This window comes from Adiantum capillus-veneris, chromosome 15 (genome assembly GCF_014529385.1).
Source record: "Adiantum capillus-veneris isolate H3 chromosome 15, ASM1452938v2, whole genome shotgun sequence".
NCBI lineage: Eukaryota > Viridiplantae > Streptophyta > Polypodiopsida > Polypodiales > Pteridaceae > Adiantum > Adiantum capillus-veneris.
In genome coordinates this window covers 31,278,476-31,350,564 of record NC_140945.1, presented here as the reverse complement: position 1 = coordinate 31,350,564, position 72,089 = coordinate 31,278,476, and the positions used below count along the sequence as shown (strand labels likewise).

The 72,089-nt window shown below is 41.9% G+C and overlaps 1 protein-coding gene, 2 non-coding genes and 1 pseudogene across 3 annotated transcripts; 3 read left to right on the top strand and 1 right to left on the bottom strand.

Moving 5' to 3' along the window:
• Window positions 1-19,684: 19,684 nt before the first annotated feature.
• Window positions 19,685-19,803, top strand: LOC147440472 (U2 spliceosomal RNA; annotated as a pseudogene).
• A 2,625-nt stretch (window positions 19,804-22,428) lies between these two features.
• LOC147440471 (uncharacterized) lies at window positions 22,429-23,001 on the bottom strand. Its single transcript, XM_086483304.1, has one exon. The coding sequence runs from the start codon at window positions 22,999-23,001 to the stop codon at window positions 22,429-22,431; it is 573 nt and encodes a 190-aa protein (XP_086339430.1).
• A 3,608-nt stretch (window positions 23,002-26,609) lies between these two features.
• Window positions 26,610-26,806, top strand: LOC147440470 (U2 spliceosomal RNA). Its single transcript, XR_015184409.1, has one exon. It is a non-coding gene; the product is annotated as a U2 spliceosomal RNA (small nuclear RNA).
• A 40,912-nt stretch (window positions 26,807-67,718) lies between these two features.
• LOC147440469 (U2 spliceosomal RNA) lies at window positions 67,719-67,917 on the top strand. The gene has a single exon (XR_015184387.1). It is a non-coding gene; the product is annotated as a U2 spliceosomal RNA (small nuclear RNA).
• The last annotated feature ends 4,172 nt before the right edge of the window (window positions 67,918-72,089 follow it).

Genomic DNA, 72,089 nt, shown 5'->3' with positions numbered 1-72,089 from the left:
CTGCAGTAAATCTGACAGTACATAGACTTCCCACAAAGTCATACATCCACAAATTTCCCACTGTATGCTGTAACCGCTGCGTCGTTTGTTTGGTGCGTGACTCACAGCCAGAAAACCCTCAACAGACATACATCATCTCTGACAATACATCCCATGTGGAAGTACCTGCAATGTCAAGATGAAATCTGGAATATCAAGCAGCAAACACAAGCTACCTGATGAACTAGTGGATGTCGCCTACAATCTGTGTGTAGATGCGCCCGTGTCGTATGTGACACGCCTCCAAGAACTGTGAGCCGTCCTTCGATGTGTAGACAGCCACAAATCAACACTCTGGGAGTGTCGATATCCTCAGCACCTGCAGTCGTAGGCCGAAAACCCCAAATTTGCAGAGTCGGATCTGCACCCATCGAGACCACGTAGTCGAAAATGGCCAGCGCAGAACTTTGTCGAAGCCGAACGGTGACCGAGATGACCTCAGAATGAAATTCTGAGCACACCAAGCCCTATGGTCTCTCCCACAAGATTTGGGGCCGTGTCTTCGCCTGTCGAATTTCACTCCAATCTGAGTTGGTAACTCTAGCCTCCTGCAGTGCTGCCCCGAGCCTCGATCTGAGCTCTGATACCAGTTGAAGGAGTACGAGCGGAAGTGCGACGCGAGAGAGAGTGCGAGAAGAAGAGCACGACGATATGGTGAACTCGCTCTACTGTAATGTGTAGAGCATAGTGAGTTCTTATTAGGTTTTTACAAAAGAATATGTGTACATACCTGGCGGCCCGCCCACTTACCTGAGCAACCACATTGGGCTTTATACCCCAACAGGTATAATGGATATGTTGCTACTACTAATTAAGTTCACCCTCTATGATCTCAAAGTAGTCTCACAAAAATGCTCTCTTTAATTCTCGTAATTCCACTATTCTCAAAGTTCATAGGCCATTTCCATTATAGAGGATTATTTATATGAGCATTCTATGCTCATTCAGCCTTGTGCTACACATACTTCTATCTTGCACTCAATTGGAATTGTAGCACACTATGGTTTTGTTCTTATAGAAAATCAAGGAGAGATGGTGGAAACCAGTTCTTCTTAGTATTATTTGAGACTCTTAAAATGATACTAGAATTGATCATTTAGAATTCTTGCTATGGTTCTGAAAATTGGATGAGACTCCTAACTCTCCTAACCTAATGATGGTGAATTAAATGGGTATGTAGACCTATTTACTGGGACTTAACACATAGTTCTATCTTTCACTCACATTCGTTTCTAGCACATTATAGTTCTATTATAATGGCAAAACAAGAGACACGGTGGCAGCCACTACCTTGTAGGTATTCTTTTGGGCTTTTCCATTGTTAACCTCTTATTGCTCTAGTATTTTGAATTGGCTATGGTTTTAAGTCATTATGAAGTCTTTAATTGATATTAGAATTTGTGCTTTCCAAAACCTTACTATCCTCTTAAAGTTTTCACTTGATTTTTGACTTGATGATGGTGAATTAGATGGGTATTTTTACCTCCTTATGGGGAATATGCTAATGTGATTAATCAAAAGCGTGGATATTATTTGAGGAGCTAATTTGATTTGGAATTTTAAACATGGCACAAAATAGACCATAAGTTGGATGGATGTCTTGGTAATATGCATTGATCTCTCTTAATACTGTTGGGTATGCAAGCCCTTGTGCGTCTAGCCTATGGGAAACTCCCTTATAGCATGTAGGTGTAGGAGTCAGTTGGAGTCCGAGTTGTGCATGAAAAATTTTGCTTTACATATGTTTTAAGGTTTACAAGAATAATATCAAATCAACAATAGCGTGATTTCGGTTTTGAGTGTCAAATTCTCCTCTCTCTCTCTCTCTCTCTCTCTCTCTCTCTCTCTCTCTCTCGTTCTCTGCAAGCCTCGCTCCTAGCCATGGCACCCCAAAGGCGGCATCCCCCATAGCTTCAGCCTATCATCTAGTATCAGAGCCCGGGTGGGCCACCAAAGTAAGCAGGAGTGGAACTCTTGGCACTGTTGATGTGGTACAGGCGGATAGGCAATCGTCTCACAGGAAGGGCGCAGAAGAGCTACTCATAGCCAGTGAGGTGTTTTGAAGAATCATGTGCAGTCTCAGACTCTCTAGGATATCATTACTGCCTAAACCCCTGCTCACGGTGCCATCCGCGTTGTGCGCGGTGCTTCAGAAGAGCCGGTTGATTACTGCAGAACCTTATTTTCTGTTTTACAAACACAAACCAAAGTTTTGATTAAAACTTTCCTTTGGAAGCTAGAGTTCACACATAGTGTGATTATCCACGGCTACAAATTCTCAAATTAGCCTTGGATGGTGATGCTAAAGAAAAGCATGAGAATGACTCCAAAAATTGAAGCTTCTCGAGAAAGAAAGACAATGGTGATTATTCAATGGTTTATCTTCAAGCTAGGTCTAGGACATGCTCAAATACATTAACGAATTCTACACATCTCACAAGATCTCCTTTTGTGGAACAGATAAGCCGCGATGGATGTCAGCACAGCGAGAACTGACCTAACAAGATTTGTCAGCTCAGGAGGAAGCTCGACCCGCAGGTGCGTGGAAGCAAGTATAAGGTGTCAACCTACACTCGACCAACTCCTAACTAATTCCTACAAAGGTCTCTACCCAATGTCTAAGTCACAGCCTTCAAGAGTGCATAAGAGGAAACTTCCTACAACGCTTTCTAGAGCCTAACACCCATCAAACAATCTCGAAACACCACAGAACTTGAAGGAGACCCTACTCACTCCAGTAGATCGCTCTCCCTAAGGTCTATGAACCAAAAATCCAACCCAAAACACCCGGTGCAAAATCACATAGGATGTCTGGCCGAAATTTTTAGGTCTTTGTTTTCGAAATCTAAAGTGCCTAATGTGTAGCTCTACTCAATGTAAACGCGTGGACATGCTGCAATGCAAAATCGGACAAAATATGCTCACCAAATAACCAGATGAAGCTCGTAGGAGGAGCTCGCAAAACCGGACCGTACTCGCGCAATGTAAGTATTGGTGGGTAGCTCTCGTCGGGAGCAACACGTTGCACTTCTCCGCACTCGATTCCGACCACCGGTGCACACGTAGCATCAAGAAGAAGATCTCTCTCTCTCTCGTACACAGTACGCTCACTCACAGATAGTATATTTTTCAAAATGACAAAAAGGTCCTCCATTAAGGTCAAAAAGTGGTATATATACCTTACAATTCTCAAACCCTAAAGTTCCAAATTAACCAACTACTCAATCTAACTACCAAAATTGGGATACAATCTGGAAACTTCCATTAAGCCCCAATATTTACAAGGTGAAAAACCGGGTTTCCTCAATAAATGAATAATTACAAAAAATGATAATCTTCCGAGTAGTCAGTTTCCGTGGGGTGTGTCTAGCTTCTAACACTCCCCCCTTCTTGCTCATGTCGTCCCCGACATGGCCGTTGAGCTGCTTCTTCATCGTATGGTTTCGTGCATTTTGATCAGAGATTCATATCTTGCATGTAGATTCATCATTGTTGGGCCGAAAATATCAGTGTTTACGGTGAAGAAGCCGGTGTAGAACGCTTCTTCAAAGTCCTGGAGATGATAGGATGGCAGAAACATTATCCTTTGATAAAACGCATGTATCACTTCCTTGGAAGCCTGACCAGAGAGATCATAGGCACATTTGTAAGTATCTTGGAAGAAGAAGATACTATCTGTCACCTGGCCTTGCTTGAATGTCTCAAATACTGCTAAAAGAGTTTTGCAGATTTTCTTCATCGTGATGCACGTAAGGTCAGGTGAGCCAGTGAACAATTTGATGGCGCCCGTTAGGGTTTTCACCATGTATTGGACACTTATTCTCTCACCTGCCTTCAAGCCCGGCAACTTAGGATAATTCAAACAAGTGGGTTGGCTCCTTTGTAATATCTCCTGGGCCTTCCACGTCCTGATCCTTGGTAGAGGACAAAAGCTTCGGTTGTCTCTGATGTTTTTGGGTGCCTCTACCAAATGGATTAGGTACTGTGGGTACTTCGTCAGCCATGCCTTCCTCCATTTTGGCCGAGAGTCAACTATTAACTAGTTTGTCATGTATATATAATTGATTAGCTTTGGAGTGCTCTTCATCATTGCTCGAGTGAATGTCGTGGCAATTGCTCCTGGCGGCATTCTGTACTTTTGTGGCCGCTTTGTACACATATGGAAGTATTGGTTGTACAATTGACTCATGATTGCCACTTTTGGGTTGGCAATATCTTCAAAAGTGTAGTTACCTTTCTTCTCAGTGTACACCTTGACATCATCTCTTCTTTTAGTTACACTATCCCCCTTGTTTGGGAGGTCTAGTGCATCTGCTACAACTTTCTCGATGATGACTATTATTGTGTCTGGCCTGCCTTGCATATCTGTAACTTTGGCCACGCCATTCTCTTTGATGGTCGTCACAAACTGCCACACTCTCTTTATGTCAATTCCGGCAGGTATAGCTTCAAAATAGTTGTGGAGATCAATCTTCTCCAAGTACACGGCCATCTTGCTTCTTACGAACTCATTGAGTTCCCACGATAGCATTGGTAGCTCGATCACATTCCCTTCAGTGTCTTTGAACACTCCTTGGTAGATCTTTAGGTCGTTGGACTCTAGCAGATCTTCTTGGATCCATGTGTTGGTGGGCTTTAGTGTTCCTTCTGGTATGGTGAAGGGCTCCACTTCTTCTAGGTAATCCTTAATGGTCGTTCTTTTCTTCTTTGCTGGTGACTTTGCGGCTGCCATAGATCCTGTTGCACTCAGTAGTCCGAAGTTAGCGTTTTTTCCATTTTAGCTGAGAAACTGAGTTTTAACTATCCAAATGACTTGAAAATTGAAAATAAAGCTTAAAAGGAACTCTTGAAACTGTGCATGTGCTCACAGTGTAATTCTGGCCAAAAATTTCTATTTAAACATCCTACGCGTAGGATGTCTTTTTCATCAGAATTGGGTGATACTTGACATGCTGGTAGTTCTTGGCCTATGGAACATGGCTATGTGCTTGGACATGGATTTGGGCATCAAAAAGTGGATTTTTTTGGGCTGATTCAGGCTTTAGGTCACAAATTGGGTAGAAAGTCTATAACAGGTAGCAAGCGATGTCCAAATGGGTTGAAAATTGATATATGGGCTCATTGCACCATGGTATTGGCTCCCATGATGTCACTCTTTGCACAGAAGGTCTAAATTATGCTGGAGAGATCCTACGCGTAGGATGTCTATTTCATCAAAATGGCATGGGATTTGTTCTGTGGGTAGTTCTTGGCCTATGGAACATGGCCATGCTCTTGGATTTTGATTTGGACAAGAATTGATGCTTGTAAGAGCCTGTGTAGTGTTTTTGGTCTCCAAAAGTGTATCTTGAAGGGGTTGGGGTTAAAAATGATTAAAATGGCTTCAAAATTGGTATATGAGCTCTTGAAGATGATGTGATTGGATCTAGAATGGACAAACATCCTCTGTAGGCAAAAAATGTCAAATAGACATCCTACGTGTAGGATGTCTACTTCACCAAATTTTGCAGGTGAGTACACAGATGGATTGGTTATGTGCTTGTGAATGTGTTGTGCAAGTTTCATGTGATTTGGACAAGATTTGGTAGGTCTAGGGCCCATTATTGCCTCTATGCCCTAACTTTGCATTTTTTCATGCATATGAGGTCAATTTTAGTCCAAATGCGATGAAGCTTGGTGGCTAGCATGTAAAGGTCATTCAGAAAATGTGTGTGATGAAAAATGTTGGGATCTGTGCCCAAAAATGCCCTTGAGACATCCTACGCGTAGGATGTCTCCTGATGATTTTTCTTATGGAATGTGCCACTAGTGCCTGCCCTTAGTCCCCTTGAGTCCCTTTTAAGCCTAATTTCAACAAAAAAGTCAAATGGATAGAAAGTAACTCCCTATGTGGACTTTAGAGCCTTCGAGCCGTTTTCTGACTTTTGAAGTGCTTTTCGGCGATGAAATTTCTTGATATTGGTCTTCATAGCTTCCCGATCCCTTGGGGATCCTTGCCGTATGATTTTTGTCGACTTTGGCTTCACGGGAGCTCCTTTTGGCAATTTGTCGCTCTAGAAGCACCCGTGGTTGCGTTTACATATCTTCGATGATTTGTGGTGGTCTACCACCATAGGACTTGGTTGTTGATGGTATAGGAAAGCTGCTCGTGAGGTTTGGTGGCAAACGGGCATGCGGTTTGGCCGCGAGAGCTATTTGACGCTTTGTGTGTCTGATGCCATTTCTGAAGTTTAGTGCCGCTTAGGGTCACTTTTTGGTCATGTGGGCCACATAGAAAAGTACTCCAAAATCTATTGAAACCATGAATGATGTCCTCCTAGACGGTGGGAGCCTCACAAATCATAAACAATGTTCTTCTAGAGGGTGAAAGACTCACAAATCGTCAATCTGTTTACCACCTAAAAATTTGTCCCCTCATCATCTACATCCATGGAGGTAGAAGCCTCCTTTCCATTTTGCTTTTTTGAGAGGAGCAAAGGCTACACAAATGATGCAATCAGATATCACTATCAATGGAAGCACAAGCGTGTTGTGTGGTTGAACAAGCAGTAAGAATAGGAGCAGTCCCACACCGAAATTCCAAACAGATACTCTTGGGCCTACACAACATCTCCACAAAGCTTGCCAATAGTCCACGGCTCCTCTGCAATCCACCATGCCATGGCTCTTTCGACGAAGATGAAGCTTGAGAATCATTGAGGAGATAACGTGTTATTGGCGAATATGTTGGTGGCTTCATACCCAAGATGTGAAACATTGGCACGCTCTTTATAATGAAACATGGTGGATGGACGGCCCTCTTCTGAATCAAAAATAGAGTAGAACTTTCATACATGTACATAAAAGTAAGCGTCACATAGTGAAACCATATATCACCTAAAGCAAGTTTCAAAAGATGTTACCTCAACTCTGTGTGTGTGTGTGTGTGTGTGTGTGTGTGTGTGTGTGTGTGTGTGTGTGTGTGTGTGTGTGTGTGTGTGTGTGTGTGTGTGTGTGTGTGTGTAGCTCTCTATGCAACCATACAAATCATGGTGCATAATAATAAAGCAACGATCACATGTATATCAGCTCCTCCACATAACCTGTCAACCCATCGAAGAATATCTCCTAAAAGAAAACCAGCAAAATTTTATGAGAATGAAAAATCAACAAAATCAATATTAAAAACCAAACTCACAATTAGTGGAAAAACAAATAAATTAAACAACAAACTATTGGAAACAAAAAAAACATACATGCACTTGAAGCCATAACAAGTAACCATCCTAAGTCTGCAAGTGCATTATGAGCCAAATGAACACTAGTACGAACATGCTCCTCCCTACAAAAATCCCATGGTGGTTGTGTGCCCGATGGATGATGCAAACCTCCAAAGGGAAAGTCCAAGAAAATGAAATTTGTTGCCCATGCCTCAATACGTCCACATCTAGTGTAGAGCATATCATGTGCACGTGCCTTGAGCATCTGCTCATGGATAGATACCCATACAGGGTTATGTGTACCTGCGTGAAAATCACCTATGATAGCTATGTAAACCTTAGCCACTGCTATACACCTTCCATCTCCCAAAGAAGCCAAAGAACCAAAACTAATCTCCATAGCATACACATAAGAAAGCACTTTCTTTAGTCTCTTGGTGCCACCTCTCTCTACATCAACACTCACAAAAAGTTAATTTCAAATAAAGATTCAGAATATGAATTAAAATTTGCATCATGAGACAAAGTGCCAAAAAGACAATTAAAGTAAAAAAAGGACAATCATGTAATGGTAAAGCGTCCTCCAACATCTCCTCATTGATATTATTCCCTTATGTGCTTACAAAGCACACATCCCCTAGAACAAGACATTGCAAAAATAATCATAATACATTTATACAATCCAAGATTGTAGTTTTAAACCATATCCACCTATTCGCATCTATTCATGGGATTGATGCACATGTGGAGGATTATTGGACCTTGACCCCTTCTTTTGTACATCATGCATCTCTCTCACGCGGGTCACGACATGCCCATGCACCATGTCCACCCACCCAAGACAATGAACCAACTCCCACTTTGAGAGTTGATGCGTAGCAAGAGGCCACATGCATCCTTCTCCACTTGCAATAGCCACCCATTGTTTTTCCATAATAGGGATGGTGAGAATGTGACCTTGAAATTTCAAATGAGAGAGGTAATTGTCAAAAAATATAAATGATCAAGAAAATATAGCACAAAATCAAAGATATCATGATATACACCTAGAGATAACACATTAAGCTGCCATTCACAAAGCATCAGCTCATTTTAACGTTTGAATGTCAACATCCTTTGTCTTTAATTCAAGAGAGAGATCTCCAAGGGAAAGAGGTGTACCCTTTCTTCCAACTTCATCTCCACCAAATGCATATCAATTGTGCAATCAGAAGCACAACGACACCTCTTGGCACATTGACATAATCAACTAACAATCGAATGGCTTAATCTAGAATTCTATGAAGCAAGCCCGGATGGCGAAGCCAACTATAAGAATAATAAACATTATAGCTTTGAATGAAAAATATGTTAGCTTATAGAAATATGTGCACATGAGAGCCTTACACACAAAATATGTCATCTCCCCATTTCAATCCATAAGAAGCTCTAGTAATTTATTTGCCTCCAATAGACTAGACCATAAAACTTTATTCTCTTTGGAGCCATTGTGTAGGGCAATGAGGTTGAGCTTCTCAAGAGTAGCCCAACTATGTGGCTCCCAATTGAGGACCCAAATGCGATCCAACCACTCTTTTCCAAGATGGGGTTCCACAATATTTAAAATCTACGACAAAAACTAATTACACTAACAACCAAGAGAAGAAAATCTTAAAAAACTAGATTTAGATCAGAACTCATCTTCCCATTTTGATCTCCATATTTACAAGCAAGACCGTTCCTAATTTTCTTCTCCTCTTTCTTGAGATCATCTTCAGGCTTTCTCAAGTATAATTGTCAATGCAAACATGAAACTCCTTAGACATTGTACCTTTGTATTAAACAACAACTAACACTCAAAACCTTTAGAACATTTTAGCAGTGTTTCAAACCTTTCAACCATTTTAGTCCTCATTTTTACAATATGTCCGGAATTTGAGAGTATTAAATTTAATAATGTTTGAGAATATTTGATTTAAGTGAAGATTTTACAAAAAATTGCTTTGACTAAAGGTTTTTAGAATATTTATTTTCAATCAAAATTTTGGAAATCTTTTGGCTTTTTGTGATGTTGCCCAAATAATTTTTAGATGATTACTTCAAATAATTTTTCATGCCGCCTAATTTCCCATCGTCATGATTCTAACACGAATCATGATTCGTAAGGCCCAACATCTTTTTGAAAATTAAGGCTGCACCTTAATTGAGTTCAATGATTAAGAATTTTGTTTCTTTTAATAATGAAAAGTTGTATAATATTATGAACATAAGTATCAACAAAAGATCTCTATATTCAAAGCTGTCTCAACAGCAAAAGTATTTCAATAGTTATAGCTATTCCAATAGTAGAGTCATTTAATTTGTAGAAGCTATGGAAATGTTGGGTATTCAAGCCCAGTAATGTCTTAGCTCATGGGTACAAGCTAGTGGGTACAAACCCCTATAGCATGCAGGTTAGTCCAGTTGCAAGTCAAGTCTGCATGCAGTTTGCAAGGTCCAAAGTTATTTATAATGTAAGGCTTCTATAATCAATTATAGCGTGTTCTTTTTTAGTTGCTTCTCAGCTGTGTCGAGCTCCTTCTCCTCTCTCGCTCTTGTTTCTCTGCTTCTCCTAGCCATGGCAACTCCACAGTGGCAACCTCCGTAGCTGTGCCCCAACATATGGTATCAGAGCTTTGGAAACCAGGCCTCGGCTTGAGTAGAGATGGCAGGAGCAGCCGCTTAGACAAAGAACAAAGGCGCTATCGACCTGCTTGGAATCATGCAATTTATGCATCAACGGTTTTGCCCTGGCCTTTTGCTGAGTTTTCGACAATTCAACAAATCCGGAATCGGTGTACATAGTCTACTGCGAGTCAAACAAACCTCAGTGTCGTCTGTGGCACCATCTCTACACAGAGAGGTTGTAATTACATTTTGTGTTCACACTATTTTTAGAAATAGTGGCAAATTTAAATTAACAACCTACATTTACCCTCTAAGCAAGCGGACGGTCACACCCTATTCACCCTTGGGTAATCTCTGCTCAATATTCGATTTGCAGCATGAGGTAGGAGGAGAATTTATGAGGAGTCACAGAGCCGAATGTATTTTGGAAGTGAAAGCATCTTCTGGCACTGTCATTGGTTCGACGGCTTTGTAGAGCTTAAGGATTTCAAAAGGGTCTGCATATTGGCATTGTTCAATGCTGGATACTGAAATCAAGGTCACTAAAAGAAGAACAAATATGCGACTCCACAATCAAAGTTCATCAATCAAGAAAGCAAGTGAAGAACGTTCTACTTCAAGCACTCGATACATCTACACATCTCACATGAGTATCTTCTTCGTGACTACAGTACAAGTTTTTTAAAACCAGTTTAGTGTCATAGATCTATGGTTTTGTCCATTGTCAACATCATTGTCCAAAGTCTTGTTTTTAGATCATCAGTTGTCAGTTGTCAGTTGTCATCATGTTGAAATTGTACGGGTTATAGACACTGCCAAGAAATGAAATGGTAAGACCGCCCTTTGTTGTTTGGGCGAGTTCTGGTATGTCTCACTGATGGTTGTTTGGGGGAAGTACACACACACACCTATGTTATAGTCAAGGGGGGGCTTCCACTCATGGTTTCAGGTGAATGAAACCTGCCATGGTCTGTCTCGAGTCCATTGTCAGTGGTTTGGGCTTGAGGGGGGGTTGTTGGGTATTCAAGCCTAGTAACGTCTTAGCTCGTGGGTACAAGCTAGTGGGTACAAACCCTTATAGCATGCAGGTTAGTCTAGTTGCAAGTCAAGTCTGCATGCAGTTTGCAAGGTCCAAAGTTATTTATATTGTAAGGCTTCTATAATCAATTATAGCATGTTCTTTTTTAGTTGCTTCTCAGCTGTGTCGAGCTCCTTCTCCTCTCTCTCGCTCTCGTTTCTCTACTTGTCCTAGCCATGGAAACTCCACAGTGGCAACCTGCGTAGCTGTGCCCCAACACGAAATGAGCTGGCATATCACCATCTATGGTCCAAATATTTCCCTCAAACTCGTGCTACTACTTGAGAATCGTGTGTAGGAGATTAAGGTCAATACATTGAGGCAACACTTTGAGCTAAATGATATTGCATTTACACTACATCCACTTACTCTTTCAAGCCCACAAATTAAAATAGGACTAATTAAAAATAGATCAAGAGAGGACTTACTTTAGCTTGAATGGCATCAGTTCTACAAAGTCCAATTGAACTGGTTGGAAACATCTATAGAGATAAATAGTTCAAAAAATCTTCAATCCTTATCTATGATGATTTTTAGGGTGCTTCTAGCTTTGCAATTGAGAGTGTAATTGAAAAGATGAGGGCCTTGCCCCTTCATAGTACCTTGGTGGTTGCACTTGAAAAGGTAGAAGATGTTGTGAAAGTGAGTGATATTTCTAAATACTATGATGATTATATTTCCTTTGAGCTGGCAACTACATGTCAAACAACTGCAATGAGTGGAATGGAACGAAGATATGACAATCACATGTGGGTTGAATATGTTACTTGCAGTAATGACAATTTCAAAGGGATAGTGCAATCTAGTAGATGCTCTGGCACATATGATGTGAAAATATTGATTGTCCATCCTTTTTAAGATCTAAACTTTTTAATGAAATGCAATGGAAGGGAAGGCTATCTCATTCCCTAGCAAAGGGATTGGTAAGGCATTAATTTATTATTGTAATGTTGCAAACAGTGTCTTGTGCAAAGAAGCTTATATTTTGAAAAGAGATCTAAGTGTGGGTCATGAAAAGGATTGGAGCATATTCTTGAATTAAAGAGAAAATGCAAATACACATTTGTGTATAGTATTTTATTTCTAGGACAATTGTGAGGTGGTCAACAACCTCACGTCTTCAAGATGCCGATTAAAGGCCCTGGTAGTGGTGTGGATTTGGTCAATTGTATAACACCAAGAGGAAATCTATACGACATGTGGGTTCACTTTGACCACATGCATCGTTTTGTTGGATGGCCCACAATGTCAACCCATGTTTATGACCCCTTTGTGCATGAGCTTTTGACTTAAATTTTGGTGTCTTGTGAGTTCAATGTCGAGAACAAACATGTACAGATTGAGTTCTGGAACATGCTAAATAACGTGGTCATGGCGTAAGGATTTTAAAAACTTGAGTTTAGAGGTCTTATGGAAAATGAGGCCAATGCAAACTACATTGTATTTTGGAGGGGCAAAGAAGTGTATGCTAGAGAAGGAGAGGTCATGCATTTTCCATTGGGAATAGATTATGGTTAGACATACTGTCAAATTTATTTTCCCCTCCTCACAAGAGGACCATAAAATTTTGTGCTACAAATGGATGCATGCCCCTATTGAGAATGTAGCTGATGTTTGTAAAGGCAAGTTGCATCAATTTTGGAGAGTGGAACATTTTGTTGAGAGTGAGATACCAAGGCTAGAAACATGGTTGTCATGGTGGGATGTCACGGTGTCACATTGGGGGGGGGGATGTTGTTGCGCAAGATGGGTATGGTGCTTTTTTGTCCTATTCTGGTAGACCCTAATGTAATTTTGACGAGGATAGTCATAGACCCGAGCTTCTCACAGTTATTATGACACAGGTTGGATAATATACTAAGGCACCTGGTATATTATACCGAGGCACCTAGAGTGAGTGCAAATTAGGAGGCATGGCCTGAGTATAGTGTTCCCAAGACCGTGTTGGCTATATGAAGGACTAAGCCGGGGAGGAAAATGACTTGTTTGGGTAAGCTAACAAGCTAAGGAACAAGATGTGATCTATTCATTAATGATTTTGTGATTACTACTGTTAAGCAAGATGTTGCTTCTCCATGATTTTGGGGACAAAGAAAATATCCTCCATGTGGTGCACATGCAGGTGACTTTGTGGCAATACTAGCAACACTCACTCTTAGAACATTGAAGAGAGCAAACAACTAACTATGTTCCATGCAAGCACCTTAATTATGTTTTCTTTCAGATTCTTAGGCTTGAGTCCTCATCTCATTAGGTTGCTTGGACAAAGGTTGAATTGTACCAAGCATTGGGAGGAACTAGGGTGTGTCAAACCTTAGTTAGGAGCACAAAACTCGAATGTGGCCTTTATGTGTCTTGGTTTGTCGCGCTTAACTTCACTATCTATGCCTTATCATAATGATGTTTAAAGTTGCTAACATATTTTTTGCGGTAGTATATCGTCTATTTTAGTGAGAAGCCTTGTGATCTTATAGATCAAACAATGTAAATTGTTTCCCTTGAGAAAATTTTAATTTTGTTATTTCTCTTTGTCATGTGATCGTTTTGCTTGTGATGTTGCAAATGTCCAATTAGTCGGATATTATTTGATAGACTCTACTGCATGGATGAAGAAGATGTTATTTTGAGAAACTATGTTGTTGTTTTTATTGCAAATTCAAGTAATGTTCTACATTGAAGGAAGTCAAGAATTGGAAGAAGAGAAAATGCTAACATGCTCAAACTGGGTAAGTGTGTCAATTTTTTAGGTGAGATATTACATAATCTGGTATTTTGAGGATGGCAATGTTGTGTCTTGTTTCCTACAAATAAAGTATTGGCTAGGATAGTGGTTTGCTTTATTGTGAAATCTAATTTTTTTCATTATGCTGCATCCTCCATAGTATTTGCTTTGCTCTTCTAATCCATTCAATATAAAATTGGTGGTATCGCTTGATAATCAGATTGGTCAAAAAGATTTGCTCGAGCATTGGAACTCTTCCCAAAGAAAAATCAAAAAACACAATTGCCTGACTAAAAACTAAAGGACATCACTTTCAACTAGAACCATTTATGCATCAGCATCAACATCAACAATATTTATTTGATTGTTGTTCCTCTTGAAACACTTCTTGGACGGATGGTTTGTCTTACCACAATGTACACAAGGATTTTTTGTAAAGCAATCCTTTGTTTAATGACTCTTTTGCCCACAAATTGTACAAGATATAACTAGTGCTAGTGGATGATTTGGTGGAAGTTAATATAGAAGCGCATCCACTAACTGGATATGCTATGTGAACCATAAAAGAAGTAGCACAAGATGCTCTTTTCTCCTCTTCCTACAAGGAATTAACAATACCATCCAAAGAAGGTAGAGGATATTTCTCCTTTAAGACAATCACAAGTTGACAAAGCTCAACAGGTAAGCTATGCAGTAAAATAACACAATAAGATCTTCTACAGGTACTAGAGCTTCATTATACACTAGTTGGGTTCTAATGCTCTTTAACTTGTTAGCTAGCCCTACTATATTTTCTAATTCTATCCAAGCATCACTTGAAGATGTAATATCATATAGATACTGAATAAAGCCATCTTCTAGAAAGGTCAGAATAATACCAAGTTCATGCTCATCTTTCCTCTATTATTCGACAATAAAGATCTAGTAATTACAGCCTTTGCATCCACTTTGTCTATTGAAAAAGGCTTGACAAGACTCCAGAGGACTTTTTGCATTAGATATCCCTTAACTTTGATTTGCCATGTGTGAGTGAAAACCAGATCCATCAAATGTTGATTTTGGATGCCATATTTGAATCTTCAAAGAATCTGATGACGATGAATATTGATGAGCACTACACCTTCATGCGGAGGACTTTTGATAAATTGAATTCTCTTTATAGCTACTCCAAGATAGAAGTCACCGATTGTTTGTCCACCAAGTGGCTCTAGCTTTACCAAGCATAATGGCACACGAGCCTTTAAAATTGTTGACTTATGGCTTTGCCTGAAATCGTCGCTTCTTGGGCCCCTTCAATACCTCTGCTTTGCCTTTGCTAGATAGCATTTTGATAGTCTTGGAAAAGCTTGGCTATTGACCAGTGGTTCGCTGACTCACTGTATTTTGAAATGCTGAAAATCCCCGGGGGATTAACCCTATACACAAAACGGAACGCCATTGCGAGCGGACAACTTTGATAAAACCCCTATATATGACTCATATTAGGGAATATGACCCCCCTTTCTACGTTTATACAACAATTAATGAAGAAAATATCATACCCCTATCTTACATATAAAATTTAGGTCTCACATGATCTAGCTGAGTAAAGGTAGTCAAAGAGTGTGTAGCATAGTGACTGGCAACATACTAAGGAACCATTTCTCACATGATCTAATTGAGTAAAGGTAGTCAAAGAGTGTGTAGCATAGTGATTGGCAACGTACTAAGGAACCATTTCTATTGATAACTAGATGTACCCTCAATGTGTCTTAGTTTGACTTTCAAATTATGTACGCGATCAACCGGACTCTGACTACTTGTCCAATTTTGACCCATCAAAGCCGGTATAAATCAACCCTAGACCTGCTCCAAATCAGTCCTTATCTATGACCCGCTTGATGTAAAATTTAATGTGTGAGCTGATAAAAACTTCCCCAAAATTCGTCTGAGTTCTAGTGCACACCGGTGACCAACCGTTACAAGTAATCAGCCCGGGTCACTCCCCCCCCCCCCCCTGCGCCCCCCACCCATAAATGTGATACCCCCTCCCTTATTTTTAAAACTCGGGAGATAAATTATTGGGGGCTTGCCCCTAACTTATACGCTTATGTAACTTGTGAAAACCCCCCCTCCCATGCACTTATGTGGTGAGGTAAGTTTTCCATGGTGAATCCCCCGGGTGAAAATCTTACAATATTGTATCCGCGACCACCCCTACACAATGTTTTGAAAAGCTACAAGCTCGTAGCCCTTCTCTAGCGCCATTCTATAGCAAGCATTTTGGAACATTGGTGTAGGACTACTAATTAGCATCATCGATCGACCTTTGTGCAAGCGTTGTCAAGGGTAGCATTTTAAAATGCTTGTGTGTTACATCTACTGCAAGCATCACTTACCAATTTCCCACCATCGGACGACATTTCAAAATGCCATGCTTCAATAGAGTAGATTGCCATTGACTTAGTTTGTGCCACAAAAACACCAATGTTCAAAATGCCATAGCAGGGACCTCCTGGTGCTCTAATATCATTGTTAGGTACCCGGCGGGGCTATGGTAGGTGCCACCTGATGCAAGCTAGAGAGAGAGAGAGAGAGAGAGAGATTGACCAAACTTGCATTCTATGTTATGATTATTGAAAGCCATTTACATATATACAGAATTAAAGTAAATTGGCTAACTACCGCTTTTAGCATGCAAAACTCTAGACTAAAGGGTGGTATTTATTAGTTTGTGATAGGCGAGCTTCCCACATGGGTAAGAATAGGCTTAAAACCCAATAGGTAGGGTGGCAAGGGTTATGTAGGTCTGAAAGCCATCCTTGTGTCGGGCAAGGTCCAACGTTCAAGCCACCTCAGATCATGGTTCTGGATTATTCTCATTAGCAGCATGCTGGGAAAAGGCTTTGCCTGGAAAAAGGCTTTGACTTATGGCTTTGCCTGAAATCGTCGCTTCTTGTGCCCCTTCAATACCTCTGCTTTGCCTTTGCTAGATAGCATTTTGATAGTCTTAGAAAGCTTGGCTATTGACCAGTGGTTCACTGACTCACTGTATTTTGAATGCTAAAAATCCCCCGGGGATTAACCCTATATACAAAACGGAACGCCAACTTTGATAAAACCCCTATATACGACTCATATTAGGGAATATGACCCCCCTTTCTACGCTTATACGACAATTAATGAAGAAAAATATCATACCCTATCTTACATATAAAATTTAGGTCTCACATGATCTAACTGAGTAAAGGTAGTCAAAGAGTGTGTAGCATAGTGACTGACAACGTACTAAGGAACCATTTCTCACATGATCTAACTGAGTAAAGGTAGTCAAAGAGTGTGTAGCATAGTGACTGGCAACGTACTAAGGAACCATTTCTATTGATAACTAGATGTACCCAATGTGTCTTAGTTTGACTTTCAAATTATGTACACGATCAACCTGCACTCTGACTACTTGTCCAATTTTGACCCATCCAAAGCCGGTATAAATCAACCCTAGACCTGCTCCAAATTAGTCCTTATCTATGACCCGCTTGATGTAAAATTTAATGTGTGAGCTGATAAAAAACTTTCCCAAAATTTGTCTGAGTTCTAGTGCACACCGGTGACCAATCGTTACAAGTAATCAGCCCTGGTCACTCCCTCCCCCCCACCCATAAATGTGATACCCCCTCCCTTATTTTTAAGCTTGGGAGATAAATTATTGGGGCTTGCCCCTAATACGCTTATGTAACTTGTGAAAACCTCCTCCCATGCACTTACGTGGTGAGGTAAGTTTTCCATGGTGAATCCCCCGGGTGAAAATCTTACAATATTGTATCCGCCACCACCCCTACACAATGTTTTGAAAAGCTACAAGCTCGTAGCCCTCCTCTAGCGCCATTCTATAGCAAGCATTTTGGAACATTGTGTAGGACTACTAATTAGCATCATCGATTGACCTTTGTGCAAGCGTTGTCAAGGGTAGCATTTTAAAATGCTTGTGTGTTACATCTACTGCAAGCATCACTTACCAATTTCCACCATCGGACGACATTTCAAAATGCCATGCTTCCATAGAGTAGATTTCCATTCACTTAGTTTGTGCCACAAAAACACCAATGTTCAAATTGCCATAGCAGGGATCTCCTGGTGCTCTAATATCATTGTTAGGTACACGGCGGGCTATGGTGGGTGCCACCTGATCCAAGCTAGGGGGGGGGGGGGGGGAGAGAGAGAGAGAGAGAGAGAGAGAGAGAGAGAGAGAGAGAGAGAGAGATTGACCAAACTTGCATGCTATGTTATGATTATTGAAAGCCATTTACATATATACAAAATTAAAGTAAATTGGCTAACTACCCTTTTAGCATGCAAAACTCTAGACTAAAGGGTGGTCTTTATTAGTTTGTGATAGGCGAGCTTCCCACATGGAAGAATAGGCTTAAAACCCAATAGGTAAGGTGGCAAGGGTATGTAGGTCTGAAAGCCATCCTTGTGTTGGGCAAGGTCCAGTGTCCAAGCCACCTCAGATCATGGTTCTGGCTTATTCTCATTAGCAGCATGCTGGAAGCAACAACATTATAGTTCTATATTTGAGGATTTGAAGGAGCTAGTTTATTCATTTTGGCAATTTGAGTCAATATGTTTCTCCCAATAAGAAGGATGTTTGTAGAAAAAGATTGGGCAGGGACATGCACATCAAACACCCTTTTCATCTACTTTTGATGAGCCACATGAATACCATTTGTGTTATACTAAGGACTATACAAGAGATGCTATTTAGCACAGGGATTGCTATTGATCAAGTACATTGCTCTTTCATTTGAGTGTATTCACTGCCATTTCCTAGACATTAGGAGGTGATGTTAGACCACTTCTATTCACTTTTGTTGGCCTAGTTGTCAATGAATTGCAATTTGTGTACCTCTTAGAATCAAATTTTCAATGTTAGGATGTGTTCTATTAGCCCTTTTCTATAGTCTCCTAGAATTTTGTAGTGTTTTGAGCTCGTTTACCCGAGAAACCTTCAAAGCATCGAGTGATTAGTCGATCTGAGGATTGACTATGCTTGACGAGACCAATTGTTGATTATTGATTTTGTGGTTGCTCTTGTGCATCTTTCTACATAGGTGCACTCTGTGAAGTTTGAACAAACTCAATGCATCTCTATGTTCGATCTAGATCGCTTCCCTAAGTATTGACATTGTGTATCTTAGTGCCCAATACGTATGCTATAAACATCTATTGTGGCGATTTACTAACATTGCACCACTATTGGGATTCGATCTTGTGATGGTCAAGTGATCTTGTAGTTGTACTAGTGTTCTTCTAAACCTTAAAAACCATTCAAATTCACTAGGTAGCAGAAACATGGTTTTGTCACTTGATAGAGTTTAGGAGTTGAGGACTAGCTTGCACTTTCATTTAGTAGCACGCTCTCTAGTGTTGTGATTGAAAGTAAAACAAAGCAGTTCAATCTCCAATTTCTCATAGCTTTTAGAGTTTTGTGCATTCCACCCCCATCAGCCATTTTTTCAAGTTTTGCTCATTTTACTGCATTTTGTCAATAAAGTTCTTAAGAGTAGGTTAAGTTGACAAAACACCACCAATCTAAACTACCAAAATCGTAGAAAACTTTAGCCAAAACCATATTTTGGGCAAAAAGGCCATAAGTCTTTTGAAATCTTAAGATGTGCTAGGAAATAGGGCAAATCTAATCAATATCATCATGTGTTGATGGAGTTAGTTGCCACATACATTAAGGAATGTTTGATAAGTTTGTTCTAATTCTGTAAAAGAAGTTGGATCACGATTCATGTACCTTAGACTAGAAATCCAAATCACACACAAAGGGCAAGGCGGGAGGCGGAGGCGGGGCAGGTCGAGAGTTCTATAGACTTGTGTGGTTATAATGGCATCACGAACATAGTGTAAACACGGGCTTGGAAAGAATAGGAGTGCTACGGAGAAGCAATCATCCCACAAGGCAAGGCGCAAGGCGGGCATGTATAAAAGCCATAGGGGCACTGTGGGGAGCTCATACCTTTCTTGGCCTTTTGGCTAAGATCAAGTGTAGTATCTGTTCTCATCAGATAGTAGATTTGCAGATTGAAGTTCCATCGATAATTATCGATAATTTGTCCAACAAAGTACGCTTATCATAATTCAAAATTGGGTATTTCCTGCATTTATTTCAAAGCAATTGCTAAATTTTCTTGGATTTGTGAAGACAGATGTGCGAGGACATGAGAAGAAGTAGATTTTGTAGAAGATTGGCTAAGCGGTGATTCCAACTCGGCATCAAGTGCCTTGAAGGAGTTTTGAAGGGCTCAAGAGGATGTTGCATGTTTGAACAACATTGAGAAAGCTTGGGTTGTTGCATCACCAAAAAGATGAAGATTCTAGGAATCGGCTCGTCTCGACAACGGTCATGGGAACTAACGCCTTCACACATACGTAGTGTGAGGTCGACTTCAACCAACCCCTGCAAGATCGATTGCAACTAGTTTGCCCTATTGTGTGGAGTCTTTTTCAACTCTACTACATCTGCAACTCACAACCATGGCGGTCACCATCTCCCCCAACTCTTTTGGTGGTGCCACATTTTGTCCCTTGCACGCTGCTCCACAACAAAAACCCTTGCATTCACACTTTGATAAAATCAAGTGATGCTCTTTTTTTAACACTCACGACCATTGGTCAACCGCCTGCCAAGCCCCAAGTGGACAATGATGCAAATATAAAACCCTATCTATACACCTACCCTTCTTTGGTTGCCACTAGGTCTAAAAGCAAGCTTATTCCATTCTTATATTACCATACCCTCAGCTTGCTCATTAGTGGCTCCTCAGACACATTAAGGTTATCTAGCTTGAGGATCACTTCTTGATAACGATAAATATGGCAAATCACTCATCCCAAGCTTGCCAATTTATGTCATATTTATTGGTAAGAAGGACCTCCTTTTGGAACATAGCTTGGACTCACATCCAGGTTGTAGGTTTTTTTGTGCGAATTCAATAACATCCACCACTTGTAGGCCTTGTCTTTAAGTTCTAAACTCGTACTTTGGAGAGGGGAATACATCTAGAGTTGCACAGAGATGATGGTAGTGCAAAAAAGTATTCATCAAATCTTTATATCCTCTCCTTGTCTTCACCTCTATACACTGGCGGCTTTTAAGTCCTTCATCCATGATGAAGTTTTGTGGTTCCCGTGCCCTACGAGAAGAGATTCAAACGGTGGTGGTCTGCCATTAGTCCCTTTATTGGCCACAATGGGTTTTCGTGAGACCGATCCTTGGCAATCTGTATTATGAAATTGTTAACTAGCTGCATGAGCGTAGTTAAGTTGGCATCGATGGAGGAGAGCTTTCAATTCCTGGATATCAACGAACCCGCAATCGTCATGCAATCCAACCCGCATATCCTCCATGGCCACGTTGGTGTAGCCAAACTGTGTCGACCTATGGAAGTGCAAGAAGCCTAGGCATGGCAGTTTGCAGGCAAGTGACAGGGACATTGGGCAGGTATTTGATGGAGCTAAGAGAAAGGTACACCGAGATGGAACACTTGCTAATGAAAACTGCAATTGTTTCTTCCTATCATAGGGGACAGGAGGAAATGCTTATATCAGGTATGCAGGTGCTATGGAGTCTATGATATGGGATTTTGATCGAAGTGTCTGTAGGATGCTCTACTTGCCAGGGTATGTATGCTACAACATGTCCATTGAGAGCTAATGCAACTGAGTGCAGCTCAAGTCTCATGAATGTCGGAGTGCTCTCAACGGGTTTCTTTTACCCAAGGGCCACCGATATCTTAGATTCTTCTCATTGGCTGACCATGGCGATGGATCTTGCAGAGAAAGCATACTTTAAAGTGCATGGAACAAAACGTGCAAAGCAGCCGACTATGTGACCAGTGATTATCAAGGGTCAATGTGGGAGTTTGGGGTGGCCAGCTAAAGTATGAAGTGGAGTAAAGCTGAATCTTTTTAAAAAGATGGCTCAAGGTGGCAGACGGACGCGTGGGAACAATGCCAAGCTGAGGAATACAAAAGGAAAAAAAATGCTATTGCAAGGAAATGGCGGCGCTATTGCAAGTTAACTGGGGGGATTACCTTCATGGGCAGGGAAGAGAACTAGGAGTATGCATGGAAATGGAGCGCCATCTGTTTGGCAGGCCGTGAGCATAGGGGGAGTGGTGGGTTGCAGTTCATTGTGAAAGGGGCGCCACCTGGTGTTTGGGATGGGATCGAGCTAGCTATGGTGGATGAAAGAGAAACATAGCATCAATGTGTGAGTGTGTGTGTAAGCAAGGTTATCACTCAAGTGAATTAGGTTCCAAGATAGAATTAGCTTGGACTCATAAACATAATCTTGAGTATTGACTTAGCTTAGTACAAGCTCACCATAGACAAGCATGTAGTGCAAAATAGAGTTGTGTTTATTCATTCATGAAATGAGCTTTAAGTAGCTCTACAACCTTGCTCCATAGCATGTGGGATAAATCCACTCTCTTCTCCTTGACTCATACTTTAGGACAAAGCTCACACTTTACAATCCTCCCCTTGAGGTTTGGACTATGACAAGATACTGAAGATGCATGATCCACACAGGATGATAAGTTGCTATCCACACAGGAGGGTAATATCACACAGGCTAACAAAATCCACATAGGATGGTGATATCCACACATAGGAAAAATCCACAAAGGATGGTGATATCCACACAGGATAATAAAATCCACACAGGAAAAAGTCCTCCCCTACAAGGCTGCATCTTAAAAATGGGTCTTCATAAAAACAATGTTGCTCTCGTCTTCATCCTTTTTGTCTTCTACTATGTGAGCTGATCCTCTGTCAGGTCTCTTGCCTTCGTTGCTTCTGCTGTTGCTTCTACTGCTGCTGCTTTCTCCACTGCTACTGCCTCCATTTGAGTAGCACCGAGAAGGAGGGTGTCCCTTCCTACCACATTTGTTGCAAGGTTTGTTTGTGTAGCAGTCTTTCGCTACGTGTCCCATTCTTCCACATTCATAACACTTTCTTCCATTTGTCGATGTTGATGGCGAATGCCTTTCCCTTGAGGATGTTGCAATAAAAACTCCTCCTGATGAGGTTAGTGAACCTCTTTGCTTTCTTTCTTCTGCTTGGATTGAGTTGATGACATCTTGGAGTGGTGGTGCTGGTTCTTTTTCTTCAAGAATTGTGACTAAGTGGTCATAAGAAGGTGGAAGTGCACTTAATAGTATGGCCACTTTGTCATCTTCTGGTACTTCAACCTGGATGTAAGTGAGCTGCGTGACAATGCTCTTAAGCTTATTTATTAGGATAGCAATGTCCTCCCCTTCAATCATAGTAATTTTTAAAGCTGTCTTTTAAGACTAACTTTGCTTCTTTTGGCCCAGGCTCCAAAATTACTTTCTAGGACATGCCCGCATCATGTGCATGTGTACATTCATCTATGAAGTGCACATAATTGTCATGCAAGGAGGTGATGATGATTCCTAATGCTTGTTCGTCTTTGACCAAATTCTATGCACTTACTATGAGTGTAGATGCCCTAGTCTCGCCCTAGTGTGCACTCCATCGGGTTCGGCTTGTTGCTCTAAGGTAGTGCTGATGACAAACCACAAACATTTTTTCATAAGGTAACCTCTTAATTTCATTTGCCAGGTGTGAAACCCTTCCCCGTTGAATTTTTCTATTCCCTTGTCCCCCATTTGTGCTAATAGAGGGGTCTTAGCTTAGGAGACTCTCCTAGCCAGTGTCTTCCTCTTTACACGTGCACCAATAAAGACAAGCGATATTTATTTGCAAGTTATTGTGCTTGGCTGCAAGATTCAATTTTAATGTCTTCTTAATAAAACTCTCTTAATGTGAAGTACCTCTTCACTCGAGGTGAAGTCACCCTTCATAGCCTTGAGTTCTTCTTTGATGACTGGAATGAGCCTTTGAAGTTGGCTTTGGATACCTTTGGAGGCTTTGAAAGCTCTGGTTTATTTGCCTTGGAGAAGCCCTTGAATCTTGGCAGAGTGCTTTGCTGCAGTTTGGTGGGAGCAAGCCCTTAAAGGGTCTCGGAGGCTTGAGGCAGCAAGCTTGTGAGACTGCCCCTTGAGGGAGCTGGAAGTTGGCCATGGGAAGGTGAGCTTGATTGGAGCTCTTGAGGCCCGAGAGCAGTGTGGGAAGGGGGGCCCGAGAAGGGCGGACCCAAAAATGGTATCAAAGGATTGTTTGGAGCCTCGGTTGAGGTCCGCAATCGGACGGTGGGGGGCAGGCACTTGCGGCCGGTTGCTGGTGAGTAGTCAGTAAGGACCGTCGGATGGACGCGCGTAGCCGTCGGGTTTAGGCTTTGCAGCTGACCGGTGGTGGACTCGCCTTCAAAAAAGAATTGGAATTTACCGCCTGCCAAGAATCTGTCGGCCTTGCTCGCTTGAAGAAGTCCTTGTTGAACCCACAACCCTCCAAAGCCACACCAAATATGGTGTTTAAGCTAAGCCAAGGGGCCCATTGGGCTCCACGTGAGTAATAGGCCAAAAGGAGGATATTTCAATGCTCGGTTCTGCAGGGCTTCTCCCACAAATACACACCACACACACACACACCTTATTTTAGTAAGGTTTTAGGGATGAGGCTTAGGGGTTCTCGAGCTCGGATTTGAGTGCTTGAAAGCTCTATGAAAAGCTTGAGATGAGCACTTCGGGATGAGGTGAGCAATGTGAAAAGGAAAATGAGTACACATAATTAATTGAAGAGGCAAATGACGCAAAATTGACACAAAAGGGCAATCTAAAATGCAATACAAAAGGATGCTAATCCTCTCCCTAATCAAGTCTACCTAGCCATGGAGGGTGGTGGCCTCTTGGGTCTGCCAAGGACATGCCCACACATAGCTAGATTAGTGCTTAATTAGTGAGAGATGCAACTAGTTATGAAAAATCAATGGGTCGTAACAATAATTATGAAATGCTAATCAATCTAATGGAGATGCTAATAATTAACACACACTAACGCATAATGACAAATCTAGCTAGCATAACCTAAAGCTCTAATACCAAATGTTGGGGACGGGATCGAGTTAGCTATGGTGGATGAAAGAGAAACATAGCGTCAATGTGTGAGTTTGTGTGGAAGCAAGGTTATCACTCAAGTGAATTAGGTTCCAAGATAGAATTAGCTTGGACTCATAAACACAATCTTCAGTATTGACTTAGCTTAGCACAAGCTCACCATAGACAAGCATGTGGCAAAATAGAGTTGTTTTTATTCATTCATGAAAAGCTCTAAGTAGCTCTACAACCTTGCTCCACAGCATGTGGGATAAATCCACTCTCTTCTCCTTGACTCATACTTTAGGACAAAGCTCACACTTTACACCTGGTGGCCATGCAAAATAAAAGAGGGTCTAGTTTTGCATGATGAGGCCAGTTTGTTGAGGGGGGACCAATAGGAAGGTCGCTATTGGCCAGAGCAAAGCAAAGGGAGGTTTTGGTTTGGCAGAGGCGTCGTTTGCAGGAGGGCCTCTGGGTGTTGACGATGACTGCCATGAGGAGTGAGACCAACTGAGGGGCGTGAGCTGGGGCATGATAGCGCATGAGGGAAGGTCGATTGGAGGCCTCCATAGGGTCTGAAGGGGAGCACTTCGGGGCTGAGATGCCGTGAAAAGGAGGTCATCAAGGACCGACACCTGCAGGAGGAGGCTACGGCCCATCAAGTTTTTTTTTGCTGTGCTATATGAGAAAGGCCGCCAAGGGCCTGCTTTACAAGCAAGGCAAGGGAGCTGAGGGTTGGAGGGGAATCCCTTCAAGATTAAAAAAAGGAGAGCTTTGTAGGTTGAGGTGTTACAAGCAAGAGAAAAGGGGAGTCGGCCATGCTCTCTCGCTCACAATATGCCACCGCAGATTTGGCGGAAGCGACAACAAGGAGAGTGTTCTTTTGGGATCCATCATTGTACACTCCTAAATTAAAGCTAATTCTATTGACATCATGATATTCTCTATATCTTTTTCGGCGTTTGAGTAAATGTTCTCAATCTCTTTCTCACTATCATGTCAACCCATGTGTCAATTATGTGGGTTTCTCGTGTGGGAGAGGTGTGTAGACATGAGATATGAGCTTACATTAGAGTTCGTGCATGTCAAAGATCTTGAAAGGCTGTGGTAGAGCAGATGTATGCTAGAGGTCTTGAAAGCATCCACATATATTGGTCGACTTTGAGTTGCAGTTTTGTTGTTTCGATGATCCCTTCAACCCTTTCCTTCTCCCTTACAGAGCTTCTACTCAACATCACCTACCGAAGAAGACTCCCTAGCCTTTAGCTTAGTTATTGGAAGGATCAAAGATTGAGGGAGTGGCCACTGATGGCTTTTGTATGAAGGACACAAAATAAGACATAGCTTCAACCTCATGACCTGCACATTGGTGCCTATTCTCAGGGTAGATTCGTTCCTATTTGTGTGTGACACTTTTGATTGCCTCTTTTGACTCTTGCGTATAGAGAATAGAGGGCCTATGTTATGGATTGGCTTCTGCACAAACAGATGGCCTGATATTAAGCTACCAAAACTGAGCTTATCTCTTACAGCTCGTAGACTATGGCGGATGAGAGAGAGTAAGCAGCAAGCTGCCAAAAGGAAGTGCTTATTACAAGGCCAAAAAAGCGCACAGTCGAGAGCTCCGTTGGCATCATGTGAATAGCGTAGAAACCTTCAAGGATGGGTGCTCAGATAGTGTGCTATTCCGGGAGCTGTGCGTGTAAATAGAAGTAGAAAAGTTTGACGGAGAAGCAATGATCTGAGAGGGCAAGGCGCGCGAGTGGGGCAGGCCGAGAGCTTTGCGTGGCATCACGAACAAATGCTTAGATAGTGTAAACACGGGCTTGCAAAGAATAGAAGAAGCAATTATCCCAGAAGGCAAGGCGCGAGGCGGGGCACGTATAAAAGCCATGCAGGCACTCTGGGGAACTCATTCCTCTCGGCCTTTTGGCTAAGATCAAGTGTAGTATCTGTTCTTATCAGTTTAATATCTGATACGTGGTCCATCGGGCCACACGATATTAACCTAATTTTCTCACAGGGGTAGTCCCCTTCCGGAAGCTTGCTGCCCGGGGACTGCGCACGTCGCCTCTGTATTGCACTGCCTCACAGGCCTGGCGCACCCCCCTCCCAATCTCAATTGATAATCGATTCTCTGCCCGCCCACTGACAGTGATCTGCTTCTGGTGTGTTTGTTTGAGATTGTTGCCTTGTTAGTGCCAAAAACCGGTGGAATGGTGTCATAGCTTCGATCAATTCTTCTTCTACGGAGAAATACTATGGATTGTGACAGAGAATCGGATCATGAATGGAAGTCATCCCACCTACAATTTTGTGTGATAAAGAACCCAACGGCAGGTGGATGCAAATGGCAGGTGAGCCAACCAAGAACCCAATGGAAGGTGGATGCAAATCCAACCAAGAGCCAAGCTTCAATGCATGCTCATCTCCTCTACCATGCTAATTACTAAGCTAAGCTATGCTAATATGAGTAATTATGTGAGGAGATGTACATCTTTCTCGTAAGATACTCCTTCTTCCTCTCAATCTACTCTCATACCCTGCTAGCTCTCACCATCTTCGAAGGTGTGTGAGGTCTTGGGTCTGAGAACGGGGATAATTAAAGTTGTGTTTGCTAAGTGTTTTGCTTAGTGCATGAAGCTTTCATCTTCATTGCACTAGCTAGTCTTGAAGGAACACAAAGAATTGTATTGTACAATGTGTTGAGCCAGCAGAGGATCACACCCACATTTTTGCTCACACCCATCATTTTGTAACCATTGATTGTAATAAATGTCTTTCCGACATTAATTTTGATTTGAGCCATTCATTAAGTAACGGGACTCAATTGAGTTTCCAGCTTGTAATCCCGAAGTAATTTCACCTGCTGATGTAAATAATTAGAGATGTTCTCACCTCCAAGGCTGAGGTATATAAGCCAAAGTTTTGTAACCTAAAAAAAGATTCAATTATTAATCAAAGTGAGTTTTGAGCGCCGTGACTGTGTCTGAGAGAGAGAGAGAGAGAGAGTCTTATCTTCCTGCTACGCGAGCTACGGGGCCGCCATTGGAGAAGCGACACCGCCATTGTGTTAGCAACGGTGAGAGCTACGCACAGATACCAAGAGTGCGCGCTATCGGCTTCTACGTGTGGTAAGTTCCTACGAGCTTCGGTGTGAGTTTTCTTCCAACTCGTGTGTCGGAATAGAGCGTGCAGCATATCTATAGAACCACAACGAGTAGAGCTACACATTAGTACCATCGGGGTCAAGTTTCGGTCACCTGTATTTTTCGGCCTGTTTTCATACGCGTTTACCGCACGGAGTGGTTATAGGTTGATTTTGCAGTTCAAGTCTTTAGGGTGTTGTTCTTACCTAGTGTATAGACTTCCCCTTGAGTTTGAGATCGATTCGATGATTCTAGATCCTGTTTCGTATAGCATTTGTTTGTAGTACGGATTTCAGTCACTTGCGTATTTTAGAACTTAGATTTGATTTCCTTAGTAGTGATTGTCATTAGAAGGTCGAGTAGGTGATTTGACACCCACCTAGTTGTTTCCATGCGCCTGCGGGTCAAGCTTCGTCCTCGTCTGACAAATTCTGTTGTTGGTTGAGTTCTCGCTATTTAGCTTCCGCTAGCGGCGTAACCGCCTTAACATTTGGCGCCGCTGCCGGGGACGAGAGCCCTAAGTAGGTGACCTTAGACTAATCCTACGAGGTGAGTCGTATAAACTACTTTGTATACTTTAGTTAGAAAAGATCTAGGAGTGGTGGACTCCGAAGGTCTCGAGAGATACTAGGAAGTGGGGTATTCCTGGGTCTTCCGTGTTGACAGTATTTTTAGTTTAGCTTAGATTAGATTGTTTTTGATGGTGTTTAAGTGGTTGTTGACATAAAAAGCATTTGCTACTCCTTGTGTGGTAGTAAATCTCTTTATATTTTCAATTGCAAAAAATCCATTTTATGATTAGAAGTAGCTTAGGTAGGGCCTGATTTGATCCTGATCTAGAGCTATCAATTGGTGTTCTATTTGCTTGATGTGTTTGATTGCATGTTAGATCACTGAAAAAGTCTCTTTGGTAGTGAAATATGCAATAAACAAAGTTCAGAAAAATTTTCTGTGTAACTGATTGTTGCTGAGCACTTAAAAGAGCTATTGGAAGAGTTCTGTGCTGAAAAATTGGAAATCTGCAACTTTAGACATCATACGCGTATGATGTCTTAGGACCTAAACAGAGACTAAAATTGAAAATTTGACATTGCCAGAGTGTTTAGAAGGGGGGTTTTACCCTAAGATCAACTTAAAACAAGAGCATTAACACTCAAAGAAACCCAAAAAAGACAAGTCGGAGTCCAAGAAACGCAAAGAATAGGAAATTTTGGATTCAAATCTTGTTTTTACATTCAAACCTGACAAAAACACTTGAAACTCAATTATAAACATTGGAGAAGGCTTAAAACAAAAAATAGTCAAAATCTGGGAAAAAAGACATCATACGCGTATAATGTCTTTTGGCACATCCACTACTTATTTTTGAAATCTGACCTGACAAGATTGTTACAAACACTGTTGGAAGCATAAATATCAAGTTTGGACCCAAATTGATGAAAAAGACATCATACGCGTATGATGTCTTTGACCTAATTTTGGACATATTTTGATACTTTGCTAACACAGATCCATTGTAATAGCTGTCTAGAGGTTATATTTCAAGTTTCATCCCAATTGGATCACAATTGACCCAAAGAACAAGTCAAAAGCAGAAAATTGCCAAGAAAAGCCTGAACTAGCCATAACTTGCTCAAACAGAGTGCAAACTGAATTTTGTGAGTGAACAGAGCATAAAGGGGCCACTGAGAGTGAGCATAACCAAAATAGTCAAAATCTGTGAAAAAAAGACATCATACGCGTATAATGTCTTTTTCAGCATAACAGTAACAAAATTCTCACTTGATGAAACAGAAGTTGTCCAACTGACAAGATTAAACAGTTGACCAAGTATCAATCAGTTTGGATCAATTCTGACCACAAAAACCTGGGAAAACAAATTGCCGAGACGGAAAAGTTACAGTCCTTTAGGGGAATTGATGAATTTGAGATCGGGCAGGAATCTCCGGAATAATCAACCAAAACAAGGGGAACCAGCAAGTGTCATATCAACCGAGGGAAGTGTAAACCAAAGTTGGGTGCAACCATTAGAGCCGATCTTTGAAGGAAGTGTTTCTGATACTTCTTCGGAGAGGTCTTACGAGATTTTCACCGAACACTTGAACTTGAACAACAGAGAAAATATGGCAGCGGGATCATCAAACCCTTCCGCCACCATGAAACTATTGTTCATAAAATACCAGTACGACAATGAGCAAGGTGCCAAGATCTACAAAGATGGAATGGACCGCTATTGTGTAAAGATAGAAGATAGACCTAGTGAGTTCAAGGACTTAGTGCCTGTGAGCTATAGCGGAGATAGATATCTAGATGACGAGGGTACCATGTACTTGGTAGTCCTAAATCCTAACATTGTGGACAAGTGGGGATTGATGGGCACCAAAGCCAAAATAGATGAAGAACTCGAGGAGAAAGCACCAATAATGAACTTCCCTAATGCGAGGTTAAGAAGAGAGAATGAAACTACAAGGATCAACACTGATAACATCTATGTGGGGCTGTACAAATATAATAATGGGGAGCAAGATCTCTATTATAGATGTGAAGAACCCTACACCGGAGAGTTGACAGACCAAAAAAGACTTTATGTCTTTACCTACACAGAGGGATCGGAAGTGAAAATTGCCGCTTACGATAAGTATGGCAGGCAATACTCAACAATGGGCAAGAAAGAATTAGAAGGATATACATACTTTGGGGGACCACTACATCAGTATTATGTTACTTCTAGCTCACATAGACCTGCACCAACAAATGGAGTGCAAAACTCAATGACAACAGGAGGACAAAGAACTCAGGTTGCTGACTCTTTCAGTCAACCTTGGGACTCGAAGCTCGGACCAATGGGATCATTACATTCCAGAGAGTCAATGGAGACGAATCGAGGTAGTGCTGTTCCAATCCCCACCTATACCACTCCAGGTCCAAGGTTTGAAGCGGAACCATCACATTTACCTCCCAGTAGTAGATTCAGGGCAGAGGAACCGACAAGGGTAACCCATGAAGTCCATGGTGCTAGAGAAAGCTTTAGCCGAGACACAGGAGCAATGAGATTGGTAGCAGATCATAGACGTATGAGACCATCTCAAGTAGCCAAGTGTATGCCCAAGAAGTATGGTGGTTCAGGAGATCCGTATGCACATGTGTCACTCTTTAAGCAAGTTTTAAGAGCTGAGCAGATAACAGATTTCCATACACAATACGAGGGATTTGGTCTTACTCTAGAAGGTACCGCATTGACATGGTTTCAACCAATGAACATTGGGGGATTCCATGACATTGACCATTTGCTAAGAGAGTTTGCTGAGGAATTCTCAAAACGAGGGATTAAACACAATACGGTCTCACAAATATATGCTTTTAAATAGAGAGAACATGAAAAAGTGAAGGAAGCGTCACTTCGCTTCAAACAATACATTGAGAGATGTCCAGTACGTGAACGACCACAAGATGACAGACTATCTGTTCTCTTTATTGAGGGACTGAGGAACGACACTCTCAAGAAGGACTTGCACTTGAAAGCTTGTACAAGTTTCGAGCAAGTAACGAGAGAGGCATTGTACTTAGTGGATAACTGTACGGTTTATGGAGAGGTGTCAGCGGATACAGATTTTGCATCCAGTAGCTCCTCCTCCGTAGCGAGCGAGACTACCACTAAAAAGAATGTTCAAACAACAACCATGCCAAATGTAGAGCAAATGATAGAAGATGCTCTAAAAAGGATGGCACCATACCAAAAACCATTGCCAAAAACACTGAAATGGTGTGCTATTGAACAAAAATGGACAAATCATCCAACAGAGGAGTGCTATTACAACAAAGGGTATGTAAGGGAGCGCCAGTATGCACCTCCTGCTCAATTAGCACCACCTCAGATACATCCAGTACCTCGATACCCAACGGGAAATGTACCTGGACCTATGGGGATAGAAAGACCGCAACCGGTATTGGGGCAACAACCACCTTTACCAGGAGCAAGACCAGTGGGCATTAGATATGCACCAACCTTAGAGAATCAGGAAGAACAAGCCTTAGTGCCTGTTCAAGCCTATTACGAAGAATCGGGTGCACACATGTCTCCGACAGTTTATTACCCACCAGAAGAACCAAAACAACCAGAACCATGGGGCATGATGGGGAATGTTGGAATACCCACAATTACCAGTGCTTCTGATGAAGAGAGATACAATATGGACGCAAGAACCTTGATGTTCATAGCTCATGGAGGGTTAACAGGACAAAGACCATCCTACCCACAAAGGACGAATCAAGCGGGACCAAGACCAGCACTAGGACCCTGTTACAAGTGTGGAGGTGACCATCTGATGAATGTTTGCCCACATACGGAAATCATTCGAATTAACACTTATTGCACTGAGTGTGGGGTTACTCACTTCATTGAGGATTGTTCAAAGAATCCAAACAAAGTGCAAAAGACGACATTGAATATGCTAGAAACTATTCCTACCAGCAGTGGGTCTGAAAATGAAACTCTGATACCAACGCAAGTTGTTACTAGAGCTCAAGCTAAGAAAACCACTAGAGAACCTGAGAATGGAAAGTTAGCGACTGAAGTGGTTAGTCAAGGACCGCGGAGTCAGAAAAACACATGGAAAGCTAGAAAAGCACGCATGAAGTTGAGAAAAGAACGTGAAGACGCTATTCTAGCTGAGGAACTAAAGCAAACTAAAGCTAGATTAGAAAAACTTGAGAGTCAAAACGGGAAACGAGAGATGAGCCCGGAAAGAATGAAACAAAAGAGTATCAAAGAAACAACGAGCTTAAGCTCAGGGGGATCAGTGCTAGTCGACAAGGTACACGAACCATTGGACGCACTGATGAGAGCTTACGAAGCTAGGTTAAAGAACAACCAAACACAAGAACAAAGGTGGATGACATACCCAAACGCGGAATTGGAAAAGCAGAGACTTGAAATGTGCCAGAGAATGATCGAGACTGCACAAGCCTTATTAGAACCACCAAAAGAAACAATGAATTGTGGAAAGGAAAACCCAATTCAGCAAGAGACTATCGTTTCACGGGTAGCTGAAAAGACTCCTAGTGCACAAAAGCCTGAAGATACACAAAAGGATGACCGCATAGTATTGAACACAACCGATCAGGAGATAGAGAGTTTTCATCCAGTCATACAGAGGAGTTACAAAAGAGATGATGATTACAATGAATTTTGAAAACAAGTGAGAGAGGCAAACTTTGCAAATGAGCTAAGTTGCCAAGCTAATCAGACAAATTGGGAAAAGGACATCAGGAATCCTCCCATAGTGGAATTTGAGGCAGGATCTCAAGTGGACTTGGATCTGCAATCTTACTGGGGAGATGGGGGCTCTGTTAGAACAATGGAGAGCAAACCTCATTCACTGAAAACCTTACCTTCATACTTAGGAGAGTATGAAGCAAAATCCGAGATTAGAGCACTTCCCTCACAAAAAATCTCATCAAAAAAAGTCATGGACTCGCAAGGATTGATAGAGATTTTGTCAACACCAGTGACATGCACTATCACTCTAGCTGAGCTTTTGAGGCTAAGACCACATATGTGGACCACTGTAGGAAAATGCTTGGAGAAATTCGGGATAAAAGATCCAACATCGAGATTGCAAGAGAGCATTGAGGAGCTGAGCAAGCCACAAAAGAACGCTAAGCCTGTACCCTTAAACAAGGTCGGAGAGTATTGCGAAGGTGAAGAGGGGAATACAACCTTACCAGTTGAATTCCAAGGAGTGCACACAATGGCAATACTAGACAGCGGAGCTGGGGTAGCCATAGCTACAAAAGGAATCTGGAAAAAATGGGGGAAACCTGCAATAAGGAAGACTAGGTTGAAACTCCAATTAGCAGATGGACACATGGAGAAACCTATGGGGTTATTAGAGAAAGTTGTAGTGACTTCTTGCGGCATTGAATACGAACATACTTTTGCTATTGTCGATTTTGCCAAGGAGAATAACTATGATATCATATTGGGAAGACCATTCATGAGACAGTTGAAAATGGTCCAAGATTGGGGCTACGATCACATATACTTGAGAAATATGGAAACCACTACACGTGTGAACCTGAAAGACCATAGCTACAAAGATGTAAACCGAACACCGGTAGAGGAATTTGATTCGGCTACTTTCGCGGGATCCGAATTTCCAGCGTGGTTAGGTAAACCCAAGGAGTTATGGATGTGTGGAGCTTCGAAATGTGGAAGTTTGAAACGAGAAGAATGTGTTTTAGAAAGGGCTATCGAAGACGAAACTTATATAGGAGAACCCTTTCCAGAGGACACGTTTGAACCATTAGAATGGACACACATTCTAGCAACCCTAGATGTTTGTGCAATTCCGGAGGGTCCCACAACGAAATTTTGCGATAAGGACGGGTACGATGTGGTTCCTTACTTCATGTTGAGAACTGTACTCGAAAAAGAAACTGAAAAGAACGATACACTGGAAAAGGAAGATGGAGAGGAGGTGTTTCACGACATTACAGATCATCCTGAGTGGGGAAATGAAGCAGACAACGAGTCAACGGACAATTCAAGCGGAAACGAAGAAACTATAACGGATGTCCGATTTTATGATTTTCCGAACCAAACTAAACAACGCCAGAAACGCTATAGAGCAAAGAGAAAAACAAAAGGGGTTAGAACCAATCCGATGCATAGAATAAGAGGAAAAAATCAATTCCTAATGCTAGTAAAGGCTGAAGATTGTGTTAAGGATAAGATTTCTGGAAGAATGAGAGGCAGTGATCAAAAGAGCTTACGAAAAGACAAAAGAGGCTCAAGAAATCAAGTTCAAAAGAATGGAACGAAAACTAAAACAGAAAAATCAGAAAAGAACAAGCGCAACAGAGAATACACGGAGTCCAAGTTAGAACGTAGAAACAAGTACAGAGAGCTCAAGAAAACTCTGAAAGAAGTTTGGACTACAGAAATTGAGAGTGGAGAGGACGAAAACGTCAAAATCAAGGAAAACATGGATGCTCCCTCTCACTATAGGAAATTCACAATAGAGGATAGGAAGGTGATATTAACCCCACCTATTCGAGAGAGGAAGGAGAACGAATCTTATGACGGACCGGAGGATGCAAAAAAAGTTGATTTAGCAGCTCCAGGTGAGACGCCTAGACCGGTGTACATAGCCACAGATTTGTCTCCAAGCGAGGAAGAGAGACTTTTGAGTCTTCTCAGAGAGTATAGGGATGTGTTTGCATGGTCTTATAAGGACTTAAAGGGAGTTGACCCATCGATATGCCAACACTCAATCCCACTGAAACAAGACGCAAAGCCTAGCAGACAGAGACCATACACATATAATGATACTTTTGCTAAGCGAATCAAAGAAGAGATAGATAAGCTAATGGAAGCTGAATTCATATACGAGATTGAACACACTGATTGGGTATCTCCGATTGTGGTAGTACCTAAGAAGAACGGAAAACTCCGAGTGTGTGTCAACCTAAAGAAAGTGAATGCTGCAACAATCAGGGACAATTATCCCCTGCCGATAACTGATCATGTTCTAGAGCATGTATCAGGAAAAACAGCATACTCCTTTCTTGATGGTTTTTCAGGATATAAACCAGCTAGCCATAGCACTGGAAGATCAACATAAAACAGCTTTTGCAACGGAGTGGGGAATTTATGCTTATCGGGTTATGCCTTTTGGTCTAACCAATGCTCCCGCAACCTTCCAGAGGCTGATGACGCATGCTTTCAAAGAATACTTAAGGCTGTTTCTCGAAATATACATGGATGACTTATGTGTACATTCTCTACTGAGAAATGAGCATCTAGAACACCTAAGAAAAGTATTTGAGAAATGTAGGACATATCGCATTTGTCTCAATCCTGAGAAATGTGTGTTTATGGTCCGACAGGGCAGAATTCTGGGACATATTGTCTCACAAAACGGAATATCCACGGATTTAGAGAAGATAAAAGTTATAGTGGATATGCCTAGACCAACCAATGCGAAACAAGTACAGAGCTTTATGGGACATTGTGGATATTATAGACGATTCATTTACATGTACGCTATAATAGGCCAACCACTTTACAGGCTAATAGTGAACTTTGAATGGACAGAGGAGTGTGAGGAATCGTTCAAGAAATTGAAAGAGGCACTCATTACTGCTCCAGTCTTGAAATCACCAGATTGGGAGAAGATATTCCATGTGCACATAGATGCTTCTGCATATGCAATAGGATGCATTCTGGCTCAGCCGGAAGAAGGAAACATGGATTTTCCTATCTGTTACGCTAGTCGACAGCTCAACCATGCAGAGAAGAATTACACCACAACAGAGCGAGAAGGATTAGGAATGATCTATGCTGTGAAAAAATTTCGGCATTATCTTCTAGCCAACAAGTTTGTGTTTTTTACGGATCACCAAGCCTTGCTCTACCTAGTGAATAAACCATGTAATACCGGGAGAATAGTGAGATGGTTCATTATCTTACTGGAATTCGACTTCACGGTAGTAGTAAAGAAAGGAAAAACACATCTTAGAGCTGATCATCTTTCGCGATTAACGAATGGAGAAGACCCTATAGGAGTAGATGACGACATGCCAGACGCGTACTTGTTCAACATAGAAATGATACCTAAGTGGTCTCAAAATGTCGTTGACCTATTAACCTATGGAGGAGAGTTTGATAGAAGCGAATACAACCTGAAACATATTGCTATTCAGCAATCCAAGAATCTTCAATTGATTGCAGGAAGGTTGTATCAATTGGGAAATGATCATGTTTTACGACTATGCATCAATCCTGAGGAATATAATATATATCTGTGCGAAGCACATGTTCAGGAATGTGCATTTCATTGTTCAAGAAGGAACACATATAGGAATTTGTTACAATTGGGAGTCTATTGGCCAGGAATGAAAGAAAGCGTACATGAATATGTCACAGTATGTATTGTATGTTCATCAAAACCGCCAGCCGAGTATTCAACATTATATCAGATAATGATCGCTCCAGAATGGAGTCAGTATATTGTTGAATATCTCACAAATAGAACTTTCCCAGAAGGAACGTCAAAAGCTCGTCAGAAATCTGTAGAGACAGAAGCTAGAGATTACGCTTTAATAGGAGATCAACTCTATAAGAGAGGTAAAGACAACCAGCTTAGGATTTGCGCATCAGAGTCTGAGTATGTGATAATCCTAGAGCAATCTCATGGAGGAGTAGGTGGAGGCCATTTCTCAGGTGATAAGACAGCAAAACTTGTCTTAGCCGCAGGAATATGGTGGCCAACATTACATATGGACGTTGAGGAATACGTTAAACGGTGTGATGACTGTCAGCGGACCAAAGTACCACTTAAAAGAGATGATATGCCGCTTAGACCAATGATGGGGGCAAGAGCTTTTGCAAAATGGGGGATTGATTATGTCGGACCCATTTCACCTCCTGCATATAAGACTCATGCACAATACATCGTTGTGGCTACAGACTATCTAACAAAGTGGGTGGAAGCAAAGGCAACTCAAAAAGCAGATGCCAGGACCACGGCACAATTTCTATATGAATACGTCTTTGTACGATATGGATTGCCAATAGAAATTGTGAGTGATCGAGGCACACATTTCATAAATGAAGTGATAGAGATCCTTCTAGATGAATTCATGGTAATCCATAGGAAATCAGCCCGTATCATCCACAAGCAAACGGACAAGCTGAAGCAACAAACAAAACCATATGCACGGTCCTTACGAAGATTGTATCTAAGTCGAGAACTGACTGGGACCAGAAGTTGCATTCAACATTATGGGCATATAGGGTAGCATATAAAACATCAATAGGAACGACCCCATATAACATGGTTTTTGGGCTAAATGCTATCTTGCCAATAGAATTCTTGATTTCAACCTTAAGGGTGGCTAAGGATCTAGAATGGACAGGGCACGAGCTCTCTGATAGAATAGATGACCTGGAAAAGCTAGATGAGCTTCGCCTAAAAGCAGTAGCTTCCATCTACGCTCAAAAAAGGCGACAAAAGGAATTTTTTGATAAGCATGTGCGGACTAAAGAGTTTAAAGTTGGGGACTATGTCCTAGTTTACACTCTGAAACAGCATGCTAAAAAGCTTAAAAAGCGAGGGATGGGTCCTCTGGTGATTAAAGATCTATCACCAAGTGGAGCCGTCAAGCTTGCTACATTAGACGGAGAAGAAATGCCCAATTGGATTAGTGGATGCAGAGTGAAAAAGTATCTGTTGCCGCTAACACAAGACATGCTTCTCAAAATACATCAAGAAAAGCTGCGTGTCCAGAAAAAGAAAATGATTGTGGAGGAAGCACAAGCTGAGGCGAAGGAAAGAATGGAGAAAAGAAGACTACTGCGCCAGAAACAGCGCAATGAAGGAGCAATACGAATAAACGCAGTTAGTATAACAGAAATGGGGAATGACAAAGAAGAACCCATCATTGAATGCAAAGTAGGGACCAACCAAATTAAAGCCAGAGCACTATTGGATTCAGGAGCTCAAGCTAACCTACTTTCACTCAGTTTGTATAGACAATTGACAAATGACACGAAATTACAAACTGCCAAGCAAGAGTTAGAAAGTTACTCTGAGAATTCAATCAAAACTGTCGGATGCACAGTTTTACATATACAGATTAATCAATATGTGTATCCTCATATGTTTTACGTGGTTGAAGACCAAGCTACACAACATCCATTATTGCTAGGACAACCATGGCAGAAGCAATACAATGCAATGATTGACTGGAGTTCTAAATCAGTGCTTATCAAATACGAAGGTGAAAGTCAATCAGTTAAGTTCACCAAAGGAGCAGAGCCAACTCCAAAGGAAGATTCCACGGACAAGGTCAAACAACAAACAGAGAAAAGGAAGAAGCAATGGAAACCAAAAGTTTCTACACAACTGGATTGCTCGTCGACGAGGAACTCTCAACATTGGATAAGGAAGACAAGCAATAATATAACAGCTCAACCTTGGGATAAAACGGAGTCAACATTGGTATGGAGACCAAAAAAGGTGGTGCCAGAAAAAACAAACAGAGTCTTCAATACCAGACAACAGAGTGATCCCCGACAATCAAGGACAGTGAAACAGATCTGGATTCCAAAGCAGTTCATGACGGCACAAAGCTATAGCAAGCAAATTTGGATCCCAAAGATTTGTAAAAAGGAACTCCCTTCAATACAATCAACGGAAACTCCTAGGTATTTCAAAGCGAGGAAATCAACACACAGAACAAAGCAGGTTTGGGTCGCAAAGAGTTTGTGGCAAGCACAAGCAAAGCGGAAGCAGATTTGGATTGTGAAAAAAGACAACAAGGTAATGAAGAATCCATCTACTGATTCTACTACTGAAGTGCCAAAACCAACCCAAAACCCGACCACCAATCCTTCAATCAAACAAAGAGCAGCTTTATTGGAAAGACTGTTGTATCATCGCTCTACAATTGCATTGGGAACTGATGACCAAAACAACTACAATGCTTCACCCACAGACACTTCATAGTCGTCCGGGAGGACTCAGACTCGGAGGGGGGGAGGTATACAGGAGCTACAAAGCAGCTACAAGCGGAAAAAACAAAGAAAAACAAAAATTATATTACAAGGGCAGTGTCTTACATGATTTTGCAATTTTTTATGTTTGATTGCGGATATTGATAATATTTATGCCCTTATATACCTTGTTTTGCAACAAAGAAGAGATCAGATGATGAATTTGGGTCTCTAGATGTGTAAATATCACTAAATAAGAGTGTTTTTGGAGCTAAAAAGTGGAAAAAAGTGGTAATCCAAGTCCAAAAAATCACAAAGAAGTGTATATTCATATACACAGGGTTACCAGATATTTATCGTGTATGTTTGGAATTTTTTGGCTTCAATTTGCTATTTTCCTTTATTTTTTATGATTTTCTTAATAAAAATAAAAGAAAAATAAAAAAGCAGGTGAAATGAGATCGGAAAAAGAAAAGAATAGACGGTGATGATCCTAATGACAAGGGCAACCCATGGTAAAAATGGGGTACAATTCTGAAAAAGTTGCGGAAAGCCCGAAATGACAGAATTTTGGCAAAGTGGACAGATTTCTCAGAAACAGGTCAAATGGAGTCCAAATTGAGAAATTTCAAATCCTAAAGTGTATTTCACGACGAGATAGGAGCACATGTCAAATTTGGTAACAAAGTGATCCGGGAAGCCCGAAGTTAAGTATTTTTCACTTCACTATCAAGCTCATTTCCACTATTACCTTCTTGGAGAGAGCAAAGAGCACACAGGAGCATCCGACCTTCTACCGCCTTCTACGACTGCTACGAGAGCTCAGAGGACACCAGACATGAGAGGTAGACTCGTTGCCATAAGCTTTTGATGCTTATCGTTAACTTTTGTCGCGAAAACTCACCAAAACCAAGAAACAAGAGCAGACGGGGAATGGGGAAAACGCTAGGTAGGGGCACAACCGCCTAACCAAACCTTACAAGAACTTAGAGGTGGGTTACCCTAACATAGAAGATGAGTTTCTAGCACTCAAAGCTCGAGAAAGAACGACTGGAAAAACCCTAGGTCAACAGAGCCTGCAAGAGGCAAACAGAAAAAAGTTGTCGGAACGACACAAAACTTCTCAGGAAGCTTAACAACATCGAGGGAAATGCAACCATGGAGTATCTCCAGGTTTGGATCACCAAAAGTAGGTCGGAACAACCGATTCGGCTGTGGACACACAAAGCGTCATTTTGGCATAACGGCTAAAATTGACGACCAAATGACATGAAACTTCACAAGCAGTTTCAATTATACATGGATGACTTATGTTTGCAAGCAAAACCCAAAAGAAAGCTGATTCACTTACCGATGGTGAAAAAGACGCTTTCGAGCAACCAAATGGATAAAGATGGAGAACGGGGAGCCAAAGTCAAGTCCAACCAACTGGATGGCTTCGCAACATATCCAATGATCTGGAAATGCAACTCTCAAGAAGAAAAGTTGAAGAAATTCAACTCCAAGGCAAAAAGACGACTTCGGAGACTGAAATGCCTATAAGGGGGCTTTTTAGCTAAACTGATGACTTTTTAAGTTGAAAACTAGTTAGCAGGGCTTAGGGCACTAGCACAAAGCATTCCTTGCACAAAAAGACCAACATTTCAAGAAAAGACATCATACGCGTATGATGTCTCACAGCATGATTTTCACATCCATTTCAACATTTGAGTGCATAGCCTCATTCCACATGTTAATCACATCCTATGAACCAAGTATCATGAGAATTGGAGTTAGAAAACCCAAGAAAACCAAAAAGACGCAAAGTAGGCCATAAAATTGATTTTTGGTCCTAATTTTGTCAAAATAACTCCAAACTCATTGAAACTTTGTAGGATTGTTGATTAACACATCTACAAGCTATTTGGAACCAAAAAGCACCATTTTGACACAAAAGACATCATACGCGTATGATGTCTATTTGCACTTACAGAGCCAAAAATGCTCACTTGTCATCATACATCCATTATATATATCTAATACATGCTACATATGAAGTTTGGAACCATTTGGTCAAGTGGATCACCCCATTAGCCCAATTAAGAGAAAATCCTTCATACAAAGCCTATTTTTGTCCCAAATCCAACATATTCAAGTCCAAACCAAGATTTGAGTATAAACAGTCCTTCACTAGCACATGGAGAGTCCACAGAACCAATCCCATGAAAAATTGATGAAAAAGACATCATACACGTATGATGTCTCCAAAGCCATTTTTAGTCCAAAATCTATCCAAACTTCATAAATCCACTGAATAAGCCTATCTAAAGCCAAATCCAAGCTTATAGAGAAAATTGGTCCAAAAATGCACCAAAAGACATCATACGCGTATGATGTCTCACTATGTGATTTTGGCATCTAAGGGCTTCAACCACCAAACAGAAGTGTTCTACATGCCATTTGAAAGTAATCCACCAAGTTTTACCCAATTTGGATCATAAAATCCATTTCCCTTTCAAAATTTTGCCAAGAGCCTGAACTGGACTAAACTGGCCAAAACTTGACCAAATGGGATCCAAACTCAAATCCAAGCATATGATACTCATGTATACACTATCAGCTACAAGCACAACCAATATGAAGTCATTCTGACACAAAAGACATCATACGCGTATGATGTCTCAAGCATGTTTTTGAGCCCAGTTTGCATATTTTTTCACCTACATTGCATCCTTAGGCCCTGAATAGCTCATGTTTCAATTTTCAAGTCATTTGAATAGTTAAAAGCTTCATTTCGGCTTTCAGTACTAAAAAGACGCTAACTTCTGAAATTGGAGTTACAGGATCCATGGATTCTGCTAAGTCATCGGCAACTAAGAGAAAAAGACCAACCATCAAGGATGCTCTTGCAGAGGCAGAACCTTTTGATATTCCAACAGAAACCCTCAAGCCAACCAAGACTTGGGTGGAGGAAGCAGTACTAGAAAAAGAGGGAATAAAGATCTACCAGGGGACTTTCAGAGATCCTCAAGGGCAATCGATCGATGTACCTATGATCCCACGAGAATTAGTGGATTATAGCAGATCAGAGAACATAAGCAGATACCTGGAAAAGGCTGACTTACACAGGTTCTTCACCTCGAGACCATCAGGTGTAGACACAAGAAGAGTGTATGAGTTGGCAACATCCATTCAGAAGGATGGGAAAGCCACGTTGACAGCCATGGATGGAGAAACAGTTGAAGTACAGATCACTCCACAGCTCATTGCAGATGCACTGAAGCTGCACAACAAAGGGAGTTCTGTCAGAGAAAGAAGAGAGGCCATAGAGGTCTATGGATCAAAGAAACAAAATACAACCTACGGAGATATGGCAGATCAACGAGCGGCAACCCTTTGCCGGTTATACAACCAGTTTTTCCATGTGTGCAGTAAAAGACCGCAGAAGTATACTACACCACCCCATGCCATTGCGACTACCATCACATGGGCACTGAAGAGCAACGTGCCAAAAGAGGTGAATTATGCTCAATACATCCACGAGCAAGTAATCGCCATGCACAACCAGAAACCAAAGTACATAGGAGGAGGAGAAATCCTAACAAGAATAGCTTATGAAGCTATTGGAGCTAGGGATCAAGGGCCACGGATTCCCTCCCAGAATGAGTGGCTTAGAGAAGCCGATGAGGAGGAAGAACAGCAAGAAGTATCCAAGAGGGCGTCCACAAGAGCACGCCGAAAACTAGAAATAGTTTCAGAACCTGAAGAGGCCGTGGACGAGCCACTCAAGAAGAAAGTGAAGAAGAAGGCCGATCCCAAGCAAACCAAAAGTCAAAAAGCCACAAGAATGGAAAGGCTGGTGGAGCAGTTTAGAGCGGAAAGAGCTCTAAAGGGGGACTTTGAAGAAATGTGGGTGCCAGACCCCAGTAAAGTCGGAACCAGCTCAACCAGGCCACATGTTGATCAATATGATCAATATATTAGAGCTTATGAGGAGTCGGAGGCCATACTGGAGCAACAACCTGTAGAGCCTTATACCGAAGAGGAAGTACAGCTTTTAAAAGCTGAGCTGCAAAAGGACGACAAGGGGAAGAAGAAAGTAGATGAGTCTACTGAACCTCAAGAGAAAGACGGGCAAGCAAACAAAGGGAAAGCCAAGATGACTGAGGACAATCAGCCCTCTTTTACTGTTGTACCAAGCCCGAAGAAGATGGAAATTATTGTGGAGGAAACCACAATAGAAATAGAAACAGAAGTTATAGAAAAGCCGGAGGACGGGACCAAGGAAAAGGAGATAGATCCAGTTCAGCAAAAGAAAGATGATTATGAGGATCTGGTTGCAATCGGATACAGTGAAGAAGAGGCCCTGGAGGCAGTTTATGGGATATCCCTACGGAAACAAGATGATCGGAAAGGGACGAAAGAAAAGACAAAGGGTACATGGAGAGTGAAAGGAAAATGGACGAGCCGAAGCCATTGGAGGTGGTGGCAGAAAGAGCTGTCAAGTTGACAGATGAAGATAAAAAAGACATGCACATGGTGCATGAACTGCTCAGCAAGATTAAAGAAAGATCCAGAGCAAAGGAAGTAGCACTTGAGACAGCAAAACAAAAGGAAGCAGAGTTGCAGAAGAAGTTAGAGAATGCTATGACTGAATCTGAAAGTCATAAAGCATTACTCTACGACGCAGAAAACGAGAGGGACGGCTTGATACTCCAACTAGCCGAAGATTCAAGAGAGGTAACAAGCTCACAGGAAGCAAAGGAGCGAATAGAAGATGAGTTGGAGGCAGCCAAGGATGAGCTCATTGAGCTAAGGGAAAGAGTCGAACTTCAAGAAAGATCAATCATGAGACTCAGGACCACCCCTAGAGCTAGCAGAGCAGGAACAGAACAAGAGGGAGCCCTCGTACCAGCTCTGGAAGATCAGGTAAGAAGTCTGCAAAGAGAGCTGAGGTTAGAGCAAGTGCAAAGATTGCACATGGCAGAGGGATCATTGGCTGCAGAGGAGAGGCTCACATCAGAAAACCAAACACTAAGGACAGAAAATGAGGCCCTCCGCAAACAGCTCCAAGACATCCAAGAGCAACAAAGAAGAGAAACAGAGACACCACAAGAAGAAGCAGGGGGAGCAGCCATAGAGCTACCTGAAACTGGAGAGGCAACCACAATTGAAGATCCAGCCCCAGTTCAAGAAGTGGCCTCGACTTCAGGAATCTCTGAAGAAGAAGAACAAAGGCTCCAGGACCAAATAGAAAAGTCAACAGAGGAAAGTGCCAAGGCGGAAATGGAATGGGAAAGGAGACTCCTCATCTCCATTAGACTTCAAGGTTTAGACACAAAAGTGCTCCACGAAGAGTGGATGCAACCCAGCCTGCCTTTCCCTCTGATGAAATTTGAAGTGATAAAGACGAAAAAGAGAATAGAGGAGGAGCAGTATGTCGCTCTTTACGAAGGCGACATCACAAAGGATGAACAATCAAAGAAGATTGTAGATTCTCAACCTAGATGGAGGAAAGGTTGGCTGAACAAATACCCAGCCTACCTCATCTACTTGGTAGAGGCTCCAAAGGAGATTCGGGAGGATGCAACCTTCTGCCCGGTGCCAAGAGTCAGAAGCTGGAAAGAGCATGGCAGGATTGCAGAAAAGAAGCCAAATTGGCTTAATTACCCAAGGATGCCAGGACCAAAGGCAGGAGAGAGAATAGGTAAAGCCTATATGGTGAAAACCCTAACGGGCACCATCAAACTTTTTACTGGCTCTCCTGACCTTTCGTGTCAGATGCTAAAGAAAATCTGCAGGACTCTCTTAGCATGCATTGAAGTGTTCGCGCCAGATAAAGCCACGACCTCGAGTCTACTATCGACGGCCGACACAGTGACGGATATGATGTATGATCTTTCATTGCAGCCATCACCAAAGGTGTTACATCTCTTATACCAAAGAATTATGTTTTTGCCTAGCTTCCACATGCAAACATTCGAAGAAGCTTTCTACACCGGCTTTTTCACTCACGAAAGCAAAATATTCGGCCCAACCTTGACCATCGGCAACCTACGCTACGAATCACATTTGCAGATGCTCAAGACGACAGGACTCTATTGACCAAGCCTAAAAGTCATGTCAGGGACGACATGAACGCGGAGGGGGGGGAGTGTTGAGCCAGCAGAGGATCACACCCACATTTTTGCTCACACCCATCATTTTGTAACCATTGATTGTAATAAATGTCTTTCCGACATTAATTTTGATTTGAGCCATTCATTAAGTAACGGGACTCAATTGAGTTTCCAGCTTGTAATCCCGAAGTAATTTCACCTGCTGATGTAAATAATTAGAGATGTTCTCACCTCCAAGGCTGAGGTATATAAGCCAAAGTTTTGTAACCTAAAAAAAGATTCAATTATTAATCAAAGTGAGTTTTGAGCGCCGTGACTGTGTCTGAGAGAGAGAGAGAGAGAGTCTTATCTTCCTGCTACGCGAGCTACGGGGCCGCCATTGGAGAAGCGACACCGCCATTGTGTTAGCAACGGTGAGAGCTACGCACAGATACCAAGAGTGCACGCTATCGGCTTCTACGTGTGGTAAGTTCCTACGAGCTTCGGTGTGAGTTTTCTTCCAACTCGTGTGTCGGAATAGAGCGTGCAGCATATCTATAGAACCACAACGAGTAGAGCTACACATTAGTACCATCGGGGTCAAGTTTCGGTCACCTGTATTTTTCGGCCTGTCTTCATACGCGTTTACCGCACGGAGTGGTTATAGGTTGATTTTGCAGTTCAAGTCTTTAGGGTGTTGTTCTTACCTAGTGTATAGACTTCCCTTGAGTTTGAGATCGATTCGATGATTCTAGATCCTGTTTCGTATAGCATTTGTTCGTAGTACGGATTTCAGTCACTTGCGTATTTTAGAACTTAGATTTGATTTCCTTAGTAGTGATTGTCATTAGAAGGTCGAGTAGGTGATTTGACACCCACCTAGTTGTTTCCATGCGCCTGCGGGTCAAGCTTCGTCCTCGTCTGACAAATTCTGTTGTTGGTTGAGTTCTCGCTATTTAGCTTCCGCTAGCGGCGTAACCGCCTTAACACAATGTCTCTCTGATGGAGAAACCATAACACAAAGCCTTTTGGAGTGGGGACCGGCTCCATGCAAATCGGTCCTCAACTGTTGTCAATAGCTTAATTTCTCTCTCTTTTGAAAGTATTGTTGATGCTATCTAACTAGGTGTTATGCTTTTTGTTGATCTCTCCACCCAAGCACTCTTGTAATTCTCATTAGGAATCTATTCTAATGAAATGCCCACTATGTTCATGCTAATTTCCGCTACACACAAGTTATTAGGCCATTAATGTTTACAGGAGCCGATGTGTTTTGGTGTTGAAAAGACCCTCTCTTCTATTCCTGCAATTAATGGTATTCGAGCCACGGGTACTAGCTTGAGTGCTTTTTCTAAAGAGGTAAAGAGGAGTAGCAACTAGGGCTTGAAGTGCCAAAGTACACCTAAAAAGTTTACACCTAAAAGTTGTTAGAATGGCTGACAATAGTAAAGAGAGTGAAATTAATGTTGATAACTATGATTTTGCTAATGAGCAAGCTACTAATGATTCTCCGATGCTTGTTAACTATCTTGTTTCTAGGCTTCAACAAGCCATGGGCAATCCATCTCTCCAAAGTGAAGTGCAACGGCAGCTCCGTGCTCACGGGATTCTCCAAGCTCATCACCATGACGAGAGAACACCTAGGAAGCCTCCTTGTGAGACTCCCAAAAGAGGTCTCTCTCCGATTCGGAAAGAAGAAGAGAATCCATATGAAGGGCTCAAGAATTTACTTCTTGATGATGCATCTCCTTCCCAAAGGAGAACTCAAGAGCCTCCATCGAAGGAACAAGAAAGAAGTGAGTCTCCCGCCACCTCGGTGGAGATGGCTCCACGAAGACGGCGGGCTAAACGCTCTCCATCACCACCAAAGCGAGAGAAGACCATCACACTCTTCTCCACACCATAATTCAAAGAGGGATGATAAAAATCAAGAGAAGAAAAAGGCGAGAAAGAGGACACCCTCTTCTCCATCTTTTTCATCCTCTTCCTCTTATGAAAGTGGTGAAGACGACGAAGATCAAGACAAGAAAAAGGTGAGAAAGAGGTCACCCTCTTCTCCACCTTCTTCAAATTCTTCACCTTCTGAAGAAACTGATGGTGCAACCTTTGAACCATCAAAAAGAAGAGGCCATAGGAAATCCTATGCCGCATGGAAGAGGTCATCCAAGCTGAAGAAGTTCAAAGAGGGAGGGAAGAGCATCTCTTTCCTTACCTATGATGGCACCTTTGGTGCTACGGACAATGTCTTGGCCTTTATCCAACAGTTTGATGCGACGTTTGGAGATGAGGGCTTCACGGAGTCCTCTAAGCTACGCAATGTAGCTATGCACTTTCAAAAGTCCGCCAGGCAATGGTGGTCTAGCCTACGAGCCAACGGTGAAGCTCCACGAACATGGAAAGCTTTAAGAGCTTCCATTATGAAGCAGTTTTTGGCCACGATGCCAAAGACAAAGTACTCACTGAATGGCGAAGCTTAAAGCTCTCTCCCTATGAATCCATCCACAAATCTGTAGACAAGTTTTGGGACTTATAACTCAAAGCCACTGTCTTCAAAAAGTTGGATTTTGGAGAGCAAAAGCAACAATTTTGTGCGGGCTTAACGGAAGAAATGGTGGAGTATGTCAACTCCCAAAGGCCATGTACCATATCGGCGGTAATACACCATACTATGGTGGCCTCTTGAATCAATTTCCAAACGGGGGCTAAAAGAAATAATAAGCCCACGGAAAACAAGGGTTCCAACGAGCCTAAGGGGACGGACAATGTCCAAAAGTCTCCTAAGGGCAACCCCAACAAAGCTAAAGAGAAGGGAGTTTACAAAGGTAAAAACAAACTCTCTCCTGAAGAGCTTGAGCGTTATCGCAAGGATAACCGGTGTTTCAAGTGCGGCGAACAAGGGCATGCGTATCGCGCTTGTCCCCAAAAGAACAACCGCCAAGATCCTCCTAGAGCTTCCTTGGTTGAAATCCAAGAGCAGAAGACTCACCAAACTCATCACAAAGGATCTCCTCTATGCCATGCTTGGGGAAAGGTAAGAGAACATGATGCTTTTATTCTCTTTGACCCTGGTTCTACTCACAATTTTATATCTATAGAGTTGGCCACCAAGCTAGGCATACAATCTTATGAGATGGGAGATGTCCTACCCGCAGACAGTGCCTTCAAGGGGCAAGAAGCTTCAGTCACTCCCTTAATCGGGAAATTGAGGCTTCATGTCCAAGGCTATGTGGACAAAGAGGACTTCTTTATCTCTCCTCTCAAGCATGAGGATGTAATCCTAGGGGCAAGCTCAACAAGAGGAGATTATGCGGCAAGGGCATGAGTTAGTTGAGAAGGGCATGGTTAGGCCTAGCTCATCTCCATTTTGCTCACCTGTGCTATTAGTGCAAAAGAAAGACGACACATATTGTATGTGTGTCGACTATAGAGCACTAAATAGGATCACTATCAAGAATAGGTTTCCCATTCCACCGGTAGAAGACCTATTTGATAAGCTACAAGGATCGACCTACTTCAGTAGGATTGACCTAAAAAGTGGCTATCATCAAATAAGGATAGTTGATCAAGACATTGTAAAGACAACATTTCGCACCACATTTGGTCTTTATGAATACATTGTCATGCCTTTTGGCTTGACCAATGCACCAGCCACATTCAACCGCTTGATGGAGAAGCTGTTCAGACCTCATCGAACCTTCACTGGAGTGTTCTTTGATGATATTATCATCTACTCTAATTCATTAGACGAACACAAGCAACACCTCCAGGTAATATTTCAAGTTTTAAGAGAGAATAAACTTTATGTTAATTGAAAGAAAAGTGAACTTTTCTTGCAAGAGATTCAGTATTTAGGTCACATTGTCTCTCAAGATGGTATCCAAATGGATCCATCAAAGTTGGAGGTAATAAAAGGATGGCCTAAACCAAAGAATCTTCATGAACTAAGAAGCTTTATAGGTATGTGTGCATACTATAGATGCTTCATAGAAAAGTTCTCACAAATTGCGGGACCATTACATGACCTAACAAAGAAAAGCGTTAGGTATACATGGTCTGCTAAGGAGAACAATGCTTTTGAAAAGCTTAAAGAAAAGCTTATCTCTCAACGTGTGCTTACACTACCGGACCTCTCAAAACCATTTGAGGTCCAATGTGATGCTTGTGGTGATTGCCTTGGAGCTGTTTTGCTTCAATGCCTTGGACTCATGGAAGCACTATTTATTGGGGACTCCTTTCATTCTGCGAACGGATCACCAAAGTCTTAAGTACTTCATGACGCAGACCAAGCTCTCCGACAAACAAATGACGTGGGAAAATTTCCTTTCGCAATTTCATTTCCATATTGCTCACATTGCTGGCAAGCATAATCAAGTAGATGATGCACTCTCAAGACGACCGAGAGTGAATGCGGTTTCCATAGCAACTCACAATGATCTATCTTCAATGATAGATGAGTACGCTATTGATCCCGATTTTAGAGATGTGATTTTAGCCCTTGCATTAGGGAAGAAAGAAGAACCATTTACTTTACAAGATGGTTATCTTCTCTACGGCAATAGACTATGTGTTACTAACTCACTACGTGAGAAAGTAATGTATGAATCTCATGCTCCACCTTATGTGGGGCATAGAGGGATTCAGTCTACCTTAAAGGGAATTGAAAAATATTTCTATTGGTCTACCATGAAAGTGAACATACAAGAGTATGTTTCTAAATGTGTGGTATGCCAAAAGACAAAATTTGATAGAGGGAAGCAACTTGGATTGCTTCAACCCTTGCCAATCCCTAATTCACCATGGGAGAGCATATCCATGGATTTTATCTTTGGATTGCCTAAGTCTATCCATGGGAATACGGGAATATGGACGATAGTTGACAGGTTCAGTAAACAAGCTCATTTTATACCTGTCAAAAAGACTATCAAAGCCCATCAAATGGCAACCCTCTTCATTTCACAAATTTTCAAGTACCATGGCTTGCCAATTTCCATAGTGTCGGATAGAGATCCTAGAATGACCAGTAATCTCTGGAAGGGTCTCTTTGAGAATTTAGGGACAAGGCAAAACTTTCTCTTCGGCCTATCATCCACAAACGGATGGCCAAAGTGAAATAGCTAACCTAACCATTCTCGATCTACTAAAAGCCTATGTAACGGAAGTAGATCAAAGATCCCAATGGGAGAAGTACTTACCCTTAGTGGAGTATGCTTACAATAACACTATACATACTTCCACGGAAAAATCACCTTTCGAGGTAATTGAGGGAAGATCAAAAAGTCCCTTGTTACTTAAGGTACATGGGAAGATCTTCGCTGCAGATGAGTATAGCCGAGACCTACAAGAATCTTTTCAAAAGATTAAGGATGCTATCTCTATCTCACAGCAAAGGCAAAAGGTTGCTGCTGACAAGCATAGAAGAGCCCAAGCCTTCAAAGAAAATGATTGGGTCTTATTAAAGTTTCCCAAGGCTCGATTAAGGCACACGACGGGCAAGAATCTTACGGGACACCAAAAGTACTATGCTAAACTAGCAAAAAGGTACTATGGTCCCTTCCAGATTCTTAGGCCAATCAATGAGATGGCCTATCAACTCAAGTTTCCCAATCATTGGCTCATACACAATGCTTTCCATGTGAGCCTATTAAAGCCTTACAAAGGAGAGCCACCTCAAGAACCAACTATTGAAGACCCACCGGAGATCGAGGACCAAGAGGAGGTGCTGCAGCCCAAGTCCATTCTCCGACATGAAGACAAGGTATTAAGAGGCGGTAAGACTATTCGACGATATCTTATTAATTTTAAGAATTATCCTTTTGAAGATGCTAGATGGATGCATGGCATACAATTAAAGGATAACCTAAACCTTGTCAATGCTTACAATGCTTCCCAAGAGTAAGAAAATGTACAAAATGTTAAAAATGAACAAAGTTTTTGTCTTATAAGACTCTCTTTTCTTTATTGTGCACAAAAATGAAGTAGTATGCATGCTTAGATCTAGTTTGCGGAGACGACGTCTCCCAAACACCAAGGAGAGCTTGTCACTCTACTATGGAAGACTAATAGGACTAATGTGCATACATGCTTGGGGCAGCCTCAGGCTCTCAAGCGCCAAATGGACTAGTCATCCATTGTGGAATGATGTCGTAGGGTAACATAGGGATCCTCTACCCGCTAAGAAAAGGACTCATGAATATGCTTTACCTTCTCTACACCATAGTCGAGGACGACTATGATTTCAAGAGAGAGGTAATTGCTTAATAATCAATATCTAATTCTCCTAAATGATTTTCTCATGTTAAACTAATCATTTAATATGGGGAAGTGCCAGGGGAGAAAAAGCTAGAATATTGGTTAAGCTAGCAGACCAACCACAATAGGGATCCAAAGGAGGAAAAATAGGGATCCAAAGGGGGGGCCATCTGCAAAAGATCCATGTGCAACAATGGGCTAAAAAGACCCTAAGGTTCAGCCCATTAAGACTTCCAAAATGCTAAGGTTCCAAAATTCAAAGGTTGTGTCCAAAGGTCAACCTTGAGGGAATTGGATGCTTTGTGTGTGTACAAAAAAGTCTTTGCAATCCCTACTTGGGAGGGGGCGAGCCTTGCTTGTAGGGGATGAGAGTGAAATCCATACACACACACACACAAAGCTCCCTTTACACAAAGGGAATGAGGGACACATGTCAGCTCCCTAGGCCAGATGCCCACAAGGTGTACCCAATTCCTATTGGATGGCCTTGGAGGTGGACCAATGCGAATTAGGCTAGAGTAAATCTAGTTTAATTAATTTAAAAACACTTAAGAAAAGAACCAATGAGAATTGAGTCCTCTAGAAGACTATTGGACAGTCTCCCAATGGGTCCAATGAGCATTCAACAGCCCAATGGCTTGCCTGATTCCTATTGGCCAGGAGGCAAAGGGGTCCAATGAGAGTTTAGTTGAATTATTAAATTACCTAAAGCTCTCACAAAAGGAGAAAGGGGGACACATGTCAGAAAGCTATCACTTATGCTACTTAATAGTCATTGGCTAGCCCTGGGGAGGTCCAATGGGAGGATACCAAGAGCAATTAGCAAGAGGGCTCGCCCAAGAGAGAGAGGGGGCTGATTTTTGCAAGGAATTATCACACACACACTCTCACACAGTCTATGTGAGAAGCAAGAAAAAGACTATCTCTTCCCAAGCTTTAATGGAGAGCTCATCACCTACTCCAAGCTTGTGAGATAGAAGCCTACATCGACACACTCTTGGCATGTGGATGCAAATCCAACCAAGAGCCAAGCTTCAATGCATGCTCATCTCCTCTACCATGCTAATTACTAAGCTAAGCTATGCTAATATGAGTGATTATGTGAGGAGATGTACATCTTTCTCGTAAGATACTCCTTCTTCCTCTCAATCTACTCTCATACCCTGCTAGCTCTCACCATCTTCGAAGGTGTGTGAGGTCTTGGGTCTGAGAACGGGGATAATTAATGTTGTGTTTGCTAACTGTTTTGCTTAGTGCATGAAGCTTTCATCTTCATTGCACTAGCTAGTCTTGAAGGAACACAAAGAATTGTATTGTACAATGTCTCTCTTGATGGGAGAAACCATAATACAAAGCCTTTTGGAGGGGGGACCGGGAGGGGGGACCGGCTCCATGCAAATCCGGTCCTCAACTGTTGTTGTCAATAGGAGAAACATTCCATAGGAGAAAGAAATAGTTCCTCACTTATCATCACTCTTCTTGCTAGCATACATAATAGCATAGTAATGAAGATGGAGAGTTGGAAAGCTTAAGCATTGAAGCATGGCTCTTGATTGGATTTGCATTCCATAGCCAAGAGTGTTGGTGTAGGCTTTCACTTCTCAACAAGCTTGGAGAAGAAGGTGGAGTTCCTCTACTTTCACAAGTGAGAATTTTCAAAAAGTGAGTGTGTGAGAGGTGTATACCCCCCAGGCATACCCCTTGCTTGCTTTGGGCGAGCCCCCCTCCCCCTTTTTTTTTGCTCAAGCTTCAAGCTTATTGGACCCCTCTCCTCCTAGCCAATCACATGCAACATTCATTTCAAGCACATGGGTAGTCTTTGGACAAGTGTCCTCCTATCCCTTTGAGAGAGAGAGAGAGAGAGAGCATGAAAATATCTAGATATTTGTTGAATAGAACTAGAAGCTCATTGGACCCCTCTTTAGCCTAGCCAATAGAATTCAAGCACACCATGTGGCTAAGCATAGGGAGAGTCTGACATGTGTCCATGTGCCCCGTGAGAAAAGGGGGTGCCCTTGGGTGAGTGGGAGGTTAAGTCAAAGATTCCCCTAGCTTTGGGGCTTTCCCCCTCCTTTGTAGGGTCTCTTTTTGACTCAAGCACCTCATCCCCCATGCATGGGAAGCTTCTCAAGCACCTTCCTCATCAAGCACGACAAGCACCTCAAGCACCTTAGTCATCAAGCACGACAAGCACCTCAATCACCTTAGTCATCAAGCACGACGAGCACCTCAAGCTTAGGTCGGGTTCCCACCTTAAGCTCAACCCTAGCTTGCCTAAGGTCAAAGGGCTTTTAACACTAACCATTAGAGGTCTTTAATGAGGCTAACCCTAAGGTCTTTTAAGCTCCATTAGCTAGCGTTGCTCTTTGACATACCATCTCTCATTTGGACCCGTTTACCATTGGCCCCGTGTTGAGATAGATCCGTAAGCACATGTCTATATTCTAACCCTTGTTCTCGTTTATTATCCCATATTAAATGATCAGTTTAATATGATAAAATCATTTGGGTTGGTTAGATATTATATTTTAAGACATTACCTCTCTCTTGAAATCATAGTCGTCGACTATGAGGTAGAAGAGATAAAGCCTTAGCCATTAGTCAATTTTTCTTAGCGTGTAGAGGATCCCTTTTCACCCTACGACATCATTCCAAGATGGATGACTAATCCATTTGGTGCTTGGGAGACATAGCTGTCGCAAGCATGTCTGCTCTTTTTTCCATTTCATTCTCCCAAATAGAGTGACAAATTATATTTGGTGTTTGAGAGACGTCGTCATCAAAAACATGATTCTAAGTATGCATACTACTTAAATTTGTGCACAATAAAAAGATTATTAGTCTTATTAGACAAAAACATTGATCATTCAAAAGAAACATGTGCATTTGCTTACTCTAATGTAGTATTGTAAGCATTGACAAGGTTCATACTATCCTTAAGTTGGATTCCTTACATCCATCTAGAATCTTTGAAAGGATAATTTTGGAACTTAATAAGATAATGTCGAATAATCTTACCATGTCGTTGTACCGTGTCTTCATGCCGAAGGATAGCTCGGGTTGTAGAATCTCTTCTTGGTCTTCAACTTCGGGAGGGTCTTCAATAATTGGTTCACTTGGTGGCTCTCCTTTGTAGGGCTTAAGTAGGCTCACATGAAATGCATTGTGTATGATCCAACGGTTGGGCAACTTGAGTTATAAGCCACCTCATTGATTGGCTTCAAAATTTGAAAAGGACCATAGTATCTTCTTGCTAGTTTAGCATAATACTTTTAATGGCCCGTAGGATTTTTGCCAATCGTTTGCCTTAATCGAGCCTTGGGAAACTTAAGTAAGACCCAATCATTTTCTTTGAACGTTAAGGCCCTTCTGTGCTTATGAACACCAACAGCTTTTTGCCTTTGTTGAGAGATGGATATAGACTCCTTAATCTTTTGAAAAGATTATTGCAGGTCAGGGCTATACTCATCAACAACGAAGATCTTCCCATGTACTTTAAGTAGCAAGGGACTTTTAGGTCTTCTCTCTATGATTTCAAAAGGTGATTTTCCCGTAGAAGTATGGATAGTATTATTGTACGCATACTCTACAAAAGGGGAGTACTTTTCCCATTGTGAGCATTGATCTACTTCTATAACATAGGTCTTTAGGAGATCAAGAATCGTAAGATTGGCTATCTCACTTTGGCCATCCGTTTGTGGGTGATGGAACGAAGAGAAATTTAATCTTGTACCTAGATTTTTAAAGAGACCTTTCCAGAAATTACTAGTCATTCTAGGATCTCTATCTGACACAATGGATGTTGGCAATCCATGGTGTTTGAAAATCTGGGATATGAAGAGAGTTGCCATTTGGTGTGCCTTAGTCTTCTTGACAGGAATAAAGTGTGATTGCTTGCTAAACCTGTTGACTATTGTCCATATTCTCGTATCCCATGGATAGACTTAGGTAATTCAAAGATAAAATACTCTCCCATGGTGAATTAGGGATTGGCAATGGCTGGAGTAATCCAGGTTGCTTCCCTCTATTATACTTGGTCTTTTGGCATACCACACATTTTGAAACATACTCTTGTATGTCCACTTTCATGGTAGGCCAATAAAAGTACGTCTTTATTGCTCCAAGAGTAGGTTGAATGCCTCTATGTCCCGTATCGGGAGGAGCATGGAATTCATACATGACTTTCTCACGAAGGGAGTGGGTAACACAGCCTATTGCCATGGAGAAGATAAACATCCTGCAAGATGAATGGTTTCTCTTTCTTCCCCAAAGCAAGGGCTGAAATTATGTCTTTAAAGTCAAGGTCAGTAGCATACTCATCTATCATAGAAGATAGATCATTGTGAGTTGCTATAGACACAAGATTAATTTTTGGTCATCGTGAAAGTGCATCGGCCACTTGATTGTGCTTACCAACAATGTGAGCAATATGAAAATTAACTTGCGAAAGAAAGTTTGCCCACCTCAATTGTTTGTCAGAAAGCTTTGTTTGCGTCATGAAGTACTTGAGACTTTGATGGTCTGTTTGTAAAATGAATGGAGTCCCCAATGGATAGTGCTTCCATGTGTCTAGGGCATGTAGAACAGCTAAAAGCTCTTTCTCATAAATGCCTAAGACCCGTTCATCCGTATTGAGCCTTCGGCTCTCATATGCTATGGCATGCCCTTCTTGAAGCAAGACTGCTTCAAGGCAATCACCACAAGCATCTCAAATGGCTCTAAGAGAGCCGGAAGCATAAGGACTGGTTCAGAGGTAAGCTTCTCTTTGAGCTTGAGCTTGTTAAAAACATTTTTCTCCTTAGCAGTCCATGAATACTTAACGTTCTTCTTTGTTCAGTCATGTAATGGTCTTGCTATTTGAGAGAATTTTTCCATGAAGCGTCTATAGTATGCACACATACTAATAAAGCTTCTTAGCTCATGTAGATTCCTTGGATTAGGCCATGCTTTTATTACCTCCAACTTTGATGGATCCATACGGATACCATCTTGAGAGATAATATGACCTAAGTATTGAATCTCTTGAAGAAAAAAATTGTTTTTCTTTTTATTGAGAAAAAGCTTGTTCTCCCTCAATGCTTGAAAAATCACTTGGAGATGTTGCTTGTGTTCCTCCAAGGACTTGGAGTAGATGATGATATCATCAAAGAACACTCCAATGAATTTGCGATAGGGTCTAAAATTTGTCTCTATTAATCGATTGAACATGGCTAGTGCATTAGTCAAGCCAAAAGGCTGGACTAGATATTCATAAAGGCAAAACGTTGTACGAAACACGGTCTTTAGGATATCTTCGTTCACTATCCTTATTTGATGGTAGCCACTTTTAAGGGCAATCCTACTGAAGTAGGTAGAGCCTTGTAGCTTATCAAACATATCTTCTACTCGAGGTACGGGAAATCTGTTTTCGATAGTGATATGGTTTAGTACATGACAGTCCACACACATGCGGTATGTACCATCTTTCTTTTGCACTAAAAGGACTGGAGAACAAAAGGGAAAGGAGCTAGGCCTCACCATCCCTTTGTGTACCAATTCTTGTACTTGCCTCATGATTTTCTCTTGTTGAGCTTGGGAAACTCGATAAGGAGGCTTGTTAGGCAGTGAGATTCCTAATAGGAGCTTAATTCAATGGTCATCATCTCCTTGTTTTGGAGGTGAGTCCATAGGAATATCATTAATGAACACATCTTGGAATTCTTTTAGAAAGTTAGACAAGTCTAACTCTTCTTGATTCCTACCATTTACATTTGATGAAACATTAGGACCTTTTAGGGACTCTTTATCATGTATTGCAGAAACTTAGCTCTTCATTGACTTATCAAGAGCAAGAGGATTTACAAGTGGTATAGTATGACCAGACTCATTAGTATCTATATACATATTCTTTCCCCTATAGGTGAAGTAGATTCTCCTTTCAAGAAACTTCATGTTGGTAGACATCGGTTGAACCATGGTGCCCCTAGGATAGCATCCTCACGTTGAAGAGGAGAGAAAAAGAAGTCTTCTTTGTCGACATAGCTTTGTACATGAAGCCTCAACTTCCTAATCAAGGGAGTAACAGAGGCTTGCTGTCCCTTAAAAGTGGCATCGGCAGTTACAGCATCTCCCATCTCAAAAGCTTGAATGCCAACTTGGTGGCCAACTCCGTTGATATGAAGTTGTGAGTAGAGCTAGGGTCAAAGAAGATGAAGGCAGCATGCTCCCTTACCTTTCCCCAAGCATAGGAGAGAGATGATCCTTTGCAATGAGCATCCTCTTTTGGAGCTTCGATAGTGGAAGCTCTAGGAGTCTCATTGCGAGCATTTCTTTTGGGGCAAGAATGATAACCATGTCCTTGCTTCCCACACTTAAAACATTTGTGGTCCTTGCAAAAAGTTTCAAGATCTTCAGGAGAGAGTTTATTTTTACCTTTGTAAACTCCTTTCTCCTTGGACCGATTTTTGTTGTTGTTGTTGGAATGGCCTTGAGAACAATTTTGGGCATTGGTTTTTCCCTTTGCATCACTCTTGTCTTTATTTTCCATGGGCTTGACATTTTGTCTAGCCCCTTGTTGGAAATTGAAGCGCGAGGCAACCATGGTGTGGTGGATTACTCCGATGATAGAACCATGCCGTTGTGAGTTGACATACTCGGCCATCTCTTCAGGTAATCCCGCAAAGAATTGTTGCTTTTGCTCGGCAAAGTCTATCTTTTGAAAGACAATAGCCTTGAGATGTAAATCTTAAAACTTGTCCACATATTTGTGGATAGACTCATGAGAGAGAAGCCTCAAACTCCGCCATTCGGTGAGCACTTTGTCCTTTGCATCTCTTGTAAGGAATTGCACCATGATGGAAACTCGTAGAGTTTTCCATGTCTTTGGGGCTTCGTCGTTGCCACGAAGGCTAGCCCACCATTGTCAAGCAGATTTTTGGAAGTGCATAGCTACATGGCGTAGCTTGTAAGACTCCGTGAAGCCCTCGTATCCAAAGGCCACATCAAATTGTTGGATGAAGGCCAATACTTTGTCGGTAGCACCAAAGGAGCCATCATAGGTGAGAAGAGAGATACTCTTTCTTCCCTCTTTGAACTTCTTGAGCTTTTGGGACCTTCGCCATGCAAGGTAAGATTTGTGATGTCCTCCCCTCTTGTATTCTCTAGGAGAATAGCCATAGCTTTCATCGAAAGAGGAGGAAGGTGAAGAAGAAGGAGAAGAGGGTGACCTCTTTCTTGCCCCTTTTTCCTTTGTTTCCTCTCTTCTCTTTTGGAGTGACGAGGAGGAGGACTATGGGTTAACCGTTTCCTCTTGGGAGGAGTTGGCGATCGTTTAGTCCGCCGTCTTCGTGGAGCCACATCTTCGGAGGAACTTATGAATTCATTACTTTCTTGTTGTTTGAATTCCTCCTCTCGTATGGGAGAGAGTCTTCTTTTTGGGGTCTCATCAAGAGGCCTCCTAAGCTCTCTCTCCTCTTGGAGAGGGAAGGAAATCCCATAAGCACGAAGTTGTTGAGTAACTTCGGCTTGCAAAGAGGGGTTTCCCATAGCTTGTTGCAACCTAGTAACAAGATAATTAACAAACATGGGGGCATCATCATTAGCACCTTTATGTGCAAAATTAAAGTTATCAATGTTCATTCTACTCTCTTGGTTATTGTCAGCCATGTTAACAAAATTTGTGTGTTTACTTAGTGTATGCTTTGGAAATTCAAAACCTTAGTTGCTACTCCTCTTAGCCTTTTAAAATCAGTACTTAAGCATCTACACCCACGGCTAGAATTGTTTAATTACAGAGAGTAGTGGAGTGGGTCTAACATAGTAGAGTTACCAAGGGATAGCTCCTTTTGGACTTCTTATGGCTCAATAATGGTAAAGCCGTAGGCAAGTCTAAAAAGACTCCATTATTAAGACCAAATGTCCCGAGGTGTGCACCATATTTCACATAGTGGGCTCAAAAAAATTGATAATAGATCCCAATCCCACTTACCCTAATATAATTAACAAAATCAACCATTAATAGGCTACTTATAAACCTCTTTTCTTAAGCAAGAAAAGAGAAACCAAAATGCTCTGATACCAATGTAATGGAAATGGCCTATGAAATTTGAGAGCATCAGAATTAGGGAATTAGATAAAGCACTTTTGTGAGCATGGCGGGTGAACTTCATTGATGGTAGCAACATAAACATGGTACTTAGTTAACTTGGCATTGAACAATACTTTTGCAAGAGAGAGAGAGTTTAGAGAACATGACAACATTTGAGGACCGAATGCATATGGAGCTGGTCCCCCCTCCAATAGGCATTTGTATTATAGTTTCTCCTCCTCTAGCACCATTCTATAGCAAGCATTTTGGAACATTGGTGTAGGTCTACTAATTAGCATCATCGATTATGACCTTTGTGCAAGCGTTGTCAAGGGTAGAGTTTTGAAATGCTTGTGTGTTACATCTACTGCAAGCGTCACTTACCAATTTCCCACCATTGGACGACATTAAAATGCCATGCTTGCATAGAGTAGATTGCCATTGACTTAGTTTGTGCCACAAAAACACCAATGTTCAAAATGCCATAGCAGGGACCTCCTGATGCTCTAATATCACTGTTAGGTACATGGCGGGGCTATGGTGGGTGCCACTTGATGCAAGCTATGGAGAGAGAGAGAGAGAGAGAGAGAGAGAGAGAGAGAGAGAGAGAGAGAGTTTGACCAAACTTGCATGCTATGTCATGATTATTGAAAGCCATTTACATATATACAGAATTTAAGTAAATAGGCTAACTACCCCTTTTAGCATGCAAAACTCTAGACTAAAGGGTGGTATTTATTAGTTTGTGATAGGGTAGCTTCCCACATGGGTAAGAATAGGCCTAAAACCCAACAGGTAATGTGGCAAGGGTTATGTAGGTCTGAAAGCCATCCTTGTGTTGGGCAAGGTCCAGTGTCCAAGCCACCTCAGATCATGGTTCTGGCTTATTCTCATTAGCAGCATGCTGGAAACAACAACGTTATAGTTCTATATTTGAGGATTTGAAGGAGCTAGTTTATTCATTTTGGCAATTTGAGTCATATGTTTCTCCCAATAAGAAGGATGTTTGTAGAAAAAGATTGGGGAGGGACATGCACATCAAACACCCTATTCATCTACTTTTTAATGAGCCACATGAATACCATCTGTGTTATACTAAGGACCATATAAGAGATGCTATTTAGCACAGGGATTGCTATTGATCAAGTACATTGCTCTCTTCATTTGAGTGTATTCACTGCCAATTTCCTAGACCTTAGGAGGTGATGTTAGACAACTTCTATTCATTTCTGTTGGCCTAGTTGTCAATGAATTGCAATTTGTGTACCTCTTAGAATCAAACTTTCAATGTTAGGATGTGTTCTATTAGACCGTTTCTATAGTCTCCTAGAATTTTGTAGCATTTTGAGCTCGTTTACCTGAGAAACCTTCAAAGCATTGAGTGATTAGTTGGTGTGAGGATTGACTATGCCTGACGAGACCAATTGTTGATTATTGATTTGTGGTTGCTCTTGTGCATCTTTCTAAATAGGTGCACTTTGTGAAGTTTGGACAAACTCAATGCATCTCTGTGTCCCATCTAGATCGCTTCCCTAAGTATTGACATTGTGTATCTTAGTGCCCAATACGTATGCTATAAACGTCCATTGCGGCGATGTACTAACATTGGCACCACTATAGAGGATTTGATCTTATGATGGTCAAGTGATCTTGTAGTTGTACTAGTGTTCTTATAAACCTTAAAAACCATTCCAATTCACTAGGTAACATAGTGGCAAAACAGGGTTTTGTCACTTGATAGAGTTTAGGAGTTGAGGACTAGCTTGCACTTTCATTTAGTAACACGCTCTTTAGTGTTGTGATTGAGAGTAAAACAAAGCAGTTCAATCTCCAATTTCTCATAGCTTTTAGAGTGTTGTGCATTGCACCCCCATTAGCCATTTTTTTTCAAGTTTTGCTCATCTTACTGCATTTTGTCATATAAAGTTCTTAAGAGTAGGTTAAGTTGACAAAACACCACCAATCTAAACTACAAAAATAATAGAAAACCTTAGCCAAAACCATATTTTGGGCAGAAAGGCATAAGTCTTTGAAATCTTAAGATGTGCTAGGAAATAGGGCAAATTTAATCAATATCATAGTGTATTGATGGAGTTAGTTGCCACATACATTAAGGAATATGTCTGATAAGTTTGTTCTAATTTTGTGAAAGAAGTTGGATCACGATTCATGTACCTTAGACTAGAAATCCAAATGACACACAAAGGGCGAGGTGGGAAGCGAGGCAAGTCGAGAGTTCTGTAGACTTGTGTGGTTATAAAAAGATGAAGATTCTAGAAATCGGCTTGTCGGCAACGGTCATGTGAACTAACGCCTTTACACATACGTAGTGTGAGGTCGACCTCAACCAATCGCTGCAAGATTGGTAGAAACTAGTTTGCTCATTGTGTGGAGTCTTTTTCAACTCTACTGCATCTGCAACAACTGACGACCCTGGCGGTCACCATCTCCCCCAACTCTTTTGGTGCTGCCACATTTTGCCCCTTGCACGCTGCTCCACAACAAAATACTTGCATTCACACTGATAAAATCAAGTGATGCTCTTTTTTTAACACTCACGACCATTGGTCGGCCGCCTACCAAGGCCCAAGTGTCCAATGAAGCAAATATAAAACCCTATCTATACACCTACCCTTGTTCGGGTTTCCACTAGCTTTAAAACCAAGCTTATTTCCATTCTTATATTACCATACCCTCAGCTTGCTCATTAGTGGCTCCTCAAACGCATTAAGGTTATCTAGCTTGAGGATCACTTCATGATAACGATAAATATGGAGAAGCACTCATCCCAAGCTTCCCAATTTATGTCCTATCTATTACTAAGAAGGACCTCCTTTTGGAACATAACCTTGGACTCACATCCAGGTTGTAGGTTTCTTTGCCGAATTTAGTTACATCCACCACTTGTAGGCCTTGTCTTTAAGTTCTAAACTCGTTTTCAAAGAGCGGAATACATCTAGAGTTGCACAGAGATGATGGTAGTACAAAAAAGTATTCATCACATCTTTATATCCTCTCCTTGTCTTCAACTCTATACATTGGCGGCTTTTGAGTCCTTCATCCATGATGAAGTTTTATGGTTCTCGTGCCCTAACAGAAGAGACTCAAACGGTGGTGGTCCGCCATTAGTCCCTTGATTGGCCACAATGGGTTTTTGTGAGACCGATCCTTGGCAATCTGTATTATGAAATTTTTAACTAGCTCCATGAGCGTAGTTAAGTTGGCATCGATGGAGGAGAGATTTCAATTTCTGGATATCAACGAACCCGCGGTCGTCATGCAATCCATCACTTTCCTCAACTCGCATATCCTCCACGGCCACGTCCATCCCGCAGCTGGAGCGGTCTCAAAATCAAATCAATGACTTGTCAAAAGCGATTGATCCGATGACATCTCATCGTACATGCAAAGCTATGGTTCCTGTCGTCCCTTCTCTACTACGATTGAAAGGCCATGAGGGCTTCGTGGGTGATGACTAACACTAAACATGCAACATGCAACATGCATTTCAAGCACATGGGTAGTCTTTAAACAAGTGTCCTCCTTATCCCTTTGGGAGAGAGAGCCTGCAAATATCCAAATATTTGTTGAATAGAACTAGAAGCTCATTGGACCCCTCTTTAGCCCAGTCAATAGCATTCAAGCACACCATGTGGTTAAGCATAGGGAGAGTCTGACATGTGTCAGTGTGCCCCGTGGTGAGTGGGAGGTTAAGTCAAAGATTCCCCTAACTTTGGGGCTTTCCCCCTCCTTTGTAGGGTCTCTTTTTGACTCAAGCACCCCATGCATGGGAAGCTTCTCAAGCACCTTCCTCATCAAGCATGACAAGCACCTCAAGCACCTTAGTCACCAAGCACACCAAGCACCTCAAGCACCTTAGTCAGTAAGCATGACAAGTACTTCAAGCTTAGGTTGGGTTCCCACCTCAAGCTCAGCCCTAGCTTGCCTAAGGTCAAAGTACTTTTAGCACTAACCATTGGAGGTCTTTAATGAAGCTAACCCTAAGGACTATTAAGCTCCATTAGTTGGCCTTGCACTTTGACAAACCATCTCTCATTTGGATCCCTTTACCATTGGCCCTGTGTTGAGATAGACCCGTAAGCAGATGTCTATATTCTAACCCTTGGTCCTGTTTATTATCCCATATTAGCTGATTAGTTTAATATGAGAAAATCATTTGGGTTAGATTTTATGACAAGTATTAAGAGAGATAAACATATATTATTAAAAGACTCTTCCATCTGATGGTCTATTTTGTATCAGATTTAACATGCCAACCCATCATTTCCTCAAACAATATCCATGCTTTAGATTTATCATATTTGAGTACTCCTAGTAAGGATGTCAAAATACCCATCCCTCATGGTCTCAGACCCAAGACCTCACACACCTTCAAAGATGGTGAGAGCTAGCGGGGTATGAGAGTAGATTGAGAGAAAGAAGGAGTATTCTTACGAGAAATATGTACATATCCTCACATAATCACTCATATTAGCATAGCTTAGCTTAGTAATTAGCATGGTAAAGGAGATGAGCATGCAATGAAGCTCGGCTCTTGGTTGGATTTGCATCACAAAACCAAGAGTTGTTGGTGTAGGCCTTCCTTCTCACAAGCTTGGAGTAGGTGATAAGCTTTCCATTAAAGCTTGAGAAGGAGAGAGAGTCTTCTTTACTTCACACATGAGCTAGTGTGAGTGTGTAGGTGATAATGCCTTTGAAAAATCAGCCCCCCCTCTCTCTCTTGGTCGACCCCTCTTGCTATTTGCTCTTGCTAGCATCCTATTGGACCTCCCCAGCTTAGCCAATGGTAATTAAGCAGCATAACTGATAGCCTTCTGACATGTGTCCCCCTTTCCCCTTTTGTGAGAGCTTTAGGTAATTATTTAATTCAGCTAAACTCTCATTGGACCCCTTTGGCTCCCGACCAATAGGAATCAGGCAAGCCATTGGGCTGCTAAATATTCATTGGTCCTCTTGGGAGACTGTCCAATAGTCTTCTAGAGAGATTAATTCTTATTGGTTCTTTTATTAAGTGTTTTAATATTAATTAAACTAGATTTACTCTAGCCTAATTCTCATTGGTCCACCTCCAAGGCCATCCAATAGGAATTGGGTGCACCTTGTGGGCATCTGGGCTAGGGAGCTGACATGTGTCCCTCATTCCCTTTGTGTAAAGGGAGCTTGTGTGTGTGTGTGTGTGTGTGTGTGTGTGTGTGTGTGTGTGTGAGTTTCTCTCTCATCCCCTACTTGCAAGGCTCGCCCCCTCCTATGTAGGTATCCACAAAGACTTTTTGTGACACACACTAAGCATCCAATTTCCCTGGTGTTTGGCCTTTGGACACAACCTTTGAATTTTGGAACCTTAGCATGTTGGAACCTTAGCATTTTGGAAGTCTTAATGGGTTGAACCTTAGGGTCTTTTAAGTCCATTGTTGCACATTGCTCATTTGCAGATGGCCCCCCCTTTGGATCCCTACTGGTGCTAGCTTAATCAATATTCTAGCCTTTTCTCCCCTGGCACTTCCCCATATTAAATGATCAGTTTAACATGAGAAAATCATTTAGGAGAATTAGATATTGATTATTATGACAAAAACCTAAAATTGTATTGAGGCTAAGTGAGGGATGAAGAATCCCGACTCACCTTATTATTCAGAGGAGGAAGGTAGGGGGCAACCCTATATTTTTATGTCAAAAGTAGTACAACAACAATCCAGCCTGAATCAAAGAAAATATGAAACCCTATCTATACACGTACCCTTCTTCGGGTTGCCACTAGCTCTAAAAGCAAGCTTATTTCCATTCTTATATTACCATACCCTCAGCTTGCTCATTAGTGGCTCCTCAAACGCATTGAGGTTATCTAGCTTGAGGATCACTTCTTGATAATGATAAATATGGAGAAGCACTCATCCCAAGCTTGCCAATTTATGTCATATTTATTGGTAAGAAGTGTAGACATGTAGTAGTGTTAGTGTGTATACGCGCTTCACCAGGGGCACTTTTCTCCCACTGGGTTTTTCCCCCTGGACATCCGGTGTGAAAGGACACCTTATCTCTTAGGGTTTCATATAAGCTTTGTAGCTCTGAGTTTGTATATACTCTATTATTCCAATACAGAGAGACAGACTACAGAGATCTCGTACACAAGCTCTGTGTCTTCTCCTTCTCCATCTTCTTCCTACTCTGAGTTGCTGTCTTCCTTCTGTTTCCTGTTTCATCATCTTCAACAAGAAGGACCTCCTTTTGGAACACAACTTGGACTCACATCCAGGTTGTAGGTTTTTTTGTTCGAATTTAGTAACATCCGCCACTTGTAGGCCTTGTCTTTAAGTTCTAAACTCGTTTCCAGAGAGCGGAATACATCTAGAGTTGCACAGAGACGATGGTAGTGCAAAAACGTATTCGTCACATCTTTATATCCTCTCCTTGTCTTCACCTCTATACACTGGCGGCTTTTAAGTCCTTCATCCATGATGAAGTTTTGTGGTTCTCGTGCCCTACCAGAAGAGACTCAAACGGTGGTGGTCTGCCATTAGTCCCTTGATTGGCCACAATGGGTTTTTGTGAGACCGATCCTTGGCAATCTGTATTATGAAATTGTTAACTAGATCCAGGAGCGTAGTTAAGTTGGCATCGATGGAGGAGAGCTTTCAATTCGTGGATATCAAAACGAACCCGCGATCGTCATGTAGTCCAACCCGCATATCCTCCATGGACACATCCGTCGCGCAGCTGGAGCGGTCTCAAAATCAAATCAATGACTTGTCAAAAGCGATTGATCCGATGACATCTCATCGTACATGCGAAGCCATGGTTCCTGTCGTCCGTTCTCTACTACCATCGAAAGGCCGTGAGGGCTTCTTGGGTGACGACTAACACTCCTCCCTAGCTTTATATCTCTTGGGTTAGGGAGAGCCCCCGTGCCTCGTCCATGTGAGGCTGTGGCCACTTGCTAGGACCTTTGTTCACACACAAAATGTTGTAATTTAATCATGACAGAACTAGAACAGCACTGTGCGACTGAACAAAACACAAGTCGCGAGTTTTTGGGACTCAATTACAATCCATTTTGGAGAATCAAGCATAGTACAATCCATTTTCTTCACAGTAGTCGAGCTTTTGAAACAGGCTCAAGGTTGCATATCTATTGGACAGCATTGGTGCCACTTAGCTGCCATGTTTCTAACAGCATCGGTGCTACTTATCAGGCATCCTCTTGCGATGCAGTGTAGAATGTCCCTTTTTGTTGTTTCGATCATCCCTTCAACCCTTTCCTTCTCCCTTTCAGAGCTTCACCTACCGAAGAAGACTCCCTCGCCTTTAGCTTAGTTATTGGAAGGATCAAAGATCGAGGGAGTGGCCGCTGATGACTTTTGTATGAAGGACACAAAATAAGACATAGCTTCAACCTCATGACCTGCACATTGGTGCCTATTCTCAGGGTAGATTCGTTCCTGTTTGTGTGTGACACTTTTGATTGCCTCTTTTGACTCGTGCGTATAGAGAATAGAGGGCCTATGTTATGGATTGGCTTCTGCACAAACAGATGGCCTGATACTAAGCTACCAAAAGTGAGCTTATCTCTTACAGCTCGTAGACTATGGCGGCTGAGAGAGAGTAAGCAGCAAGCTGCCAAAAGGGAAGTGCTTATTACAAGGCCAAAAAAAGCGCACAGTCGAGAGCTCCGTTGGCATCGTGTGAATAGCGTAGAAACCTTCAAGGATGGGTGCTCAGATAGTGTGCTATTCCGGGAGCTGTGCTTGTAAATAGAAGTAAGTAGAAAAGTTTGACGGAGAGCCAATGATCTGAGAGGGCAAGGCGCGAGAGGCGGGGCGGGCCGAGAGCTTTGCGTGGCATCACGAACAAATGCTTAGATAGTGTAAACACGGGCTTGCAAAGAATAGCAGAAGCAATTATCCCAGAAGGCAAGGCGCGAGGCGGGGCAGGTATAAAAGCCATGCGGGCACTCTGGGGAACCCATACCTTTCTCGGCCTTTTGGCTAAGATCAAGTGTAGTATCTGTTCTTATCAGTTTAATATCTGATACGTGGTCCATCGGGCCACATGATATTAACCTAATTTTTCTCACGGGGGCAGTCCCCTTCCGGCAGCTTGCTGCCCGGGGACTGCGCGCGTCGCCTCTGTATTGCACTGCCTCAGAGGCCTGGCGCACCCCCCTCCCACAATCTCAATTGATAATCGATTCTCTGCCCGCCCACTGACGGTGATCTGCTTCTGTGGCCGTCACCCAGGCATGCTCTATTGTTTTTGTTTTTGTTTTCGATTTGTCCCGTGGTCTTCTGATCCACAATCGTAGCTGTTGTGGGGAGATACTCCTTCCAAACGTCCAACAGCGCCTGCAGCAGATATAAAAGTGAACTAGTTGATGGCACTCTTAGTCTGTGCACAAAGGCTATGGACAGCCCCGCAGCCCCTGCCCCTACAGATATAAAAGTGAGCTCTGGTTGATTGCACTCTTAGCATTGATTGTTCTTTGGCAAGGCTTCTGCGCAGGGAGAGGTTGCATGATGACATGAAGGGCGTTGAGTTCAAATCCACCAACTACATCTTGGCAAGAGCAAATTTGAACTGCTGCCAATCTTCAAATCTTCAGTAAACAACAAACACCAAATTGCTGTTGGAGCGGGGAAGGTATCGAATTTGACGCCACCAATCCAGGCAGCAACTAGCAACTTGAGCAGTCTTTTAAGTCTTCAGTGTACTACTTCTATCCATTGTGGAAAGATTCCTACAGGAAGTGTAAAGCACGGTGACGATCCTTAACACCGGAGATGTCGACCCATCTTTGAGAGGCTTAGGGCAAAGCTTGGTACATGAAAGGGCAAGAGCCTGGATATTGGGGTATGGAGGGAGGGGTCGAATTCACAGTTGAAACAGGAGGTCCAGATTCCTCAGTAGGCTACAAATTGCCATCGTGCAAGAAACTTCTCTCGTGAGAGCTGGACGTTGAGGAATAAGAGGAGTGGAACTTGAGGTTGCCTCTGGTGTACAAGGGTACTTGAGTTGTCGAGAGAACATAAAAGAAACGCAATGTTGGCGCTTGAGAGCTCATAAATACTGGGTGTTGAGAAGTCATGAATACGACACGCTGAGATCCAACAGGGTGTTAAAGCAAGATGCATGATAATACCTAAAAAGAGAATCCTCTCCTTGTGCAAATGTACGACGTGTCATACGCCGCAGGATTTGCGGCAGCAGATGCCACCCTTTCCAGGCCTTTTGGGCCCAACGTTCTCAAATATCACTCCGATGGCGATTCGGTTCTTATGGAGCAAGTGCAGGTGCTTTTGGACCTTACTGCATTGGTACGGCTGCTTTTCGGCCATATGCCATATGTGCTTTTGGAGTAGGGATGCCCATACGGCACTATGCCTGGATACCCTTGCGAATTCCACCAGGATGAGAGGCAAGCACTAGCTTTCATCCAGCAGTTTGACACCACTTCCTCAAAGGGGCAAGCCTCCAAGATCAGGAAATTAGTTTGAAAGTAATGCACAGCAATGGTGCTTCATTTCATGGACAGGCACCATGTACTTGGCTTCCCTTTGGTCGACACCCTCTCACGAGGCACGCATTGCAAGAATGGCTCAAGCAGGGAAAGTGCTACACATGTCGGGGAAAGACGCAATATTTTGGCCAAGTGTCCGACTACGCAGGAGAACCAACCACCGCCGGCTTCGTAGTCTTCTCGGTTATTCATGACTTGGCCATTGGCCGACAGAAAGAAGAGCAAGAGACAGGATCGGTGGCATGTCGCGATTTGCATTGATGATGTGGTAGTCGTACGGCTGTGGCATCCGAGTTTTTGCATTCAGTTATGTTTAGCACTTGCTTGTTTTCAAGTTCCAAGTATTAAAACTTTTCAATTCTGTTCGTGTGTTGTGGTGAGATCGTCGCCTTGTTAATGCCAAGCCGGTTGCAATGGTAGCTCATAGCTTCAGCCGGTTCTTCTTCTACGGAGAACCTGGTTCGACTTTTTGTGGCACGCTTCTGGCACCTCTCTTTAAATTCTAAGATTAGTTGCTCCTTTAGAAATTCTCATGTTTGGGATTCTCTGCATACTCCATGTAGGGCTACCAAGGTCTACCTAACTTAGCAAATGTTGTGATGGTGAAGATTTGGAAAATGTTAACAGCTCGCATTGAAGCTTGTAGACATTTGCTCCAATTAAAGTGTGCAAATAGATGATTGAGTGGTAGAGTGAAGTCTCAAATGGATTGCTGAAAGAGGAATTTTCCTTCCACTTAAATGAACGACACCTATGCCAATGCAATCCACACTTTTTTTTTGCCTCGCATGTTCGGAATGTATCTTTCATTTTCTGAAAGGAGGGTTGGAATTTTCTCCATAGCTCTTATATACTTGAAACCTCAAGAGCCTAATGATGAGCTACTATGTTGTATAGCAAAGATTGTTTATTTATGCAAAGAGTGGGTACAAGTGAATCATTGACTTATGGATTCCCAAATAATGCCACACAAAGGGATACATCAAAGTCCACCCTCCAGTTGTATGTTTTTGGATATCTACAAATTTTCTTTTACCATCCTTTTATGAAGATTTTTAGTAAACAACCTTCCCAATGTTTCCTTGGTTGAATACCCTATGGGACCTCACAGAGATATTAAACCTCATGTTGTGATTAAGAAAACAAGGCTTAAAGTTGACATTAAACTTCAATACCTGCTTTATACAGCATGAGATAGTTTCAGCCCCACTTCTTTTTTACCCATCTCCGCCATAAACTATCAATTTTAAGCATTATTTAGCTATCTTGTCCATGATGTTCGCACTTAAGTTTAGCTTCAATTTTATCCTTGTATCCACCACGGTGCTCAAAGTTTGTTACAACCTCACTTACCTTGTCCAGCAATCATGATAGTTAAATTTAAGATTCTACTTGATCATCAGGCTCACACTTAGAACTATCTTGTTCACTTATGAGATTCAAACTTCACTTGCTTTCTTGAGCCATCATACTACTAACTTTGCCACCTCTAGTGACTGGTAAAGGATAAACATGATCGTAAGAAAGAGGCAAATACAGCCGGTGCAAATGCTTCTTCAATTGCAGATTCTGTAGGATACAAAATGGGTGTTTAGTGCACAATCTTAGCATGATCCTCCTAGTCAAAAATAATGTATGCCCATCACTTATAAGACTCACATGTATGGTACTTTTACTCTAGTCCTACAAAGCACATTACATATCATCATGATATGCTTACTTCTCATGAGGCTATCTCTATGGGAATGCTACCACGTGCCAAACATGTCTCTTATTCAATCAAAGGCAGTAGTAAAATTGCTCTCAATACTAAGAATGGCATATATTTTACCACTCTTGTTGATGCATTTGTGTGCCTTGGATGAAGAATCATCTCTTGTTTGTCTTTTCTCTTGTGCAAGATTTGATCTTCTTCTTAACTTTGTGGAATCATGAAAAATGCACTACTTACGTGCATTCATGATAGGATGGGAGACACAAATATGTGTATATAGTAGATAAAATATTGATATATTACTATTAATTAGGTGCTGTCGTCCTTTACACAAAAAACAATCCCTTTCGACTTAATCCACTAAGGGTAAGTCTCCCATAAACCTTTCAAAGTATCATTTATAGAAAAAGCCATATGCCGTTTGATGTTAGGGGCAACTTAATATTACTAGTCGGTTTAGGAACTTGTGAGAAATTGGTATTTTGAGTATCTTAGATGACAAGATGCTACATACTCCCCCCGCACTTTACGACCCGTTCAACATTGTGTATCTAAGCAAGGTCCATGATGATGGAGCTCTATGCACCTCTGTGTTGATTGGGATGGTTGTGCTCCTTGCAATGCTTTCTTTGTAGTAGAATGACCATTTTACAATATGATGGTGCTGAGACATAATTACCAAATGATTTCTTGGTTGAGGATGTCATAAAATCTAATATCTGATCAACCCAAATGATTTTCTCATATTAAACTGATCATTTAATGTGGGATAATAAACGCAACAAGGGTTAGAATATAGACATGTGCTTACGTGTGTATCTCAACACGAAGCCAATGATAAAGGGGTCCAAATGAGAGATGATATGTCAAAGAGCAAGGCTATCTAATGGAGCTTAAAGACCTTAGGGTGAGCTTCATTAAAGACCTCCAATGGTTAGTGTTAAAAGTCCTTTGACCTTAGGCAAGCTAGGGCTGAGCTTAAGGTGGAAACCCAACCCAAGCTTGAGGTGCTTGTCGTGCTTGTTGACTAAGGTGCTTGAGTTGCTTGTCGTGCTTGCTGACTAAGGTGCTTGAGAAGCTTCCCATGCATAGGGGGGTAAGGTGCTT

Coding starts and splice junctions, on each gene's coding strand:
- LOC147440471 (XM_086483304.1), bottom strand. CDS start 23,001: ATGATTGAAGGGGAGGACATTGCTATCCTAATAAATAAGCTTAAGAGC.